Source organism: Leptosomus discolor, chromosome 20 (genome assembly GCF_034619465.1).
Source record: "Leptosomus discolor isolate bLepDis1 chromosome 20, bLepDis1.hap2, whole genome shotgun sequence".
NCBI classification, from domain to species: Eukaryota; Metazoa; Chordata; class Aves; order Leptosomiformes; family Leptosomidae; genus Leptosomus; species Leptosomus discolor.
Genome location: NC_141410.1, coordinates 2,416,400 through 2,483,477, shown reverse-complemented (window position 1 = coordinate 2,483,477; position 67,078 = coordinate 2,416,400). Strand labels below are relative to the sequence as shown.

The 67,078-nt window shown below is 58.2% G+C and overlaps 3 protein-coding genes across 6 annotated transcripts in view; all 3 read left to right on the top strand.

The window, feature by feature from the left end:
* The first annotated feature begins 10,729 nt into the window (after positions 1-10,729).
* On the top strand, positions 10,730-17,285 carry LOC147414034 (peptidyl-prolyl cis-trans isomerase H-like). Of its 2 annotated transcripts, XM_086476087.1 has the most exons (9): positions 10,730-10,795; positions 11,427-11,491; positions 11,856-11,879; positions 12,391-12,435; positions 12,878-12,920; positions 13,898-13,990; positions 15,535-15,622; positions 15,917-15,957; positions 17,210-17,285. In XM_086476087.1, exons 1-9 carry the CDS (start codon positions 10,730-10,732, stop codon positions 17,276-17,278), a joined length of 534 nt encoding a protein of 177 aa, XP_086332213.1. In that variant the 3' UTR covers positions 17,279-17,285. The 2 variants fall into 2 exon arrangements, with proteins under 2 accessions (XP_086332213.1, XP_086332214.1); XM_086476088.1 differs by lacking the exons at positions 11,856-11,879; positions 12,391-12,435.
* A 12,755-nt stretch (positions 17,286-30,040) lies between these two features.
* Positions 30,041-36,563, top strand: LOC147414033 (peptidyl-prolyl cis-trans isomerase H-like). Of its 2 annotated transcripts, XM_086476016.1 has the most exons (9): positions 30,041-30,106; positions 30,705-30,769; positions 31,134-31,157; positions 31,669-31,713; positions 32,156-32,198; positions 33,176-33,268; positions 34,813-34,900; positions 35,195-35,235; positions 36,488-36,563. In XM_086476016.1, the coding sequence occupies exons 1-9, from the start codon at positions 30,041-30,043 to the stop codon at positions 36,554-36,556; spliced, it is 534 nt and encodes a 177-aa protein (XP_086332142.1). In that variant the 3' UTR covers positions 36,557-36,563. The 2 variants fall into 2 exon arrangements, with proteins under 2 accessions (XP_086332142.1, XP_086332143.1); XM_086476017.1 differs by lacking the exons at positions 31,134-31,157; positions 31,669-31,713.
* Positions 36,564-67,042: 30,479 nt separating this feature from the next.
* The window catches only part of LOC147414032 (peptidyl-prolyl cis-trans isomerase H-like), a 6,538-nt gene continuing 6,502 nt past the window's right edge, over positions 67,043-67,078 (top strand). For both annotated transcript variants that reach the window (XM_086476082.1, XM_086476081.1), the window contains exon 1: positions 67,043-67,078. This exon is cut by the window's right edge and continues 30 nt beyond it. In XM_086476082.1, the coding sequence (XP_086332208.1) occupies positions 67,043-67,078 (36 nt within the window).

Here is a 67,078-nt window from a genome sequence, read left to right as displayed (position 1 = left end):
AGCGCGAGGTGGCAAGCGCTGATGTGCTGGAGGACAGATCCTGCAGGCGGGCTTTGGTGTGCTCTGTTGTCTCGGGGCTGTTTGAAGTCCTTGAAGCAGGCTCCGGCTGTCGGGATTTCCAGGTCTCCATTCCTGGGGCTGCACAGCTCCTGAAGTCACTCGTGCTCACTTCTGTCCAGCCCGAGGCATCTCGCCTGCTTGTACCTGCAGAATCCCAGGTGATGAAAGAAACACAAAGCACACCGTCCCTTTCCTCTGCAGCCCCGAGAACGCTTTCCAGAGGGGTCTCTCCTGTGGGAGGAGGGTTAAAGATTCCCAAGAGCGAGGAGCAAACTGGAAGCTGGTGACAGCTGTGAAATAGAGGTGACCAAAGAGAGAGGCTGGGCTGCCGGTGCTGCTCGGGAAATGTGTCCAGATGGCCCTTCCCTGGGGGGCTGCTGAGGCAGGAGCTTGGCTGCAGGCGGCTCGGGGGAGCTCTGCCTGCCAGCTGCAGTGCTGAGGTTTGCACTGCTGAGGCGGGTACCCAAATTCACTGTACTTTTTCCTGAGGGAAAGCAGCGTATTGCTGGCTCCAGGCTTGATCTGGGGAGTAAAGAGTGAATTTAGCATAGCTTAGTAGTGAGCAGCAATTAGCTAGCTAGACCCAGCACAGGATAAGGGAGCAGAAGCAGCCTTGAAATGTTTGAGACAGTAGGAAGAGCTTGGATGAGAAAGTACACGATGAAGAAGACTCTGAGCCTTCCTCCGAAAGTCCCCAAAGGACGACCACCAGATGACAGCACGCGCGCGCCAAGAGGAGGAAACGTGTTATAATACTTTCTGAGAAACAATTATAATATCCCCAGCTATTCTCGGAACTCATTGCAGACACTCATGAATATGCATGTTTTGAGGTAATACATAGAGTTGTAGAATGTGACCCGTGTGCCAGCTAGGAGGAGCGACCCCCCTTGCACCCAGCGCTGTGCTAAACAGACCTGCTTTGGAACTCTCTGCGAGTTAGAGAGTTTGCCTCCACGCTTCAGGGGCAGCAGCTCTTTCTCAGCCTGATGCATGTGTTTCTGCGATCAGCTAGTCTCGCTTCCCGCGTAGCAGGGGTCACAGAGCTTCCCCAAATGAACATCCTCGCAGGCTTCATCACCGAGATTTGAAGGTGTCTCCACAATTTCCTCCCCTAGGGTCCCTTGCATGGTGGATTCCCTATTTGCCATTGTATTTTAAGGCTTGTTTTTCTCTGGACTTCCTGAGCATCGTCCAGTTTTGATATCCTTCTGGTTTCAAGGTCACGGTCCCGATGCAGATCCCTTGCGGGACTGTATGACTGTTGGAAAGCTCTTTCCTTCGTTAGCCGACTTGGAGATCTCCTGGAACCGTAAGTGACCAAGATAGCTTGACAAGGCCTATGGCCATACCCCCCCATCGGTTCTTGCGATGGGCTGACCTTGGCCCCATTCCCCCCCTGGCCGTGGTGTAACGTGGGAAGCTGGGTCCCTGGCTTCCAGTTTTCACGCTAGGATGGGGGAATGGGCAGTCCTTTGGGGGTGATGTTGCAAGGGCTGATGCCGAGGGGATACGCCTTGGTCAGAAAGGTGGTGGAGTGATGGGTCAGCTCCCCGATACCTTCTTGGTGGTTGCCGGTGAGTGAGGTTTGTCTCCTCGTCTGAGGGAGGAGTGACGTAGGCAAGGGCAGGGCTAGGAATCTGTGACCGGCAAGCCCATTTTTCAAGTGCCCGAGGAAAGTGACTTGGTGGACAAGAAGGCTGGGTTTCCCCCGGACCTTGCCCCTGGGGAATTCAGCAGAGCTCTTGGATCTCTCTGAGCCCACGTAAGGTGAAGACGTAGGGGATGGAGGCAAAGAGGAGGTGAAATGAAAGGTGATCCTTAGAGAAGGGCTCAGGGGAAGGGAGGGCAGCTGCCCCCCAGTCTCTCCCCCTCCCTCTGGCAGAGAAGCTCCCCTGGGCAGGAAGGATGGGATGCTGAGGAAAAGGCTCATTAAAGACAAGGCTGCGAAGAGCCCTCTGGCCCGGGGCTGCAGCCTGGCTCCGAAACGGCTCCAGCAGGAGGCATTTCTTTCTGGGAGGAACTGCCCGGGCAGGTGAAAGCAAAGGAGCTCCTGGGGGCGCAGCGCAAGCGCAGGCAGAGGGAGCCGAGCCTGGGCCCTGCATCTGCAGCGTGGAGGGGCCGAGGGGCACCTCAGCCAGGTCCCAAACTGCCGTGGGCAAAGCGCAGACCCTTTGCCCTCCTCCCCGCGAGGGCTGGCACGGGGCTCGGGACCTCTGCGCGCTGCCCGCCCCCTGGGGCGGGGGGTTAGACCCGGTCCCCCACCCGGCTTCAAGCGCCAAGCGGGGCGCTTGGGCCCGTCCGCTCCCCGCCAGCGCAGCCCCCCCCCCGCCGCCGTTCTCCGGGGGCTGATGGCGATGCTTTAACTGCACTCAGGACGTGTCTGAGGAAGCTCCGCCACGTCCCCCCCCCCGGCCTCCCCGCCCCGCCCCGCCCCGCCCCGCCCCGCCGCGGGGATTAACGCTGCCGGGCTCCCGCCTGCTGACTCCCGCTTCTCTCCCGGCAGCCGGGAGCGCCGGGGCTGCACCCAGCCCTGGGAGCGGGGCCGCAGGCGGGGGCCGCCCGCGCGGCCGCTCTGCCCCGTGGCTCCAGGGCTGTGGTTGGGATTGCCCCCGGCTGGGGAAGGGGCCTTGAGGCCCCTCCGTCACTCCTAGCGAGCGTTCAGGATCTCCCCTCTTTGCTCCTCTGGATGTCCAGGTCCCCTCCTTGCTGCTGCGCCTATTCCATTTCCCTCGCCCCCTCCATCTCCCTTCTGGCGCCTGGACCCGTCATCCTTGCGCTCGGAGCCCCTCCTTTTGCCCCCCATCTTCCTTCTCCGCACGTTCTCGTCCCCTCCCTCAGTGCTCGGGTACCTCCCGCTCCCCTCCGCAGGCTTGCACGAAGCAAAGTGGAAGGGGGAAGAGCAGGAGCAAAGGGGAACGACCGGGTCCGAGTACAGATCGAGGGGAGCGCAGAAAAGTGGGCACGTGCTGGAAGGCAGCTTCTCCCAGTTTCATTTCCAAAGCTTGGAGTTTTGGACTGGGCAAGGAACTGGGGTTCAGGGGGAGATCCGGTGGCTTCACCCCCTTCCACCCCTCTTCCATTTTACGGAGTTTATCTACAAATGCCAGCCTCCGGGGGGATCTGGGGTGACGTACGCACACCCTGACGCTTGGGCGAGTTGCAAAAAAGCTGTCGAATCCTGTGGTTGAACTATATGACAGAAATCGCCAGGTCAGCCGATTTGGCGATTGCCCCAAGAGCCCAAAAGCCAAGATTTCACAAACCTCTTTCCCCGTGCAGCTGCGCCATCAGGGTGATTAGAAAAGGGAATCACTGTAGAATCTTCTGTCAGGTTAACATCCATCCCCTGTAATTCCTCCAAGCGGTCAGATGTAAAAGGAAAGAACTTCTGGTAAAGCACATGTAATTGAAATTTCAGTTTTGGAAAACTTTTGCTCTCCTAAGATAAAAGCAACAAGCAGTCAAACGACCGACCTGTTTTAACCCAGCTTTCAAATATTTCCCCGCTCTGACTACTAGGTAACAGGCATTGCACTTGGTAATCCAAACAATTCTGTACTGTCCAAATGTAGGCTGGTAGTAGAGGACTCTTCCTTGAACAATTCACAGACAGTAATGCTCTCCAAAACACGCCACTGTTAAAAACACTCCTATATTTACAAACGAGTGCTGATGCTCTGGCTCTCCTGCAGCTGGAGGCTGTGGTCTCTCCGGGCAAAGCTACGCTCAAGTACCCAATCTCAGAAGCTTGCGAGGGGGACAAGCCTGAGGATGAGTCTTGGCTTGCGGCTTCTCCTTCAGGCTTCACGTCTCGCGTGGCCTGCAGGGTGCTGAGAGAGCCTGGTGGTTCTCGTGATGGGGAGCTGAAAACAAAACAAAGTTCCTCTCCTGAGTCATCCTGCAAACTCCATCTGAGCCTCCGCCACCCGCACGGCCCCAACGCTCCTCCCAGCCTCTCTGTGAGGCAGCGCAGGGCGACAGTCGGTGCCTTTCGCTTGGACCAAGTCTGGGATACTCCTCCTCCAGCCAAGGAGCTGGCGGCCCTCATCTACCCCAGAGCCTCCTCAGACTGTCCGTCACCCTCCATGGCACCCGCAGGCCGTCACCGAGTCCACTGGGCTGGGTCTCCAGCAGGCAGGGAGCGGAGCTGCAGAGCCCCTCTGCCTTCCCTTGCCCATCTGGCGCGGATCGTGGGGATCCCGGCTACACCAGCAGAGAAACAGCTCGAGCTCCCTCCTGCCCCATAGCCTGGGACGTGAGTCACGCAGTCCTGGGCAGCAGCGGTCCTCTACGGCTCATCACCTCTTGTGTGAAGACACGCTTCCAAAAAGCCTGGGCACCAAGCTGATCTCTAAATCCCACCGTGGGCCCCGACAGAGTTTGAAAATGTCACTCCTCCGTCCCATTAGCTTCAGTCTTTAAACACAGTCTTTAGAAACGGAGTCAGCCGCCAGCACGGCATCTCCCCGGCTGAGGAGGACCCGTCTGTGCGGCAGCTCACCTCGCTCCAGTCGGTCTTGGCTGGCAGCTCCGTCTGGGTCTTGGCCAGCGACGTCTCCGTCCCCCAAATGCTGGAGCTGCTGCTGCAGCTCCTCCACCTGCTGCTCCAGGGGCTTCCTAAAAGCACGTTGGGCTGACAGTGAGACACTGACGTGGAGGCCTGCCTCCGTGAATTTAAGGCTGGCTGGGATCTAAACCCAACACCACGCTGCTCTGCACCTGCCCTGGGCAACAGCGAGGGCAGAAAGAAATCAGGACGTCCTGGCTGTCCCCACCTCCCAGTGGCACGTGAAAGGTGCGTGCTGTGTCCGGGATCCTCAATGCCAGCGGCACAAGAAAGGGCCCTGCCGGCAGCTGGAGGGTAAACCAAATCACTGGGCTGGCAGGAGGGGCCACGCACCTTCTGAGGCAGCTGAAGCCTCCAAAGCTCTTTCAAATCTGACACAGAGGGGATGGGGGGAGCTCTGCCAGGGACACTGGCAGGTCCAAAGGACACAAAGGAGGTAAAACCCGTGCTGCCCTGACTCCTTGAGCCCGCCTAGGGCCAGCCGTGGAGCTGCAGCAGGGAGCTGCAGGCTGGCCCAGCAGCATTTGCTGGCACACGCCTCCCCTCCGCACCCAGCACAGCCCTTCCCCAGCTCTGGGTACCTGTTCAGCCGCTCCTCGTGAAGTTCTTGCTGCGCACAAGCTTCATTTGCTCGGGTCCCCTTCAATTCCCCCTCCAGGAGTTTCTTCTCTGAAACATGGGCCTCTGCCAGCAGGAGTTGGTGTTCTGAATCCTTTAGCTTTTGCTGCAGCTTTGAAATCTCAGACTGAATTTGGACATGGATTAAAAACCTTCTGAATGTATAGGCCAGGATCTGATACGGATCCCTTTGATCCCTCACTGTCTGAGTCACAGGAACAAAAGGTTTCCATGCTTCTACTCAAAGCACTTCTGCACGTCTTGGTGTCAAAGCCCATGAGAAGCACCACCTCTCCAATGGCTACCAGACACTTTATCGGGAATTAGCAATAATAATCCTTTTCTGCACCTCATTTGATCCTGCACACTTCAGAACCCAACCCACTGATTAGTGCAAGAACACGGCAGAAGTGATGCCACGGAAAACACAAGCTTTTGCCATTTACCAGGTAGCAAACTGCAGCACATCTCCTCGGCAAGAAGGTGGTCTGGGCTTCCTGGCCTGCCAGCCCTACTGCCAGTATTTTCAGAGACCCCGAGTTTTAGAGACAAGAGTGGAGCCATCAGATTTGGCTTCTATTATCTTGGGTATGCTCCCACAAATAACAGACCTTTTTCCTAAAATATTTTGGGAATCTTAAGGGCGTTTAAGTAGGAAGCGGGGTAAAGCCAGTCAGTGCATACGCGTACATACAGATGTCTAAGCACGTCTCAGGGCTTGCCAAAACCTTTGCAATTCCATCAAAAGGGGGCAGTGCTCACCTCACCCCTTCTTCTACTCTGACGGCCTCGCTTCCTAAGGCATCACTCACCGCTTGTGCTTGGGCGGTCTCCTGCGCCTCTCCCAGCTGCCGACGGAGGAAAAGGTTTTCACTTCTCAGCTTGGCCAGTTCCTCCTGCAGCTCTTCTGCCTCCTCGATGGTGTCTTTCGTCTCCTGGTCTGTCTCAAGGAGTACAGCATGCTGCTCCTTTGCTTGATTCTGGACCTGAAGTAATTCTCTTTGTGTTACGTGTAAAGCCGATGTCTTTTCCGAGAGGGCTTTTCTCAGTTCTTCCACTTCTCTTTCAGCTCTGCTCAGCTGCTGAGACAAGCTCTGGTTGGTTTCTTGCACCAGAGACATGTGCTCACGCACGCTGAGCAATCGGACAATTATTTGACACACTTCCGCATCAACGATATCTGACGGCTGATGGCTTCCAGGGCTCGGGTGGGAAGGGGATGAACCCGACCCTGTCTGTTCAGAGATAAAGAGCACAGATTGGCAGAACTTAGGAAAGCAGCTCAGAAGAGGGGAGAGGGGCAGCATTTCCGAGAACCAGGACTCCCACCAGCTTGACGTCAGCTTAGAAAAGAGTTGTCAACAACTCTGCATCGGACATGACTCGAGGAAAGGTCTGATTTCACGCTGGCGTGTAGCGCCGTCCTACGAGGAGGACGGCAATTTAAAATGTTTGGGTTTACGTACCGCCCCCCCCGAGCTGTTGCTCTCCTCGACGGCTTCTTGGTCTGGTGGCGCCTTACAGAGGGCAGACTCCTTGCCCCAGCGGCCGGTGTCGGGCTCCTGCACCGGCCGCAACGGGGCGCAGTCGATGGTGGCGGCCGCAGGGTGCAGCTGGTCCCGGCCGTGCGGCCGGAGCTCATCGGCACGACGGCTCCCGGAGGGCTCGGGCACCACCCGCGCCGTCCTGCGCCGCAGGAACCGCCAGATGCTCTTCATGGCCCCGTGGGAACGGGCACTGCACGGCCTCGCCTCCCCTCTCCCCGGGCAGCAGGGGCTGGCAGGACTCGGCGGGCGCTGCCGGGGGCCGGCTGCGAGCGGCGGAGCCGAGCCCCGAGGATCGGCAGGGCACGGGCAGCTGCCTACGGGCTGAGCTCCACCGGCCAGCACCAGCTCCACCAGTGACACCAGCACCAGCACCGCCGGCACCGGCAGCACCGCTTCCACCAGCTCCACCAGCAGCAACAGCACTGGCTGCACTGGCAGCACCAGCACCGCCAGAGCCACTGGCACAGCACCAGCAGCACCAGCAGGTACGGTGTGTGCAGGGACTGTGCCAGCGCCCCAGGTCTAGTGGACCTGTGCGCTGACGTCATGAACGGCTGAGTGACATCATAAGGCTCTGGGGGCTGGGCGGGGCAGAGGGGCCCGCACGCTCAGAGCCTCTCTGCACACACACAGCCCACGGGGCCAAGGGGAAGCGACTGGTGTGCCCAGCCCCCCTGCGCATGGATTTGGGCACACGCTGCACCCCTGGGTGTGATGCTGGGTCTCCCCACGCCCCTCAACGTGCCTTTCTGTGCGCCCAAAACCCCTGGGTGTGTGGGGGTGCCCTTTGGTACACCGTAGAGCCTTCTGTCTGTCTGCCAGAGGGCTACCCCAGGCCACCAGGGTACATTTTGGGCTGCTCCGAGACCCTTGCTCGGCTTTTTGGGCTTCCCCTGCACGTCTCACTTAGCCTTTAGCTGCTCCTGCCGCCCGCGGCTGTGCTTTTCAGGGTGCCCCAGCCCCCCAGGTGTGAATTTCAGTGATCTCCACGGCAATTGCACTGCCATTCAGGACGATAAAGCCCCTAAGGACGCCTTTCTGAGCAGCCCAAGGCCCCGCGGTGTGCATTTTGGGCTCCCCCAACTCCTTGCTGTGCCTTTGGCTGCATCTCCAGGCCCCGTCGTGTGCTTTCTCCTGCACCCCGTCTCCTTTGCTGTGCCTTTCACAACTCCTCCGTGTACCTGTCAGGGCAACCCGGTCACCATGACGTGCCGTTTGGGACAGCCCGGACCGCTCGGGCTTCCTTCTGGAGCACCCACAACCCCCTGGCTGCTGCCCTGGAGCCACCTCTGCTGAAGGCTGCCGGAGGCTGCAGTTCCCTGCTGTCGCTCTTCCTTCATTTCCGCTCCGTCCCATTGGGCTTGGGGGCAGATGGCCTCGAACGGTGTTGATGCTCCTGCTGGGTCTCTGGGGGCGTTGCCGTCCCCGCGAGCAGGGAGAGGCAATGGGCACTGGTGTGTCAGAGCTACCCCCGGCAGCCCGTCTGCAGTCAAAAGGGATCTGTTCTGGGCACTGCCTTAGGGTTGGACGCCTCCTTCGAGGCCGGGCTTAAGAAGAGGCGCAAGGAAGGGCACCCTCAAGGGGCCTGGTGCTTTTCTTGCGTTCCCCGTGGGCTCGAGGGGGTGAGCGGCGAGTGCTCTGTCCGAGGCTGAAGTCTGGATTGGGGCCCCTTGTCAGAGTCTGGTGGAGACAGAGGATGGGGGTGGGCTGGGAGCGGGCACTCAGGAAACGAAAGAGGGTCCCGGGTGGAGTCACCCTGGGGCAAAGCCTTAGATGTTCCTGGTGTGCACGCAAGGGCTCTTCCCCCGCGGGAGACGCGGCGGGGAGCCAGCGGGGCCCACGGGGATGGCAGAGTGCAGAGGGAGTCCCGTCGGGGTCTGGATCACGCTGCACGTCCTCCCCGGGCACCTCCCAAGCGCCCCAGGACCCCGTACAGAAGCCTTGCCCGTCAGCAGATCAGCAGCTTCCCCTCCACTTAGGCTCCTCGGAAAACTCTACGAGAGTGGGTTCCTCCCCAATATCCAGGTGGTTAACAGAGAAGGTAATCCTTAGTCAGGGTCCCCGTCGTATCCACAGAGCACCTCAAGGCCCCTCTCCTTCCTGGGCGCACCGGGATGCTGATGTTCTCCAGCAACAAGCCCAAGGCCTTGCCTTTGGTCAAGGGCCGCACAATGACTTTCACGGTCGCCTGGGTGCATGTCAAGCCCTTCTCCCCAGAGGTGCTGTTGCAAATCTGCAGCGGTCAGAAAAACTTCTTGAAAGAGTTAAACCCCTGACAATCCCTGACTAAGATACCGAAAAACTTTACTTGCATTTCTCCTGAGTTTTTCTTCCCCTGCAAGGATGGTTTTAGCTGTTTGCTGAGCAAAGCTGATAAATAGCTGACATCTTGCCAGACCTTAAGGAGACAAAGCTCCAGACATCAAGGAGACGCCTCTAGTACAGGACTGATTGTTACAACAGGTTGCATCAGAGAAGGGGCCCAGGTTTGTGCTCAAGAAGAAGGATTCAACTAGTGGACAGGTGAGGAAGACTAGGAACGCTGGGAACTCATCACCACTCAGGGAATCTGACGGAGGGGTATGATTTCTGTGTATAGGAACCGATGTGTTTTGCTGGCCCGTTGGAGCACGGATGGAAGGAGCTATCCCCCGTGCTGCCCGGCGCCGTCATAAAGAATCCCCGCTCGATAACGCTGAGTTTTTGTTGAGTTTTCTCAGATTCATTCTCTGCACCCAGTTAGAGAAGTAGAGACGTCCTTTATTAACGCTGCGCACCGGGGACACGGGATCCTTCCCAAGGATGTCCGCCTGCAGACTGCAACCAACGAGTATTTCTATATTCAATTCATACGTATTTAGCTTATACAATGCATATTCATTCTCTTCCTCTCGATGACTGGTTCTTCTTTCCTCGCTTCTGATGCAAATTAGCGCACAGCCTCTGTCCATTGTTCCCCTTTGAGTAGGGGCTATCATTTGGGCAGGTGGCCCGTGAGTCGGAGGTCTCGACCGCTCCTCGAATTGACTGCGGATGGTCAGGGAACACGTCCTTGGCTCGCAGCTGCTTTGGTCATGATTCAAGGATTACACACAGCGGGTACCGTAATAAATCCTGTCTGGCAGACATCTTGGACTACAACAGACTGTCCTTGTTTCTAACCACGAACAGAGCATTGGTTAATGAAGACCTTCGGTCTGGGACTTTACAGGGGCGTGCTAGCAGCATTGGCAATAGAGATTGTATTTCGTATTTGATCATTTATTCCCTTTGAGACTTACTTTCCCAGCATAATCATTAGTCTCTCCTACTGCTATTCGCCAATTAGAATTCTTGCTCTTCAAGGCAAGGTGGGAAGAGCAAGGGAGTCGCTAAGCAGTAGCCCCAAATCCTCAATCTGGTGATGGCCGCAGCAGTGCCGCTCGCCAGCGCTCCCTGAAGTCTCCCGTGGGGCACTGGAGCTGGCCTGTCTACCCTCTGCGCTGCAGCAGGCCCGCACTAAGGCAGGAGGAGACGTGCTTGAAGGCCAGGCCCTGCCCCCTGCTGAAGCCCGGCCCTGCCAAGCTGCCCAGGAAAGCCCCGGGGGCAGGAGCCATCCTGGAGGCAGCAGGCTGGGGTCTCCCCCGGCGGGGCCGGCGCCAAGGGCCAGAGGGCAGCAGCCCGGCCCTGCCAAGAAGGGAGCCGAGAGCTGCCCACGAGGGACAAAGCCCAGGGGAACGCCAATCTCCTCAAGCCCTCCGCAGGCCCCTGGCACCCTCCCGGCGCCGCCCGGCCTGGCGGGTCGACTCCGGGGCGGGCCGGGGCCACAGAGCCCCGGCTGCGGGGCCGCCAGCCCCCGCCGCTGCCCGCCGGCAGGCAGGGAGGGCAGCCGAGGGAAGGCGCGTGCGCGCCCCGCCTCCCGCTGCCGCGGCCGCTGCCGGGAGAGGCGGCCGCGATGGCGGTGCTGGCGTCCAACCCCAACAACCCCGTGGTCTTCTTCGATGTCGCCATCGGCGGGCAGGTGGGCGAGGGCGCCGCCGCCCCGGCCCCGCCCCGGCCCCGGCCCCGGCCCCGGCCCCGGCCCCGGCCCCGGCCCCGGCCCCGGCCCCTGGGGCTCTCGGGAGCCGCGCGGCGGGGCCGGGGGCCGCGGGTGCAGCGGGAGGGGCCGGCGGGGGTGCGGTGCGGTGTTGCGGGGGTGCAGCGGGAGGGCGGGGGGGCTTGTTGGGGAGGGGAGGGGAGGGGAGCGGCCAGGGGTGCAGGGCGGGGTCTTTTTGTTGGTGGTGCGGGAGGGGGTTGGCCGGGGTGCGGGGGGGGCTGTTGGGTCTCGTGGGGAGTGTAGGAGCGCAAGGGTGGGGGTGCGCTGGGAGGGGGCGGTCGCAGGGTCCGTCGTGGGGCTGTGAGGGGCGCAAGTGGTTGGAGGGGCGCGTCGGGGTTCAGCGGGGGCTGTGGGGTTGCAGGGGCGCGTGGGCAGGGGCTTGGGGCAGTGCTGCGGGGGAGGGGTGTGGAGGTGCAGGGCTGCATCGGGAGGGGGCTTGCAGGGCTGGGGTTGCAGCAGGAGGCTGACTTGGCGGGAGTTGCCTGGGTGCAGCGGTGGGGAGGCCGGTGGGTGCGAGTGGGGCCCAGAAGGCTCATGTGGCCGCCGTCTTGCCCAGGAGGTCGGCCGCATGAAGATGGAGCTGTTCGCCGACGTTGTCCCCAAAACGGCGGAGAACTTCAGGTGAGGAGCGGCCGGCGTTCCTGCGGCTCAGCCTGGAGCCGGCCTGCGAAGGGTTTTCGGTGCAGGAACGTCTCTGGTGGCAGAGCGACTGCCTGCCCCCGCGAACTGCTGCACCTGCTTTGCTCCTCTCTGCGTTGCCAGAGAGATGTGACGGTGCAGCATGCTGATCCCCGGGGGAGCCCGTCTGGCTGGAAGGTGAAGGCCTCCGGTCCCTCTCTGCTCCCTCGGTGGAGCTTCCGATAGGCCCGGTGCATCTATGAAGGGGGCTGCCTTAAGGTCACGGTAGGGCTCTCCTCACCGCCCGGTTATTTTGCCACGGGCCGACGAATGTGCCTCACGCTCTGCTCTCTTTTTTGTTTTCCAGGCAGTTTTGTACGGGGGAATTCAGGTGAGTGGGTTCTAGTGGGTCTTTTTAAGTAGGCTACTGCGAGAAAGAGGGCTGGGCAAGTAGGAAGAAGGGTCACTTGGGATTTTCTCTCACTGTCCCAGTACAAAAGGAAAGAGGGAGAGAAACCTGCTGGGATGAAGTTGTGCCGGGCTCGTCGGTGGGTCGCGGAGGTGGCAGACTTTGCCATTTGGGCATGACTGTGTTCGTGCTCAGGTCGCTCTAGAACGGCCTGTCTGCAACTCGCAGCCGCCCGTGCTGCAGCTTGCCGCGGGATCCCGTCAAGGTGATGGTGTGGAGGTTGTAGGGAACGACGTCAGTTCATGTGCAGGGCCCACCGGAGGTTTCCCTGTGCCTCCGAGAGCACCAGCTGAGAGCCAGGCTGCAGCGCTTGGTTGTGTATCAAGGCAGCTGCTGAGGTACAGGGCAGCCCTTTGGGGCTCCGGATCCCTGGGAGGGTTTTGCGTGGGCTGTCCAGTGAGTCGCAGTGATGTTCCTGTTTATTTCCTTGCAGGAAAGATGGTGTCCCTGTGGGTTATAAAGGAAGCACTTTCCACAGGTAATTCCCCTGCTTTTGTTCAGGCACCTAAATAGCAGCCTGAGCCAGCTGGGGTTTTGAGACGCGCCTTCAAGGCGTTACTGGTCTGGGAGGCCTTTGTGGGTGGCAGCTAATTGTCCTTCTGTAGCTGTGGGGGATTTGGGGGCGCTGTCAGACGTGTACGCTGGGGTCACTGGGAGGGATCCCCCGTTCCTGGTGGGCCAGGTCAGAGATCATTTTCTGGCATCTGTCACCTAATCGCTGTCCCTGGTCGAAGAGCAGTGGCTCCCAAATCACCTGATAGCAACCAGTAGTTAATATTTGTGGTAGACTTGAGACTGTAGCGTTCGTAGGCCCTGATAACTTCCGTGGTGCTGCTGCGAGGCCAAACTCCTTTTTACCACGTAGTATTCTTCTTGAGGCATTTGTCTGCTGAGAACTAAGTATTCTTTTCCTTGTTTAGGGTAATAAAGGATTTCATGATCCAAGGAGGTGACTTTGTAAACGTATGTACCTCTGTATTCCTTTGGGGCTTCTCCTGCGTGGTGTAATAGGCACTGTTTCCAAGGGTGCGTGCTGATTTGGGGGATCTGTTGGCTCTCTTTTGAGGTCCCCAGTAGTCACTGGAGGTTTCCTTGTAGCTTTGCTGCCATCTCACTGCAGCAGGCTGTAATGTACTTGGAAAGGAATCGTGAGTCTTGTGTGCACATACCCTCTCCTCCCCCAAAGAGTTCCTCTCTAAAAAGCCCCGTGGCAGTACAGCTCGAGGCTTTTCAAATTGGCAAAGATTTTTTTTTTTTACCCTGTTGTCCTTCCCCGCCTTCTCCTGTCCCCCCGAACAAGAAACCCTGCGAGTTTGTCTTTGCTTTGCGGAGAGTGACCTTAAGTAGGCAACCGAGAAGCATGTGGTGCAAGAGATCGTTTCCGTGCAAACGAACTTTTTGTCAGTGAATTGTGCCAAAAGAGGACAGAGTTTGTGCCGGCAGTGGTGGTCGTGCTCTGAGTTGGGGAGAAGCAGAGTGTGTGGGGAAGGCTGGAGGACCGCGGGGTCTCTTGGCTGTCCTAGGACCCAGTAAAATGATTTCATTTCTGGAAGTGTTTCAAAACGTGAGGGGGCGTGATGAAGCTTTTTTAATCCAAACTTCCTAAAACTTGGTTGTCTGAAAGTCGCTGAGGGGAGTGACCGCACGGCGGGCGGCTCAGCCGCAGCAGACTTTAGGTGGTCGCTAATTGTGATGCTGCTGCGATGCCCCCGCGGGCTTTATTCCTTCCCCTGGAGCTGCTCAAGCATTAGGGCTTGCACCAGACATTGAACGTGTTCGCTCCTGGTGCGTATGGAGGGCAGGGGAGCATCCATTTGGGGCAGAGTTGAGCCCTGTCCTTTTGCGTGGGGCTTTTAAATTTGTGTTTTAATAAACTGAACCGTTGGGTAGCGCTGGCTCAGAACAAGCGCTGAGGCTGACGGGGCACCTCTGTCACCCAGGGAGACGGCACCGGAGTAGCCAGTATATACAGGGGTCCTTTTGCCGACGAAAACTTCAAGCTGAAACACTCTGCTCCTGGGCTGCTCTCTATGGTGAGTAGAAAACACTGCCGTTGTAAGACGGAAAAGCTTTAGGTACTTTCTCTGTGCCCTTTTCCTGGGTGTATCGGGTATTTGCCAGGCAACAGACATCTCCACCGCTGGACCCAAGGGCTGAAAGACCGGCTGTGTGAGTGCTCGTCAGAAGGCTGCTCGTGGGTTAATGCGTGGAGGAACAGCGAAGTCCCGATGATGATCCTGCAGCATCCTTTCTTTTCCCCCGTTGGAGGGCTGGGGCAGGCTTTGCTCGATGAGCTTTGAGAAGAGCTTGGTGGCTCTTGCGGTTTGTGTAGGGTGGCAAGCGGTGGGGTTTTCTTCCTCCCCGATGCTGTTACCGAGCACTGACCTCAGCAAGGGGGAGGCAAAGAGGTGGGGCGTTCCGAAGCCGTAGCAGCGTTCCCAGGGTGCCTTTGCTAACATAGGCTTCCTGTTCCACGCTGTAGGAAAAACTGCAAGCGTTGCCCCTTGCCTGGTAGGAACAGTACCCTGACTTTGGCCACAGACAGCAAGCGGAGCCGGTGCTGCAGCGTTCCTGTCCGCAGCTGCTTCTCGCCCAGCTCTTTCAGCTGCCCTGCCCTTAAAGCACTTGCTTAGAGCATTCGCCATGTGCATTAGTTACTCCTCCCGTTCCAAGCACGGCCCAGAAAGAGGTGTCACGACACAGCTAAGCGAGCAGTGTGCCGTGGCGTGGGACGAGGGATCCCGCGCTGGTCTCGGCAGCTTTGTGTGAAAGCAGCGTGGCTCCGGAGTCGCTCTGCCGGGCCAAGCCGTGGTCCCTCCCAGCTGGGTCCTTCCGCAGCTGGCTAGCGATAAGTAAAAATGCCACGGGACTGTGTCCCGTGCAGCCCTGCAGCTGCAAAACGTGCCCAGTTCACTTGCCGGCCCAGAAACGGGCTTTAGTATCTCCTGGGTGTCCAAAGAGCTTTGAAAAAACGGAATGGACTTAAGCGTGGCAGAGCCGTGTTCTTAGCAGAGCGCGCACGCTCCGGGTGCTGCGCTCAGGTGTGAATTCAATTTGCCGTCCGCATCGCGCTGTTCCGTGAGCCCTGTGCCGCTGGGATCGTTGCCTTTCTCATCCTGGTCGTCAGAACAGACACGTTTGGGTTGGTTTGTCCTGAGGAAACCTTCCAACTAGCAGAAAGCTGCTTTTTTTTTTCTGCCCTGGTTTCTATCTCTTCAGTTTTCCCCGGGACAATACTGCAGCCAGGAAGGACTCGCCACCAAAAAGTTTGGCCTTTTTTCAGGAGCGTGCCCTAGAGCCCAGATTTCAGCGCGATCTTGTGCTGAACGTGCCTGCGTAGAAGTACGGTGGGAAGTTGGTGAGAGCGGCATGACCAGACTGGGTGGCGTGCCGCGTCCCAGCCCGGGGTGCTCTCCTGCGGATGCGTATCTGCTGCCCGTGGTTTGTGTAGCCACAAGCTAAAAAGAAGCTAGGCTGGGTCTAGAGCAACAGCTTTTTCCTACGTGAGGCGCGTCTGCCTTCGGTTTTGGCAAGTCTTTGATTGTACACTGTTGGTATTTTGCCGTTCTCCCCCCAGGCAAACAGTGGTCCCAGTACCAACGGCTGTCAGTTTTTCGTTACGTGCTCCAAATGTGACTGGTTGGATGGGAAACCCGTCGTGTTCGGTGAGTACCGGCAGCGGCGGCCTGGCGTCCCGGCTGAGGGACACTGCCTGTGGCGCAGCTGCTCGAAGAAACAGCCGGGGACTGCTTGTTCTTCGCCCCTCGCTTGTGGAGCACGTTTTAAGAGGGATCGTTTCCTTTGCCCGTTTAGAGCTCGGAAGCCAGCTCTGACGTGGCCAGTAGCTTTACACTGCACCAGACTTTCCAGCGGGAACAAAAGTGCATGTACCTGTGATGGGTGGCGGGGAGCAAAGGTAAATCCGGCCGTATTGAGATGGAAGAATTTTCTCATTCTAGGTAAAATCGTCGATGGGCTGTTGGTCATGAGAAAAATGGAAGTAAGTTGAATTTGCCTATTTCTCCGCGAACGTCCCCTTGGGCAAGTGGTACAGAGGATTGACAAGGGTGGTTCTGTTCTCTGCCGCTGTCTGTTTAGAGGGTACCAGGGAACAGCAGCGTTGATAACTGGTATTACCGGTTGTCGTTGTTATAAAATGGCAGGAAAGGCCTTGAGGCAAACGCTGTCCTATAGATTGACTTTAGAAATGCTGTGCTGTCGTGGTTGCTGGTTGGTCTTTGAGCGGGGATTGTGTTCCTGTGGCTTTATTTGCGACGCTTTGCATTTGTTGGGGAAGCTGAATTGAAAAGCTGTTCCGTCAGCAACCCAGACGAGGGTGTGAAGCAGATCACTTCTGTGCCGTTGCCCGGGATTATTCCGTGGATGCTGAATGATCAGTTCTGCTGATCCGTGATCAGCGTGTTTGATAAGAAAAATGAAAGTCATCTCCTGAAGGGCTTCCAGCGTCGTGACTGGGTGTCTGAGTAGATGAGGAGATGTAACAAACAGCGGTGAGTTCGAGAGAGGCGAAACTTAACTCCCTGGCCCGCGCCTGGCTAATGTGCGCAAGGGCCTCCACCCTCGGTCTGGGAAGCGGGGCGAGCACGGAGCTGACCCCCGTCCGGTGTTGAGAAAAGGTCCCGTGCAAGGAAGGGTACGGCGCGGTGTGATGCATGTGTTGCTGACCCTCTTTGCCAGGAGCACCAATGGCAGGGTTGCGGTGTGCCTGCCTTGTGCGTCACTGCAGCGAGGGGCGAGTTGAGGGAAATAAGTAAGAGACTCAGAAAGGAGCAGCTGAGTCCAGCAGAAGGAGAGGTTCAGAATGAGGGTTGCTGTGGGACTGTCTGGTGTTTGGATTCCGCAAAGGCCGTACAAAGGCAAGTTTGCTTCGCGTGTTGCAGCTGTAATTAGTAACTTTCAAGCTTTAGGCCAGAGCAGCCTCAAGCGACGTGATGCCTGCTGTATCTCAGGAGGAGCTCTCTGGCTTTAGCTCTGTGCCTTCCCTCCCCTTGGAGGGATCGGGGTCTGGTCTGTATCCCAAACCTCTGCCCGCAGAGAGAGTGCAGCAGCTTATGGCTGGGTCCGTTGCCCAAATGCGTGATGGTGCTTCTGTGTGACTCGGAGCTGTGTCTGGATTTCCCGGTTCCTGATGCTGTAGGCATCTCTCTCTCAGCCGGTCTTGGAGTACCTGTCACTCGCGGGATTTGCCGAGCTTTTATGAGGTTTAACGCTATACGTTTGTCTGTCCTCAGAATGTGCCGACGGGTCCAAACAACAAACCCAAGCTGCCGGTTGTGATCTCCCAGTGTGGGGAAATGTAGAGCAGTGAAACAGAAATGGGGTAAGTGTGTCTTCGCAGGCCGCCAGTGCAATCAGCCTCTGGGCTGCTCTGCTCCTTTCCTTTTCTCTTGACTTAGTTTCGCAGTCCTTTGAGTCTGTAGAGAGCTGACTCAGCTCAGTGAAGCGCCAGCAAATCCCCACCGTTTTTGGCCTTCCATTCGATGATTTCCAGAGAGGTCTGGAATTGCCCACGAAGACACTTTGTCCCCGCTTCCATAACAGAGTCTTTCAGATCTGTGGCACTCCAGACTCTGGGGAGCTCCTCCTGCTTGATGAAGTGACAACAGGGGATGTAATTGTTCTTTCGTTTCCCTGGTACTTCTGGTGGCGTCGATAGGCTTTTGAAGAGAGGGACGACCTTGTTCCCAGGCTTTCTTGCAGATGGGCAGACCCGTGCTGATGGGTGGGGTCCCCTATAGGGCTGTCCTCAGGCCCAGGCTTGTTCATCATTTCTGCTTGGAGCACATGATCTCTGGCCAAGATCCAGCTTGAGACCGGCAGCTTTTCCCTTCTAGGGACGAGGCCGGTGCCACCTCGCTGACTTCCCAGCCAGGTTTTAGGAACTGCCTTTTTGCAGCCTGCTGCCTCTCAGCTGCCTGGAGACAAGGAGGGCATCTGCCTTGCCCAGCTTCAGCCAGCTGAGTCAGTTACTTGTCCAGACCCTTTAAAATCAGCCGGGAGAAAGAGGCGCTGGTGGGTTTGGGTTCGGAGGCGGGTGCAGAGGCCCGGCATGGAGACCCAGGAGGACGCCCGCGTTCTCTGGCTCAGGGTGAGCTGATGCGTGCAGCAAGTAGCGCTCCCGTGAAAACCGCTGAGGCGGCACCCAGTGTCACTGCACGGTCTTGCTGTTGTAGGATGAGTCGGGAATGGCCGTCCAGCGTTTCGGACCTGTTTCTTCTGCGTTTCAGCGTTCCTTTGCCGGTGCTTAGGCCTGTGCTGGCTCCATGCCGTTCCATCTCCAGCCGGTTCCCCCACTGCCCCAGTCCTCTCTGCAGGCCAGATCCGCGCTCTTGACGTTCTCCTGAAATTACTTCATCATTGGCATCTTACCTTTTTTGGGTTTTCTCTCATTTTGAAATGTAAATAAAGAATTTTGTTAAATATGCGTGCAGAGCGCATCAGTTGACGTGCTCGGGAAGAGATTCTTCTTCAGGTGAGGAGGACTGCAGAGTCTTCAGCAACGTGTGTTGTCCCTAGCTGGTTCAGCAGGGAGCTTCTACTGGGCGTGGTGGTGCGGGGCCCTGCTGCTGGGCGATTGCGAAATGGGCAAGAAGGGGTGAAGGGAGCATGGCAGAGCACGGCAGTGCCGTGCTACAGCAGCTCCTTTACTGGGCAGGTAAGTCGGGCTGCCTGGCAGAGAGGTTCTTGGCGTCTTGGGAACAGCCAGAGCCTTTCTACACGCAGCCTTGCTGAAGCAGAAGGAATTGGCGCGGCGCAGGCTCCATCCCCGTGAGTTTGCTGGGCTCTGGGGCGAGTCGTGTTGTAAACAAGCGTTTGTAAAACCTCCCCTGGCGCGTGGCGGCACGAGGCCGTCGGGCTGTCGTGTGGCACGGGCGTTAGAGGAATTTACCTGGGTGCGACGTGGGTGTTAGGGCAGGGCTTTGGGCTGGGAAGCCAAGAATGCTTATGCTCTAGGAGCAGAAATTGGGCCTCCTTATCCTGCACGGTTACCGAGGGCGCAGCTGAGGCTGCCGGTCGGTGGAAAAACTGACTTTCTCCTTCCAGAATTGGGTTGCAAGGTGACCTACCTGCTGGGGGACACGCAAGCGCCCCTCGGGGGGGCTGGGCTACGGCGTGAGTTTCCTCATCCGGCAGATGAAAACGTAAGGGAGCTGGGACAAAGCCTGTTCTGTCACCTGCAGGCGCTTCATACCGCCCGGGGACATCCCGCCGCTCCTCGGGCAGCAGGAGTGTGTTGTGTGGGGCTGTCTTGGGGAGGTGCGGGCCGCGCCCTTTGCTTGGGCGTTACCCAGCGCGAGGTGGCAAGCGCTGATGTGCTGGAGGACAGATCCTGCAGGCGGGCTTTGGTGTGCTCTGTTGTCTCGGGGCTGTTTGAAGTCCTTGAAGCAGGCTCCGGCTGTCGGGATTTCCAGGTCTCCATTCCTGGGGCTGCACAGCTCCTGAAGTCACTCGTGCTCACTTCTGTCCAGCCCGAGGCATCTCGCCTGCTTGTACCTGCAGAATCCCAGGTGATGAAACACAAAGCACACCGTCCCTTTCCTCTGCAGCCCCGAGAACGCTTTCCAGAGGGGTCTCTCCTGTGGGAGGAGGGTTAAAGATTCCCAAGAGCGAGGAGCAAACTGGAAGCTGGTGACAGCTGTGAAATAGAGGTGACCAAAAAGAGAGAGGCTGGGCTGCCGGTGCTGCTCGGGAAATGTGTCCAGATGGCCCTTCCCTGGGGGGCTGCTGAGGCAGGAGCTTGGCTGCAGGCGGCTCGGGGGAGCTCTGCCTGCCAGCTGCAGTGCTGAGGTTTGCACTGCTGAGGCGGGTACCCAAATTCACTGTACTTTTTCCTGAGGGAAAGCAGCGTATTGCTGGCTCCAGGCTTGATCTGGGGAGTAAAGAGTGAATTTAGCATAGCTTAGTAGTGAGCAGCAATTAGCTAGCTAGACCCAGCACAGGATAAGGGAGCAGAAGCAGCCTTGAAATGTTTGAGACAGTAGGAAGAGCTTGGATGAGAAAGTACACGATGAAGAAGACTCTGAGCCTTCCTCCGAAAGTCCCCAAAGGACGACCACCAGATGACAGCACGCGCGCGCCAAGAGGAGGAAACGTGTTATAATACTTTCTGAGAAACAATTATAATATCCCCAGCTATTCTCGGAACTCATTGCAGACACTCATGAATATGCATGTTTTGAGGTAATACATAGAGTTGTAGAATGTGACCCGTGTGCCAGCTAGGAGGAGCGACCCCCCTTGCACCCAGCGCCGTGCTAAACAGACCTGCTTTGGAACTCTCTGCGAGTTAGAGAGTTTGCCTCCACGCTTCAGGGGCAGCAGCTCTTTCTCAGCCTGATGCATGTGTTTCTGTCACTGCGATCAGCTAGTCTCGCTTCCCGCGTAGCAGGGGTCACAGAGCTTCCCCAAATGAACATCCTCGCAGGCTTCATCACCGAGATTTGAAGGTGTCTCCACAATTTCCTCCCCTAGGGTCCCTTGCATGGTGGATTCCCTATTTGCCATTGTATTTTAAGGCTTGTTTTTCTCTGGACTTCCTGAGCATCGTCCAGTTTTGATATCCTTCTGGTTTCAAGGTCACGGTCCCAATGCAGATCCCTTGTGGGACTGTATGACTGTTGGAAAGCTCTTTCCTTCGTTAGCCGACTTGGAGATCTCCTGGAACCGTAAGTGACCAAGATAGCTTGACAAGGCCTATGGCCATACCCCCCCATCGGTTCTTGCGATGGGCTGACCTTGGCCCCAGTCCCCCCCTGGCCGTGGTGTAACGTGGGAAGCTGGGTCCCTGGCTTCCAGTTTTCACGCTAGGATGGGGGAATGGGCAGTCCTTTGGGGGTGATGTTGCAAGGGCTGATGCCGAGGGGATACGCCTTGGTCGGAAAGGTGGTGGAGTGATGGGTCAGCTCCCAGATACCTTCTTGGTGGTTGCCGGTGAGTGAGGTTTGTCTCCTCTTCTGAGGGAGGAGTGACGTAGGCAAGGGCAGGGCTAGGAATCTGTGACCGGCAAGCCCATTTTTCAAGTGCCCGAGGAAAGTGACTTGGTGGACAAGAAGGCTGGGTTTCCCCCGGACCTTGCCCCTGGGGAATTCAGCAGAGCTCTTGGATCTCTCTGAGCCCACGTAAGGTGAAGACGTAGGGGATGGAGGCAAAGAGGAGGTGAAATGAAAGGTGATCCTTAGAGAAGGGCTCCGTCCAGATGGAAGAGCCCGGCAGTGGGGCTTTCCCGACGGTCTGGGTGGGGAGAAGGGCTCAGGGGAAGGGAGGGCAGCTGCCCCCCAGTCTCTCCCCCTCCCTCTGGCAGAGAAGCTCCCCTGGGCAGGAAGGATGGGATGCTGAGGAAAAGGCTCATTAAAGACAAGGCTGCGAAGAGCCCTCTGGCCCGGGGCTGCAGCCTGGCTCCGAAACGGCTCCAGCAGGAGGCATTTCTTTCTGGGAGGAACTGCCCGGGCAGGTGAAAGCAAAGGAGCTCCTGGGGGCGCAGCGCAAGCGCAGGCAGAGGGAGCCGAGCCTGGGCCCTGCATCTGCAGCGTGGAGGGGCCGAGGGGCACCTCAGCCAGGTCCCAAACTGCCGTGGGCAAAGCGCAGACCCTTTGCCCTCCTCCCCGCGAGGGCTGGCACGGGGCTCGGGACCTCTGCGCGCTGCCCGCCCCCTGGGGCGGGGGGTTAGACCCGGTCCCCCACCCGGCTTCAAGCGCCAAGCGGGGCGCTTGGGCCCGTCCGCTCCCCGCCAGCGCAGCCCCCCCCCCGCCGCCGTTCTCCGGGGGCTGATGGCGATGCTTTAACTGCACTCAGGACGTGTCTGAGGCAGCTCCGCCACGTCCCCCCCCCCGGCCTCCCCGCCCCGCCCCGCCGCGGGGATTAACGCTGCCGGGCTCCCGCCTGCTGACTCCCGCTTCTCTCCCGGCAGCCGGGAGCGCCGGGGCTGCACCCAGCCCTGGGAGCGGGGCCGCAGGCGGGGGCCGCCCGCGCGGCCGCTCTGCCCCGTGGCTCCAGGGCTGTGGTTGGGATTGCCCCCGGCTGGGGAAGGGGCCTTGAGGCCCCTCCGTCACTCTTAGCGAGCGTTCAGGATCTCCCCTCTTTGCTCCTCTGGATGTCCAGGTCCCCTCCTTGCTGCTGCGCCTATTCCATTTCCCTCGCCCCCTCCATCTCCCTTCTGGCCCCTGGACCCGTCATCCTTGCGCTCGGAGCCCCTCCTTTTGCCCCCCATCTTCCTTCTCCGCACGTTCTCGTCCCCTCCCTCAGTGCTCGGGTACCTCCCGCTCCCCTCCGCAGGCTTGCACGAAGCAAAGTGGAAGGGGGAAGAGCAGGAGCAAAGAGGAACGACCGGGTCCGAGTACAGATCGAGGGGAGCGCAGAAAAGTGGGCACGTGCTGGAAGGCAACTTCTCCCAGTTTCATTTCCAAAGCTTGGAGTTTTGGACTGGGCAAGGAACTGGGGTTCAGGGGGAGATCCGGTGGCTTCACCCCCTTCCACCCCTCTTCCATTTTACGGAGTTTATCTACAAATGCCAGCCTCCGGGGGGATCTGGGGTGACGTACGCACACCCTGACGCTTGGGCGAGTTGCAAAAAAGCTGTCGAATCCTGTGGTTGAACTATATGACAGAAATCGCCAGGTCAGCCGATTTGGCGATTGCCCCAAGAGCCCAAAAGCCAAGATTTCACAAACCTCTTTCCCCGTGCAGCTGCGCCATCAGGGTGATTAGAAAAGGGAATCACTGTAGAATCTTCTGTCAGGTTAACATCCATCCCCTGTAATTCCTCCAAGCGGTCAGATGTAAAAGGAAAGAACTTCTGATAAAGCACATGTAATTGAAATTTCAGTTTTGGAAAACTTGTGCTCTCCTAAGATAAAAGCAACAAGCAGTCAAACGACCGACCTGTTTTAACCCAGCTTTCAAATATTTCCCCGCTCTGACTACTAGGTAACAGGCATTGCACTTGGTAATCCAAACAATTCTGTACTGTCCAAATGTAGGCTGGTAGTAGAGGACTCTTCCTTGAACAATTCACAGACAGTAATGCTCTCCAAAACACGCCACTGTTAAAAACACTCCTATATTTACAAACGAGTGCTGATGCTCTGGCTCTCCTGCAGCTGGAGCCTGTGGTCTCTCCGGGCAAAGCTACGTTCAAGTACACAATCTCAGAAGCTTGCGAGGGGGACAAGCCTGAGGATGAGTCTTGGCTTGCGGCTTCTCCTTCAGGCTTCACGTCTCGCGTGGCCTGCAGGGTGCTGAGAGAGCCTGGTGGTTCTCGTGATGGGGAGCTGAAAACAAAACAAAGTTCCTCTCCTGAGTCATCCTGCAAACTCCATCTGAGCCTCCGCCACCCGCACGGCCCCAACGCTCCTCCCAGCCTCTCTGTGAGGCAGCGCAGGGCGACAGTCGGTGCCTTTCGCTTGGACCAAGTCTGGGATACTCCTCCTCCAGCCAAGGAGCTGGCGGCCCTCATCTACCCCAGAGCCTCCTCAGACTGTCCGTCACCCTCCATGGCACCCGCAGGCCGTCACCGAGTCCACTGGGCTGGGTCTCCAGCAGGCAGGGAGCGGAGCTGCAGAGCCCCTCTGCCTTCCCTTGCCCATCTGGCGCGGATCGTGGGGATCCCGGCTACACCAGCAGAGAAACAGCTCGAGCTCCCTCCTGCCCCATAGCCTGGGACGTGAGTCACGCAGTCCTGGGCAGCAGCGGTCCTCTACGGCTCATCACCTCTTGTGTGAAGACACGCTTCCAAAAAGCCTGGGCACCAAGCTGATCTCTAAATCCCACCGTGGGCCCCGACAGAGTTTGAAAATGTCACTCCTCCGTCCCATTAGCTTCAGTCTTTAAACACAGTCTTTAGAAACGGAGTCAGCCGCCAGCACGGCATCTCCCCGGCTGAGGAGGACCCGTCTGTGCGGCAGCTCACCTCGCTCCAGTCGGTCTTGGCTGGCAGCTCCGTCTGGGTCTTGGCCAGCGACGTCTCCGTCCCCCAAATGCTGGAGCTGCTGCTGCAGCTCCTCCACCTGCTGCTCCAGGGGCTTCCTAAAAGCACGTTGGGCTGACAGTGAGACACTGACGTGGAGGCCTGCCTCCGTGAATTTAAGGCTGGCTGGGATCTAAACCCAACACCACGCTGCTCTGCACCTGCCCTGGGCAACAGCGAGGGCAGAAAGAAATCCTGGCTGTCCCCACCTCCCAGTGGCACGTGAAAGGTGCGTGCTGTGTCTGGGATCCTCAATGCCAGCGGCACAAGAAAGGGCCCTGCCGGCATCTGGAGGGTAAACCAAATCACTGGGCTGGCAGGAGGGGCCATGCACCTTCTGAGGCAGCTGAAGCCTCCAAAGCTCTTTCAAATCTGACACAGAGGGGATGGGGGGAGCTCTGCCAGGGACACTGGCAGGTCCAAAGGACACAAAGGAGGTAAAACCCGTGCTGCCCTGACTCCTTGAGCCCGCCTAGGGCCAGCCGTGGAGCTGCAGCAGGGAGCTGCAGGCTGGCCCAGCAGCATTTGCTGGCACACGCCTCCCCTCCGCACCCAGCACAGCCCTTCCCCAGCTCTGGGTACCTGTTCAGCCGCTCCTCGTGAAGTTCTTGCTGCGCACAAGCTTCATTTGCTCGGGTCCCCTTCAATTCCCCCTCCAGGAGTTTCTTCTCTGAAACATGGGCCTCTGCCAGCAGGAGTTGGTGTTCTGAATCCTTTAGCTTTTGCTGCAGCTTTGAAATCTCAGACTGAATTTGGACATGGATTAAAAACCTTCTGAATGTATAGGCCAGGATCTGATACGGATCCCTTTGATCCCTCACTGTCTGAGTCACAGGAACAAAAGGTTTCCATGCTTCTACTCAAAGCACTTCTGCACGTCTTGGTGTCAAAGCCCATGAGAAGCACCACCTCTCCAATGGCTACCAGACACTTTATCGGGAATTAGCAATAATAATCCTTTTCTGCACCTCATTTGATCCTGCACACTTCAGAACCCAACCCACTGATTAGTGCAAGAACACGGCAGAAGTGATGCCACGGAAAACACAAGCTTTTGCCATTTACCAGGTAGCAAACTGCAGCACATCTCCTCGGCAAGAAGGTGGTCTGGGCTTCCTGCGCCCGCCAGCCCTACTGCCAGTATTTTCAGAGACCCCGAGTTTTAGAGACAAGAGTGGAGCCATCAGATTTGGCTTCTATTATCTTGGGTATGCTCCCACAAATAACAGACCTTTTTCCTAAAATATTTTGGGAATCTTAAGGGCGTTTAAGTAGGAAGCGGGGTAAAGCCAGTCAGTGCATACGCGTACATACAGATGTCTAAGCGCGTCTCAGGGCTTGCCAAAACCTTTGCAATTCCATCAAAAGGGGGCAGTGCTCACCTCACCCCTTCTTCTACTCTGACGGCCTCGCTTCCTAAGGCATCACTCACCGCTTGTGCTTGGGCGGTCTCCTGCGCCTCTCCCAGCTGCCGACGGAGGAAAAGGTTTTCACTTCTCAGCTTGGCCAGTTCCTCCTGCAGCTCTTCTGCCTCCTCGATGGTGTCTTTCGTCTCCTGGTCTGTCTCAAGGAGTACAGCATGCTGCTCCTTTGCTTGATTCTGGACCTGAAGTAATTCTCTTTGTGTTACGTGTAAAGCCGATGTCTTTTCCGAGAGGGCTTTTCTCAGTTCTTCCACTTCCCTTTCAGCTCTGCTCAGCTGCTGAGACAAGCTCTGGTTGGTTTCTTGCACCAGAGACATGTGCTCACGCACGCTGAGCAATCGGACAATTATTTGAAGCACTTCGGCATCAACGATATCTGACGGCTGATGGCTTCCAGGGCTCGGGTGGGAAGGGGATGAACACGACCCTGTCTGTTCAGAGATAAAGAGCACAGATTGGCAGAACTTAGGAAAGCAGCTCAGAAGAGGGGAGAGGGGCAGCATTTCCGAGAACCAGGACTCCCACCAGCTTGACGTCAGCTTAGAAAAGAGTTGTCAACAACTCTGCATCGGACATGACTCGAGGAAAGGTCTGATTTCACGCTGGCGTGTAGCGCCGTCCTACGAGGAGGACGGCAAATTAAAATGTTTGGGTTTACGTACCGCCCCCCCAGAGCTGTTGCTCTCCTCGACGGCTTCTTGGTCTGGTGGCGCCTTACGGAGGGCAGACTCCTTGCCCCAGCGGCCGGTGTCGGGCTCCTGCACCGGCCGCAATGGGGCGCAGTCGATGGTGGCGGCCGCAGGGTGCAGCTGGTCCCGGCCGTGCGGCCGGAGCTCATCGGCACGACGGCTCCCGGAGGGCTCGGGCACCACCCGCGCCGTCCTGCGCCGCAGGAACCGCCAGATGCTCTTCATGGCCCCGTGGGAACGGGCACTGCACGGCCTCGCCTCCCCTCTCCCCGGGCAGCAGGGGCCGGCAGGACTCGGCGGGCGCTGCCGGGGGCCGGCTGCGAGCGGCGGAGCCGAGCCCCGAGGATCGGCAGGGCACGGGCAGCTGCCTACGGGCTGAGATCCACCGCCAGCACCAGCTCCACCAGTGACACCAGCACCAGCACCGCCGGCACCGGCAGCACCGCTTCCACCAGCTCCACCAGCAGCAACAGCACTGGCTGCACTGGCAGCACCAGCACCGCCAGAGCCACTGGCACAGCACCAGCAGCACCAGCAGGTACGGTGTGTGCAGGGACTGTGCCAGCGCCCCAGGTCTAGTGGACCTGTGCGCTGACGTCATGAACGGCTGAGTGACATCATAAGGCTCTGGGGGCTGGGCGGGGCAGAGGGGCCCGCACGCTCAGAGCCTCTCTGCACACACACAGCCCACGGGGCCAAGGGGAAGCGACTGGTGTGCCCAGCCCCCCTGCGCATGGATTTGGGCACACGCTGCACCCCTGGGTGTGATGCTGGGTCTCCCCGCGCCCCTCAACGTGCCTTTCAGTGCGCCCAAAACCCCTGGGTGTGTGGGTGTGCCCTTTGGTACACCGTAGAGCCTTCTGTCTGTCTGCCAGAGGGCTACCCCAGGCCACCAGGGTACATTTTGGGCTGCTCCGAGACCCTTGCTCGGCTTTTTGGGCTTCCCCTGCACGTCTCACTTAGCCTTTAGCTGCTCCTGCCGCCCGCGGCTGTGCTTTTCAGGGTGCCCCAGCCCCCCAGGTGTGAATTTCAGTGATCTCCACGGCAATTGCACTGCCATTCAGGACAATAAAGCCCCTAAGGACGCCTTTCTGAGCAGACCAAGGCCCTGCGGTGTGCATTTTGGGCTCCCCCAACTCCTTGCTGTGCCTTTGGCTGCATCTCCAGGCCCCGCCGTGTGCTTTCTCCTGCACCCCGTCTCCTTTGCTGTGCCTTTCACAACTCCTCCATGTACCTGTCGGGGCAACCCGGTCACCATGACGTGCCGTTTGGGACAGCCCGGACCGCTCGGGCTTCCTTCTGGAGCACCCACAACCCCCTGGCTGCTGCCCTGGAGCCACCTCTGCTGAAGGCTGCCGGAGGCTGCAGTTCCCTGCTGTCGCTCTTCCTTCGTTTCCGCTCCGTCCCGTTGGGCTTGGGGGCAGATGGCCTCGAACGGTGTTGATGCTCCTGCTGGGTCTCTGGGGGCGTTGCCGTCCCCGCGAGCAGGGAGAGGCAATGGGCACTGGTGTGTCAGAGCTACCCCCGGCAGCCCGTCTGCAGTCAAAAGGGATCTGTTCTGGGCACTGCCTTAGGGTTGGACGCCTCCTTCGAGGCCGGGCTTAAGAAGAGGCGCAAGGAAGGGCACCCTCAAGGGGCCTGGTGCTTTTCTTGCGTTCCCCGTGGGCTCGAGGGGGTGAGCGGCGAGTGCTCTGTCCGAGGCTGAAGTCTGGATTGGGGCCCCTTGTCAGAGTCTGGTGGAGACAGAGGATGGGGGTGGGCTGGGAGCGGGCACTCAGGAAACGAAAGAGGGTCCCGGGTGGAGTCACCCTGGGGCAAAGCCTTAGATGTTCCTGGTGTGCACGCAAGGGCTCTTCCCCCGCGGGAGACGCGGCGGGGAGCCAGCGGGGCCCACGGGGACGGCAGAGTGCAGAGGGAGTCCCGTCGGGGTCTGGATCACGCTGCACGTCCTCCCCGGGCACCTCCCAAGCGCCCCAGGACCCCGTACAGAAGCCTTGCCCGTCAGCAGATCAGCAGCTCCCCCTCCACTTAGGCTCCTCGGAAAACTCTCCAAGCGTGGGTTCCTCCCCAATATCCAGGTGGTTAACAGAGAAGGTAATCCTTAGTCAGGGTCCCCGTCGTATCCACAGAGCACCTCAAGGCCCCTCTCCTTCCTGGGCGCGCCGGGATGCTGATGTTCTCCAGCAACAAGCCCAAGGCCTTGCCTTTGGTCAAGGGCCGCATAATGACTTTCACGGTCGCCTGGGTGCATGTCAAGCCCTTCTCCCCAGAGGTGCTGTTGCAAACCTGCAGCGGTCAGAAAAACTTCTTGAAAGAGTTAAACCCCTGACAATCCCTGACTAAGATACCGAAAAACTTTACTTGCATTTCTCCTGAGTTTTTCTTCCCCTGCAAGGATGGTTTTAGCTGTTTGCTGAGCAAAGCTGATAAATAGCTGACATCTTGCCAGACCTTAAGGAGACAAAGCTCCAGGCATCAAGGAGACGCCTCTAGTACAGGACTGATTGTTACAACAGGTTGCATCAGAGAAGGGGCCCAGGTTTGTGCTCAAGAAGAAGGATTCAACTAGTGGACAGGTGAGGAAGACTAGGAACGCTGGGAACTCATCACCACTCAGGGAATCTGACGGAGGGGTATGATTTCTGTGTATAGGAACCGATGTGTTTTGCTGGCCCGTTGGAGCACGGATGGAAGGAGCTATCCCCCGTGCTGCCCGGCGCCGTCATAAAGAATCCCCGCTCGATAACGCTGAGTTGTTGTTGAGTATTCTCAGATTCATTCTCTGCACCCAGTTAGAGAAGTAGAGACGTCCTTTATTAACGCTGCGCACCGGGGACACGGGATCCTTCCCAAGGATGTCCGCCTGCACACTGCAACCAACGAGTATTTCTATATTCAATTCATACGTATTTAGCTTATACAATGCATATTCATTCTCTTCCTCTCGATGACTGGTTCTTCTTTCCTCGCTTCTGATGCAAATTAGCGCACAGCCTCTGTCCATTGTTCCCCTTTGAGTAGGGGCTATCATTTGGGCAGGTGGCCCGTGAGTCGGAGGTCTCGACCGCTCCTCGAATTGACTGCGGATGGTCAGGGAACACGTCCTTGGCTCGCAGCTGCTTTGGTCATGATTCAAGGATTACACACAGCGGGTACCGTAATAAATCCTGTCTGGCAGACATCTTGGACTACAACAGACTGTCCTTGTTTCTAACCACGAACAGAGCATTGGTTAATGAAGACCTTCGGTCTGGGATTTTACAGGGGCGTGCTAGCAGCATTGGCAATAGAGATTGTATTTCGTATTTGATCATTTATTCCCTTTGAGACTTACTTTCCCAGCATAATCATTCGTCTCTCCTACTGCTATTCGCCAATTAGAATTCTTGCTCTTCAAGGCAAGGTGGGAAGAGCAAGGGGGTCGCTAAGCAGTAGCCCCAAATCCTCAATCTGGTGATGGCCGCAGCAGTGCCGCTCGCCAGCGCTCCCTGAAGTCTCCCGTGGGGCACTGGAGCTGGCCTGTCTACCCTCTGCGCTGCAGCAGGCCCGCACTAAGGCAGGAGGAGACGTGCTTGAAGGCCAGGCCCTGCCCCCTGCTGAAGCCCGGCCCTGCCAAGCTGCCCAGGAAAGCCCCGGGGGCAGGAGCCATCCTGGAGGCAGCAGGCTGGGGTCTCCCCCGGCGGGGCCGGCGCCAAGGGCCAGAGGGCAGCAGCCCGGCCCTGCCAAGAAGGGAGCCGAGAGCTGCCCACGAGGGACAAAGCCCAGGGGAACGCCAATCTCCTCAAGCCCTCCGCAGGCCCCTGGCACCCTCCCGGCGCCGCCCGGCCTGGCGGGTCGACTCCGGGGCGGGCCGGGGCCACAGAGCCCCGGCTGCGGGGCCGCCAGCCCCCGCCGCTGCCCGCCGGCAGGCAGGGAGGGCAGCCGAGGGAAGGCGCGTGCGCGCCCCGCCTCCCGCTGCCGCGGCCGCTGCCGGGAGAGGCGGCCGCGATGGCGGTGCTGGCGTCCAACCCCAACAACCCCGTGGTCTTCTTCGATGTCGCCATCGGCGGGCAGGTGGGCGAGGGCGCCGCCGCCCCGGCCCCGGCCCCGGCCCCGGCCCCGGCCCCGGCCCCTGGGGCTCTCGGGAGCCGCGCGGCGGGGCCGGGGGCCGCGGGTGCAGCGGGAGGGGCCGGCGGGGGTGCGGTGGGGTGTTGCGGGGGTGCAGCGGGAGGGCGGGGGGGGCTTGTTGGGGAGGGGAGGGGAGCGGCCAGGGGTGCAGGGCGGGGTCTTTTTGTTGGTGGTGCGGGAGGGGGTTGGCCGGGGTGCGGGGGGGGCTGTTGGGTCTCGTGGGGAGTGTAGGAGCGCAAGGGTGGGGGTGCGCTGGGAGGGGGCGGTCGCAGGGTCCGTCGTGGGGCTGTGAGGGGCGCAAGTGGTTGGAGGGGCGCGTCGGGGTTCAGCGGGGGCTGTGGGGTTGCAGGGGCGCGTGGGCAGGGGCTTGGGGCAGTGCTGCGGGGGAGGGGTGTGGAGGTGCAGGGCTGCATCGGGAGGGGGCTTGCAGGGCTGGGGTTGCAGCAGGAGGCTGACTTGGCGGGAGTTGCCTGGGTGCAGCGGTGGGGAGGCCGGTGGGTGCGAGTGGGGCCCAGAAGGCTCATGTGGCCGCCGTCTTGCCCAGGAGGTCGGCCGCATGAAGATGGAGCTGTTCGCCGACGTTGTCCCCAAAACGGCGGAGAACTTCAGGTGAGGAGCGGCCGGCGTTCCTACGGCTCAGCCTGGAGCCGGCCTGCGAAGGGTTTTCGGTGCAGGAACGTCTCTGGTGGCAGAGCGACTGCCTGCCCCCGCGAACTGCTGCACCTGCTTTGCTCCTCTCTGCGTTGCCAGAGAGATGTGACGGTGCAGCATGCTGATCCCCGGGGGAGCCCGTCTGGCTGGAAGGTGAAGGCCTCCGGTCCCTCTCTGCTCCCTCGGTGGAGCTTCCGATAGGCCCGGTGCATCTATGAAGGGGGCTGCCTTAAGGTCACGGTAGGGCTCTCCTCGCCGCCCGGTTATTTTGCCACGGGCCGACGGATGTGCCTCACGCTCTGCTCTCTTTTTTGTTTTCCAGGCAGTTTTGTACGGGGGAATTCAGGTGAGTGGGTTCTAGTGGGTCTTTTTAAGTAGGCTACTGCGAGAAAGAGGGCTGGGCAAGTAGGAAGAAGGGTCACTTGGGATTTTCTCTCACTGTCCCAGTACAAAAGGAAAGAGGGAGAGAAACCTGCTGGGATGAAGTTGTGCCGGGCTCGTCGGTGAGTCGCGGAGGTGGCAGACTTTGCCATTTGGGCATGACTGTGTTCGTGCTCAGGTCGCTCTAGAACGGCCTGTCTGCAACTCGCAGCCGCCCGTGCTGCAGCTTGCCGCGGGATCCCGTCAAGGTGATGGTGTGGAGGTTGTAGGGAACGACGTCAGTTCATGTGCAGGGCCCACCGGAGGTTTCCCTGTGCCTCCGAGAGCACCAGCTGAGAGCCAGGCTGCAGCGCTTGGTTGTGTATCAAGGCAGCTGCTGAGGTACAGGGCAGCCCTTTGGGGCTCCGGATCCCTGGGAGGGTTTTGCGTGGGCTGTCCAGTGAGTCGCAGTGATGTTCCTGTTTATTTCCTTGCAGGAAAGATGGTGTCCCTGTGGGTTATAAAGGAAGCACTTTCCACAGGTAATTCCCCTGCTTTTGTTCAGGCACCTAAATAGCAGCCTGAGCCAGCTGGGGTTTTGAGACGCGCCTTCAAGGCGTTACTGGTCTGGGAGGCCTTTGTGGGTGGCAGCTAATTGTCCTTCTGTAGCTGTGGGGGATTTGGGGGCGCTGTCAGACGTGTACGCTGGGGTCACTGGGAGGGATCCCCCGTTCCTGGTGGGCCAGGTCAGAGATCATTTTCTGGCATCTGTCACCTAATCGCTGTCCCTGGTCGAAGAGCAGTGGCTCCCAAATCACCTGATAGCAACCAGTAGTTAATATTTGTGGTAGACTTGAGACTGTAGCGTTCGTAGGCCCTGATAACTTCCGTGGTGCTGCTGCGAGGCCAAACTCCTTTTTACCACGTAGTATTCTTCTTGAGGCATTTGTCTGCTGAGAACTAAGTATTCTTTTCCTTGTTTAGGGTAATAAAGGATTTCATGATCCAAGGAGGTGACTTTGTAAACGTATGTACCTCTGTATTCCTTTGGGGCTTCTCCTGCGTGGTGTAATAGGCACTGTTTCCAAGGGTGCGTGCTGATTTGGGGGATCTGTTGGCTCTCTTTTGAGGTCCCCAGTAGTCACTGGAGGTTTCCTTGTAGCTTTGCTGCCATCTCACTGCAGCAGGCTGTAATGTACTTGGAAAGGAATCGTGAGTCTTGTGTGCACATACCCTCTCCTCCCCCAAAGAGTTCCTCTCTAAAAAGCCCCGTGGCAGTACAGCTCGAGGCTTTTCAAATTGGCAAAGATTTTTTTTTTTTACCCTGTTGTCCTTCCCCGCCTTCTCCTGTCCCCCCGAACAAGAAACCCTGCGAGTTTGTCTTTGCTTTGCGGAGAGTGACCTTAAGTAGGCAACCGAGAAGCATGTGGTGCAAGAGATCGTTTCCGTGCAAACGAACTTTTTGTCAGTGAATTGTGCCAAAAGAGGACAGAGTTTGTGCCGGCAGTGGTGGTCGTGCTCTGAGTTGGGGAGAAGCAGAGTGTGTGGGGAAGGCTGGAGGACCGCGGGGTCTCTTGGCTGTCCTAGGACCCAGTAAAATGATTTCATTTCTGGAAGTGTTTCAAAACGTGAGGGGGCGTGATGAAGCTTTTTTAATCCAAACTTCCTAAAACTTGGTTGTCTGAAAGTCGCTGAGGGGAGTGACCGCACGGCGGGCGGCTCAGCCGCAGCAGACTTTAGGTGGTCGCTAATTGTGATGCTGCTGCGATGCCCCCGCGGGCTTTATTCCTTCCCCTGGAGCTGCTCAAGCATTAGGGCTTGCACCAGACATTGAACGTGTTCGCTCCTGGTGCGTATGGAGGGCAGGGGAGCATCCATTTGGGGCAGAGTTGAGCCCTGTCCTTTTGCGTGGGGCTTTTAAATTTGTGTTTTAATAAACTGAACCGTTGGGTAGCGCTGGCTCAGAACAAGCGCTGAGGCTGACGGGGCACCTCTGTCACCCAGGGAGACGGCACCGGAGTAGCCAGTATATACAGGGGTCCTTTTGCCGACGAAAACTTCAAGCTGAAACACTCTGCTCCTGGGCTGCTCTCTATGGTGAGTAGAAAACACTGCCGTTGTAAGACGGAAAAGCTTTAGGTACTTTCTCTGTGCCCTTTTCCTGGGTGTATCGGGTATTTGCCAGGCAACAGACATCTCCACCGCTGGACCCAAGGGCTGAAAGACCGGCTGTGTGAGTGCTCGTCAGAAGGCTGCTCGTGGGTTAATGCGTGGAGGAACAGCGAAGTCCCGATGATGATCCTGCAGCATCCTTTCTTTTCCCCCGTTGGAGGGCTGGGGCAGGCTTTGCTCGATGAGCTTTGAGAAGAGCTTGGTGGCTCTTGCGGTTTGTGTAGGGTGGCAAGCGGTGGGGTTTTCTTCCTCCCCGATGCTGTTACCGAGCACTGACCTCAGCAAGGGGGAGGCAAAGAGGTGGGGCGTTCCGAAGCCGTAGCAGCGTTCCCAGGGTGCCTTTGCTAACATAGGCTTCCTGTTCCACGCTGTAGGAAAAACTGCAAGCGTTGCCCCTTGCCTGGTAGGAACAGTACCCTGACTTTGGCCACAGACAGCAAGCGGAGCCGGTGCTGCAGCGTTCCTGTCCGCAGCTGCTTCTCGCCCAGCTCTTTCAGCTGCCCTGCCCTTAAAGCACTTGCTTAGAGCATTCGCCATGTGCATTAGTTACTCCTCCCGTTCCAAGCACGGCCCAGAAAGAGGTGTCACGACACAGCTAAGCGAGCAGTGTGCCGTGGCGTGGGACGAGGGATCCCGCGCTGGTCTCGGCAGCTTTGTGTGAAAGCAGCGTGGCTCCGGAGTCGCTCTGCCGGGCCAAGCCGTGGTCCCTCCCAGCTGGGTCCTTCCGCAGCTGGCTAGCGATAAGTAAAAATGCCACGGGACTGTGTCCCGTGCAGCCCTGCAGCTGCAAAACGTGCCCAGTTCACTTGCCGGCCCAGAAACGGGCTTTAGTATCTCCTGGGTGTCCAAAGAGCTTTGAAAAAACGGAATGGACTTAAGCGTGGCAGAGCCGTGTTCTTAGCAGAGCGCGCACGCTCCGGGTGCTGCGCTCAGGTGTGAATTCAATTTGCCGTCCGCATCGCGCTGTTCCGTGAGCCCTGTGCCGCTGGGATCGTTGCCTTTCTCATCCTGGTCGTCAGAACAGACACGTTTGGGTTGGTTTGTCCTGAGGAAACCTTCCAACTAGCAGAAAGCTGCTTTTTTTTTTCTGCCCTGGTTTCTATCTCTTCAGTTTTCCCCGGGACAATACTGCAGCCAGGAAGGACTCGCCACCAAAAAGTTTGGCCTTTTTTCAGGAGCGTGCCCTAGAGCCCAGATTTCAGCGCGATCTTGTGCTGAACGTGCCTGCGTAGAAGTACGGTGGGAAGTTGGTGAGAGCGGCATGACCAGACTGGGTGGCGTGCCGCGTCCCAGCCCGGGGTGCTCTCCTGCGGATGCGTATCTGCTGCCCGTGGTTTGTGTAGCCACAAGCTAAAAAGAAGCTAGGCTGGGTCTAGAGCAACAGCTTTTTCCTACGTGAGGCGCGTCTGCCTTCGGTTTTGGCAAGTCTTTGATTGTACACTGTTGGTATTTTGCCGTTCTCCCCCCAGGCAAACAGTGGTCCCAGTACCAACGGCTGTCAGTTTTTCGTTACGTGCTCCAAATGTGACTGGTTGGATGGGAAACCCGTCGTGTTCGGTGAGTACCGGCAGCGGCGGCCTGGCGTCCCGGCTGAGGGACACTGCCTGTGGCGCAGCTGCTCGAAGAAACAGCCGGGGACTGCTTGTTCTTCGCCCCTCGCTTGTGGAGCACGTTTTAAGAGGGATCGTTTCCTTTGCCCGTTTAGAGCTCGGAAGCCAGCTCTGACGTGGCCAGTAGCTTTACACTGCACCAGACTTTCCAGCGGGAACAAAAGTGCATGTACCTGTGATGGGTGGCGGGGAGCAAAGGTAAATCCGGCCGTATTGAGATGGAAGAATTTTCTCATTCTAGGTAAAATCGTCGATGGGCTGTTGGTCATGAGAAAAATGGAAGTAAGTTGAATTTGCCTATTTCTCCGCGAACGTCCCCTTGGGCAAGTGGTACAGAGGATTGACAAGGGTGGTTCTGTTCTCTGCCGCTGTCTGTTTAGAGGGTACCAGGGAACAGCAGCGTTGATAACTGGTATTACCGGTTGTCGTTGTTATAAAATGGCAGGAAAGGCCTTGAGGCAAACGCTGTCCTATAGATTGACTTTAGAAATGCTGTGCTGTCGTGGTTGCTGGTTGGTCTTTGAGCGGGGATTGTGTTCCTGTGGCTTTATTTGCGACGCTTTGCATTTGTTGGGGAAGCTGAATTGAAAAGCTGTTCCGTCAGCAACCCAGACGAGGGTGTGAAGCAGATCACTTCTGTGCCGTTGCCCGGGATTATTCCGTGGATGCTGAATGATCAGTTCTGCTGATCCGTGATCAGCGTGTTTGATAAGAAAAATGAAAGTCATCTCCTGAAGGGCTTCCAGCGTCGTGACTGGGTGTCTGAGTAGATGAGGAGATGTAACAAACAGCGGTGAGTTCGAGAGAGGCGAAACTTAACTCCCTGGCCCGCGCCTGGCTAATGTGCGCAAGGGCCTCCACCCTCGGTCTGGGAAGCGGGGCGAGCACGGAGCTGACCCCCGTCCGGTGTTGAGAAAAGGTCCCGTGCAAGGAAGGGTACGGCGCGGTGTGATGCATGTGTTGCTGACCCTCTTTGCCAGGAGCACCAATGGCAGGGTTGCGGTGTGCCTGCCTTGTGCGTCACTGCAGCGAGGGGCGAGTTGAGGGAAATAAGTAAGAGACTCAGAAAGGAGCAGCTGAGTCCAGCAGAAGGAGAGGTTCAGAATGAGGGTTGCTGTGGGACTGTCTGGTGTTTGGATTCCGCAAAGGCCGTACAAAGGCAAGTTTGCTTCGCGTGTTGCAGCTGTAATTAGTAACTTTCAAGCTTTAGGCCAGAGCAGCCTCAAGCGACGTGATGCCTGCTGTATCTCAGGAGGAGCTCTCTGGCTTTAGCTCTGTGCCTTCCCTCCCCTTGGAGGGATCGGGGTCTGGTCTGTATCCCAAACCTCTGCCCGCAGAGAGAGTGCAGCAGCTTATGGCTGGGTCCGTTGCCCAAATGCGTGATGGTGCTTCTGTGTGACTCGGAGCTGTGTCTGGATTTCCCGGTTCCTGATGCTGTAGGCATCTCTCTCTCAGCCGGTCTTGGAGTACCTGTCACTCGCGGGATTTGCCGAGCTTTTATGAGGTTTAACGCTATACGTTTGTCTGTCCTCAGAATGTGCCGACGGGTCCAAACAACAAACCCAAGCTGCCGGTTGTGATCTCCCAGTGTGGGGAAATGTAGAGCAGTGAAACAGAAATGGGGTAAGTGTGTCTTCGCAGGCCGCCAGTGCAATCAGCCTCTGGGCTGCTCTGCTCCTTTCCTTTTCTCTTGACTTAGTTTCGCAGTCCTTTGAGTCTGTAGAGAGCTGACTCAGCTCAGTGAAGCGCCAGCAAATCCCCACCGTTTTTGGCCTTCCATTCGATGATTTCCAGAGAGGTCTGGAATTGCCCACGAAGACACTTTGTCCCCGCTTCCATAACAGAGTCTTTCAGATCTGTGGCACTCCAGACTCTGGGGAGCTCCTCCTGCTTGATGAAGTGACAACAGGGGATGTAATTGTTCTTTCGTTTCCCTGGTACTTCTGGTGGCGTCGATAGGCTTTTGAAGAGAGGGACGACCTTGTTCCCAGGCTTTCTTGCAGATGGGCAGACCCGTGCTGATGGGTGGGGTCCCCTATAGGGCTGTCCTCAGGCCCAGGCTTGTTCATCATTTCTGCTTGGAGCACATGATCTCTGGCCAAGATCCAGCTTGAGACCGGCAGCTTTTCCCTTCTAGGGACGAGGCCGGTGCCACCTCGCTGACTTCCCAGCCAGGTTTTAGGAACTGCCTTTTTGCAGCCTGCTGCCTCTCAGCTGCCTGGAGACAAGGAGGGCATCTGCCTTGCCCAGCTTCAGCCAGCTGAGTCAGTTACTTGTCCAGACCCTTTAAAATCAGCCGGGAGAAAGAGGCGCTGGTGGGTTTGGGTTCGGAGGCGGGTGCAGAGGCCCGGCATGGAGACCCAGGAGGACGCCCGCGTTCTCTGGCTCAGGGTGAGCTGATGCGTGCAGCAAGTAGCGCTCCCGTGAAAACCGCTGAGGCGGCACCCAGTGTCACTGCACGGTCTTGCTGTTGTAGGATGAGTCGGGAATGGCCGTCCAGCGTTTCGGACCTGTTTCTTCTGCGTTTCAGCGTTCCTTTGCCGGTGCTTAGGCCTGTGCTGGCTCCATGCCGTTCCATCTCCAGCCGGTTCCCCCACTGCCCCAGTCCTCTCTGCAGGCCAGATCCGCGCTCTTGACGTTCTCCTGAAATTACTTCATCATTGGCATCTTACCTTTTTTGGGTTTTCTCTCATTTTGAAATGTAAATAAAGAATTTTGTTAAATATGCGTGCAGAGCGCATCAGTTGACGTGCTCGGGAAGAGATTCTTCTTCAGGTGAGGAGGACTGCAGAGTCTTCAGCAACGTGTGTTGTCCCTAGCTGGTTCAGCAGGGAGCTTCTACTGGGCGTGGTGGTGCGGGGCCCTGCTGCTGGGCGATTGCGAAATGGGCAAGAAGGGGTGAAGGGAGCATGGCAGAGCACGGCAGTGCCGTGCTACAGCAGCTCCTTTACTGGGCAGGTAAGTCGGGCTGCCTGGCAGAGAGGTTCTTGGCGTCTTGGGAACAGCCAGAGCCTTTCTACACGCAGCCTTGCTGAAGCAGAAGGAATTGGCGCGGCGCAGGCTCCATCCCCGTGAGTTTGCTGGGCTCTGGGGCGAGTCGTGTTGTAAACAAGCGTTTGTAAAACCTCCCCTGGCGCGTGGCGGCACGAGGCCGTCGGGCTGTCGTGTGGCACGGGCGTTAGAGGAATTTACCTGGGTGCGACGTGGGTGTTAGGGCAGGGCTTTGGGCTGGGAAGCCAAGAATGCTTATGCTCTAGGAGCAGAAATTGGGCCTCCTTATCCTGCACGGTTACCGAGGGCGCAGCTGAGGCTGCCGGTCGGTGGAAAAACTGACTTTCTCCTTCCAGAATTGGGTTGCAAGGTGACCTACCTGCTGGGGGACACGCAAGCGCCCCTCGGGGGGGCTGGGCTACGGCGTGAGTTTCCTCATCCGGCAGATGAAAACGTAAGGGAGCTGGGACAAAGCCTGTTCTGTCACCTGCAGGCGCTTCATACCGCCCGGGGACATCCCGCCGCTCCTCGGGCAGCAGGAGTGTGTTGTGTGGGGCTGTCTTGGGGAGGTGCGGGCCGCGCCCTTTGCTTGGGCGTTACCCAGCGCGAGGTGGCAAGCGCTGATGTGCTGGAGGACAGATCCTGCAGGCGGGCTTTGGTGTGCTCTGTTGTCTCGGGGCTGTTTGAAGTCCTTGAAGCAGGCTCCGGCTGTCGGGATTTCCAGGTCTCCATTCCTGGGGCTGCACAGCTCCTGAAGTCACTCGTGCTCACTTCTGTCCAGCCCGAGGCATCTCGCCTGCTTGTACCTGCAGAATCCCAGGTGATGAAACACAAAGCACACCGTCCCTTTCCTCTGCAGCCCCGAGAACGCTTTCCAGAGGGGTCTCTCCTGTGGGAGGAGGGTTAAAGATTCCCAAGAGCGAGGAGCAAACTGGAAGCTGGTGACAGCTGTGAAATAGAGGTGACCAAAAAGAGAGAGGCTGGGCTGCCGGTGCTGCTCGGGAAATGTGTCCAGATGGCCCTTCCCTGGGGGGCTGCTGAGGCAGGAGCTTGGCTGCAGGCGGCTCGGGGGAGCTCTGCCTGCCAGCTGCAGTGCTGAGGTTTGCACTGCTGAGGCGGGTACCCAAATTCACTGTACTTTTTCCTGAGGGAAAGCAGCGTATTGCTGGCTCCAGGCTTGATCTGGGGAGTAAAGAGTGAATTTAGCATAGCTTAGTAGTGAGCAGCAATTAGCTAGCTAGACCCAGCACAGGATAAGGGAGCAGAAGCAGCCTTGAAATGTTTGAGACAGTAGGAAGAGCTTGGATGAGAAAGTACACGATGAAGAAGACTCTGAGCCTTCCTCCGAAAGTCCCCAAAGGACGACCACCAGATGACAGCACGCGCGCGCCAAGAGGAGGAAACGTGTTATAATACTTTCTGAGAAACAATTATAATATCCCCAGCTATTCTCGGAACTCATTGCAGACACTCATGAATATGCATGTTTTGAGGTAATACATAGAGTTGTAGAATGTGACCCGTGTGCCAGCTAGGAGGAGCGACCCCCCTTGCACCCAGCGCCGTGCTAAACAGACCTGCTTTGGAACTCTCTGCGAGTTAGAGAGTTTGCCTCCACGCTTCAGGGGCAGCAGCTCTTTCTCAGCCTGATGCATGTGTTTCTGTCACTGCGATCAGCTAGTCTCGCTTCCCGCGTAGCAGGGGTCACAGAGCTTCCCCAAATGAACATCCTCGCAGGCTTCATCACCGAGATTTGAAGGTGTCTCCACAATTTCCTCCCCTAGGGTCCCTTGCATGGTGGATTCCCTATTTGCCATTGTATTTTAAGGCTTGTTTTTCTCTGGACTTCCTGAGCATCGTCCAGTTTTGATATCCTTCTGGTTTCAAGGTCACGGTCCCAATGCAGATCCCTTGTGGGACTGTATGACTGTTGGAAAGCTCTTTCCTTCGTTAGCCGACTTGGAGATCTCCTGGAACCGTAAGTGACCAAGATAGCTTGACAAGGCCTATGGCCATACCCCCCCATCGGTTCTTGCGATGGGCTGACCTTGGCCCCAGTCCCCCCCTGGCCGTGGTGTAACGTGGGAAGCTGGGTCCCTGGCTTCCAGTTTTCACGCTAGGATGGGGGAATGGGCAGTCCTTTGGGGGTGATGTTGCAAGGGCTGATGCCGAGGGGATACGCCTTGGTCGGAAAGGTGGTGGAGTGATGGGTCAGCTCCCAGATACCTTCTTGGTGGTTGCCGGTGAGTGAGGTTTGTCTCCTCTTCTGAGGGAGGAGTGACGTAGGCAAGGGCAGGGCTAGGAATCTGTGACCGGCAAGCCCATTTTTCAAGTGCCCGAGGAAAGTGACTTGGTGGACAAGAAGGCTGGGTTTCCCCCGGACCTTGCCCCTGGGGAATTCAGCAGAGCTCTTGGATCTCTCTGAGCCCACGTAAGGTGAAGACGTAGGGGATGGAGGCAAAGAGGAGGTGAAATGAAAGGTGATCCTTAGAGAAGGGCTCCGTCCAGATGGAAGAGCCCGGCAGTGGGGCTTTCCCGACGGTCTGGGTGGGGAGAAGGGCTCAGGGGAAGGGAGGGCAGCTGCCCCCCAGTCTCTCCCCCTCCCTCTGGCAGAGAAGCTCCCCTGGGCAGGAAGGATGGGATGCTGAGGAAAAGGCTCATTAAAGACAAGGCTGCGAAGAGCCCTCTGGCCCGGGGCTGCAGCCTGGCTCCGAAACGGCTCCAGCAGGAGGCATTTCTTTCTGGGAGGAACTGCCCGGGCAGGTGAAAGCAAAGGAGCTCCTGGGGGCGCAGCGCAAGCGCAGGCAGAGGGAGCCGAGCCTGGGCCCTGCATCTGCAGCGTGGAGGGGCCGAGGGGCACCTCAGCCAGGTCCCAAACTGCCGTGGGCAAAGCGCAGACCCTTTGCCCTCCTCCCCGCGAGGGCTGGCACGGGGCTCGGGACCTCTGCGCGCTGCCCGCCCCCTGGGGCGGGGGGTTAGACCCGGTCCCCCACCCGGCTTCAAGCGCCAAGCGGGGCGCTTGGGCCCGTCCGCTCCCCGCCAGCGCAGCCCCCCCCCCGCCGCCGTTCTCCGGGGGCTGATGGCGATGCTTTAACTGCACTCAGGACGTGTCTGAGGCAGCTCCGCCACGTCCCCCCCCCCGGCCTCCCCGCCCCGCCCCGCCGCGGGGATTAACGCTGCCGGGCTCCCGCCTGCTGACTCCCGCTTCTCTCCCGGCAGCCGGGAGCGCCGGGGCTGCACCCAGCCCTGGGAGCGGGGCCGCAGGCGGGGGCCGCCCGCGCGGCCGCTCTGCCCCGTGGCTCCAGGGCTGTGGTTGGGATTGCCCCCGGCTGGGGAAGGGGCCTTGAGGCCCCTCCGTCACTCTTAGCGAGCGTTCAGGATCTCCCCTCTTTGCTCCTCTGGATGTCCAGGTCCCCTCCTTGCTGCTGCGCCTATTCCATTTCCCTCGCCCCCTCCATCTCCCTTCTGGCCCCTGGACCCGTCATCCTTGCGCTCGGAGCCCCTCCTTTTGCCCCCCATCTTCCTTCTCCGCACGTTCTCGTCCCCTCCCTCAGTGCTCGGGTACCTCCCGCTCCCCTCCGCAGGCTTGCACGAAGCAAAGTGGAAGGGGGAAGAGCAGGAGCAAAGAGGAACGACCGGGTCCGAGTACAGATCGAGGGGAGCGCAGAAAAGTGGGCACGTGCTGGAAGGCAACTTCTCCCAGTTTCATTTCCAAAGCTTGGAGTTTTGGACTGGGCAAGGAACTGGGGTTCAGGGGGAGATCCGGTGGCTTCACCCCCTTCCACCCCTCTTCCATTTTACGGAGTTTATCTACAAATGCCAGCCTCCGGGGGGATCTGGGGTGACGTACGCACACCCTGACGCTTGGGCGAGTTGCAAAAAAGCTGTCGAATCCTGTGGTTGAACTATATGACAGAAATCGCCAGGTCAGCCGATTTGGCGATTGCCCCAAGAGCCCAAAAGCCAAGATTTCACAAACCTCTTTCCCCGTGCAGCTGCGCCATCAGGGTGATTAGAAAAGGGAATCACTGTAGAATCTTCTGTCAGGTTAACATCCATCCCCTGTAATTCCTCCAAGCGGTCAGATGTAAAAGGAAAGAACTTCTGATAAAGCACATGTAATTGAAATTTCAGTTTTGGAAAACTTGTGCTCTCCTAAGATAAAAGCAACAAGCAGTCAAACGACCGACCTGTTTTAACCCAGCTTTCAAATATTTCCCCGCTCTGACTACTAGGTAACAGGCATTGCACTTGGTAATCCAAACAATTCTGTACTGTCCAAATGTAGGCTGGTAGTAGAGGACTCTTCCTTGAACAATTCACAGACAGTAATGCTCTCCAAAACACGCCACTGTTAAAAACACTCCTATATTTACAAACGAGTGCTGATGCTCTGGCTCTCCTGCAGCTGGAGCCTGTGGTCTCTCCGGGCAAAGCTACGTTCAAGTACACAATCTCAGAAGCTTGCGAGGGGGACAAGCCTGAGGATGAGTCTTGGCTTGCGGCTTCTCCTTCAGGCTTCACGTCTCGCGTGGCCTGCAGGGTGCTGAGAGAGCCTGGTGGTTCTCGTGATGGGGAGCTGAAAACAAAACAAAGTTCCTCTCCTGAGTCATCCTGCAAACTCCATCTGAGCCTCCGCCACCCGCACGGCCCCAACGCTCCTCCCAGCCTCTCTGTGAGGCAGCGCAGGGCGACAGTCGGTGCCTTTCGCTTGGACCAAGTCTGGGATACTCCTCCTCCAGCCAAGGAGCTGGCGGCCCTCATCTACCCCAGAGCCTCCTCAGACTGTCCGTCACCCTCCATGGCACCCGCAGGCCGTCACCGAGTCCACTGGGCTGGGTCTCCAGCAGGCAGGGAGCGGAGCTGCAGAGCCCCTCTGCCTTCCCTTGCCCATCTGGCGCGGATCGTGGGGATCCCGGCTACACCAGCAGAGAAACAGCTCGAGCTCCCTCCTGCCCCATAGCCTGGGACGTGAGTCACGCAGTCCTGGGCAGCAGCGGTCCTCTACGGCTCATCACCTCTTGTGTGAAGACACGCTTCCAAAAAGCCTGGGCACCAAGCTGATCTCTAAATCCCACCGTGGGCCCCGACAGAGTTTGAAAATGTCACTCCTCCGTCCCATTAGCTTCAGTCTTTAAACACAGTCTTTAGAAACGGAGTCAGCCGCCAGCACGGCATCTCCCCGGCTGAGGAGGACCCGTCTGTGCGGCAGCTCACCTCGCTCCAGTCGGTCTTGGCTGGCAGCTCCGTCTGGGTCTTGGCCAGCGACGTCTCCGTCCCCCAAATGCTGGAGCTGCTGCTGCAGCTCCTCCACCTGCTGCTCCAGGGGCTTCCTAAAAGCACGTTGGGCTGACAGTGAGACACTGACGTGGAGGCCTGCCTCCGTGAATTTAAGGCTGGCTGGGATCTAAACCCAACACCACGCTGCTCTGCACCTGCCCTGGGCAACAGCGAGGGCAGAAAGAAATCCTGGCTGTCCCCACCTCCCAGTGGCACGTGAAAGGTGCGTGCTGTGTCTGGGATCCTCAATGCCAGCGGCACAAGAAAGGGCCCTGCCGGCATCTGGAGGGTAAACCAAATCACTGGGCTGGCAGGAGGGGCCATGCACCTTCTGAGGCAGCTGAAGCCTCCAAAGCTCTTTCAAATCTGACACAGAGGGGATGGGGGGAGCTCTGCCAGGGACACTGGCAGGTCCAAAGGACACAAAGGAGGTAAAACCCGTGCTGCCCTGACTCCTTGAGCCCGCCTAGGGCCAGCCGTGGAGCTGCAGCAGGGAGCTGCAGGCTGGCCCAGCAGCATTTGCTGGCACACGCCTCCCCTCCGCACCCAGCACAGCCCTTCCCCAGCTCTGGGTACCTGTTCAGCCGCTCCTCGTGAAGTTCTTGCTGCGCACAAGCTTCATTTGCTCGGGTCCCCTTCAATTCCCCCTCCAGGAGTTTCTTCTCTGAAACATGGGCCTCTGCCAGCAGGAGTTGGTGTTCTGAATCCTTTAGCTTTTGCTGCAGCTTTGAAATCTCAGACTGAATTTGGACATGGATTAAAAACCTTCTGAATGTATAGGCCAGGATCTGATACGGATCCCTTTGATCCCTCACTGTCTGAGTCACAGGAACAAAAGGTTTCCATGCTTCTACTCAAAGCACTTCTGCACGTCTTGGTGTCAAAGCCCATGAGAAGCACCACCTCTCCAATGGCTACCAGACACTTTATCGGGAATTAGCAATAATAATCCTTTTCTGCACCTCATTTGATCCTGCACACTTCAGAACCCAACCCACTGATTAGTGCAAGAACACGGCAGAAGTGATGCCACGGAAAACACAAGCTTTTGCCATTTACCAGGTAGCAAACTGCAGCACATCTCCTCGGCAAGAAGGTGGTCTGGGCTTCCTGCGCCCGCCAGCCCTACTGCCAGTATTTTCAGAGACCCCGAGTTTTAGAGACAAGAGTGGAGCCATCAGATTTGGCTTCTATTATCTTGGGTATGCTCCCACAAATAACAGACCTTTTTCCTAAAATATTTTGGGAATCTTAAGGGCGTTTAAGTAGGAAGCGGGGTAAAGCCAGTCAGTGCATACGCGTACATACAGATGTCTAAGCGCGTCTCAGGGCTTGCCAAAACCTTTGCAATTCCATCAAAAGGGGGCAGTGCTCACCTCACCCCTTCTTCTACTCTGACGGCCTCGCTTCCTAAGGCATCACTCACCGCTTGTGCTTGGGCGGTCTCCTGCGCCTCTCCCAGCTGCCGACGGAGGAAAAGGTTTTCACTTCTCAGCTTGGCCAGTTCCTCCTGCAGCTCTTCTGCCTCCTCGATGGTGTCTTTCGTCTCCTGGTCTGTCTCAAGGAGTACAGCATGCTGCTCCTTTGCTTGATTCTGGACCTGAAGTAATTCTCTTTGTGTTACGTGTAAAGCCGATGTCTTTTCCGAGAGGGCTTTTCTCAGTTCTTCCACTTCCCTTTCAGCTCTGCTCAGCTGCTGAGACAAGCTCTGGTTGGTTTCTTGCACCAGAGACATGTGCTCACGCACGCTGAGCAATCGGACAATTATTTGAAGCACTTCGGCATCAACGATATCTGACGGCTGATGGCTTCCAGGGCTCGGGTGGGAAGGGGATGAACACGACCCTGTCTGTTCAGAGATAAAGAGCACAGATTGGCAGAACTTAGGAAAGCAGCTCAGAAGAGGGGAGAGGGGCAGCATTTCCGAGAACCAGGACTCCCACCAGCTTGACGTCAGCTTAGAAAAGAGTTGTCAACAACTCTGCATCGGACATGACTCGAGGAAAGGTCTGATTTCACGCTGGCGTGTAGCGCCGTCCTACGAGGAGGACGGCAAATTAAAATGTTTGGGTTTACGTACCGCCCCCCCAGAGCTGTTGCTCTCCTCGACGGCTTCTTGGTCTGGTGGCGCCTTACGGAGGGCAGACTCCTTGCCCCAGCGGCCGGTGTCGGGCTCCTGCACCGGCCGCAATGGGGCGCAGTCGATGGTGGCGGCCGCAGGGTGCAGCTGGTCCCGGCCGTGCGGCCGGAGCTCATCGGCACGACGGCTCCCGGAGGGCTCGGGCACCACCCGCGCCGTCCTGCGCCGCAGGAACCGCCAGATGCTCTTCATGGCCCCGTGGGAACGGGCACTGCACGGCCTCGCCTCCCCTCTCCCCGGGCAGCAGGGGCCGGCAGGACTCGGCGGGCGCTGCCGGGGGCCGGCTGCGAGCGGCGGAGCCGAGCCCCGAGGATCGGCAGGGCACGGGCAGCTGCCTACGGGCTGAGATCCACCGCCAGCACCAGCTCCACCAGTGACACCAGCACCAGCACCGCCGGCACCGGCAGCACCGCTTCCACCAGCTCCACCAGCAGCAACAGCACTGGCTGCACTGGCAGCACCAGCACCGCCAGAGCCACTGGCACAGCACCAGCAGCACCAGCAGGTACGGTGTGTGCAGGGACTGTGCCAGCGCCCCAGGTCTAGTGGACCTGTGCGCTGACGTCATGAACGGCTGAGTGACATCATAAGGCTCTGGGGGCTGGGCGGGGCAGAGGGGCCCGCACGCTCAGAGCCTCTCTGCACACACACAGCCCACGGGGCCAAGGGGAAGCGACTGGTGTGCCCAGCCCCCCTGCGCATGGATTTGGGCACACGCTGCACCCCTGGGTGTGATGCTGGGTCTCCCCGCGCCCCTCAACGTGCCTTTCAGTGCGCCCAAAACCCCTGGGTGTGTGGGTGTGCCCTTTGGTACACCGTAGAGCCTTCTGTCTGTCTGCCAGAGGGCTACCCCAGGCCACCAGGGTACATTTTGGGCTGCTCCGAGACCCTTGCTCGGCTTTTTGGGCTTCCCCTGCACGTCTCACTTAGCCTTTAGCTGCTCCTGCCGCCCGCGGCTGTGCTTTTCAGGGTGCCCCAGCCCCCCAGGTGTGAATTTCAGTGATCTCCACGGCAATTGCACTGCCATTCAGGACAATAAAGCCCCTAAGGACGCCTTTCTGAGCAGACCAAGGCCCTGCGGTGTGCATTTTGGGCTCCCCCAACTCCTTGCTGTGCCTTTGGCTGCATCTCCAGGCCCCGCCGTGTGCTTTCTCCTGCACCCCGTCTCCTTTGCTGTGCCTTTCACAACTCCTCCATGTACCTGTCGGGGCAACCCGGTCACCATGACGTGCCGTTTGGGACAGCCCGGACCGCTCGGGCTTCCTTCTGGAGCACCCACAACCCCCTGGCTGCTGCCCATGAGCCACCTCTGCTGAAGGCTGCCGGAGGCTGCAGTTCCCTGCTGTCGCTCTTCCTTCGTTTCCGCTCCGTCCCGTTGGGCTTGGGGGCAGATGGCCTCGAACGGTGTTGATGCTCCTGCTGGGTCTCTGGGGGCGTTGCCGTCCCCGCGAGCAGGGAGAGGCAATGGGCACTGGTGTGTCAGAGCTACCCCCGGCAGCCCGTCTGCAGTCAAAAGGGATCTGTTCTGGGCACTGCCTTAGGGTTGGACGCCTCCTTCGAGGCCGGGCTTAAGAAGAGGCGCAAGGAAGGGCACCCTCAAGGGGCCTGGTGCTTTTCTTGCGTTCCCCGTGGGCTCGAGGGGGTGAGCGGCGAGTGCTCTGTCCGAGGCTGAAGTCTGGATTGGGGCCCCTTGTCAGAGTCTGGTGGAGACAGAGGATGGGGGTGGGCTGGGAGCGGGCACTCAGGAAACGAAAGAGGGTCCCGGGTGGAGTCACCCTGGGGCAAAGCCTTAGATGTTCCTGGTGTGCACGCAAGGGCTCTTCCCCCGCGGGAGACGCGGCGGGGAGCCAGCGGGGCCCACGGGGACGGCAGAGTGCAGAGGGAGTCCCGTCGGGGTCTGGATCACGCTGCACGTCCTCCCCGGGCACCTCCCAAGCGCCCCAGGACCCCGTACAGAAGCCTTGCCCGTCAGCAGATCAGCAGCTCCCCCTCCACTTAGGCTCCTCGGAAAACTCTCCAAGCGTGGGTTCCTCCCCAATATCCAGGTGGTTAACAGAGAAGGTAATCCTTAGTCAGGGTCCCCGTCGTATCCACAGAGCACCTCAAGGCCCCTCTCCTTCCTGGGCGCGCCGGGATGCTGATGTTCTCCAGCAACAAGCCCAAGGCCTTGCCTTTGGTCAAGGGCCGCATAATGACTTTCACGGTCGCCTGGGTGCATGTCAAGCCCTTCTCCCCAGAGGTGCTGTTGCAAACCTGCAGCGGTCAGAAAAACTTCTTGAAAGAGTTAAACCCCTGACAATCCCTGACTAAGATACCGAAAAACTTTACTTGCATTTCTCCTGAGTTTTTCTTCCCCTGCAAGGATGGTTTTAGCTGTTTGCTGAGCAAAGCTGATAAATAGCTGACATCTTGCCAGACCTTAAGGAGACAAAGCTCCAGGCATCAAGGAGACGCCTCTAGTACAGGACTGATTGTTACAACAGGTTGCATCAGAGAAGGGGCCCAGGTTTGTGCTCAAGAAGAAGGATTCAACTAGTGGACAGGTGAGGAAGACTAGGAACGCTGGGAACTCATCACCACTCAGGGAATCTGACGGAGGGGTATGATTTCTGTGTATAGGAACCGATGTGTTTTGCTGGCCCGTTGGAGCACGGATGGAAGGAGCTATCCCCCGTGCTGCCCGGCGCCGTCATAAAGAATCCCCGCTCGATAACGCTGAGTTGTTGTTGAGTATTCTCAGATTCATTCTCTGCACCCAGTTAGAGAAGTAGAGACGTCCTTTATTAACGCTGCGCACCGGGGACACGGGATCCTTCCCAAGGATGTCCGCCTGCACACTGCAACCAACGAGTATTTCTATATTCAATTCATACGTATTTAGCTTATACAATGCATATTCATTCTCTTCCTCTCGATGACTGGTTCTTCTTTCCTCGCTTCTGATGCAAATTAGCGCACAGCCTCTGTCCATTGTTCCCCTTTGAGTAGGGGCTATCATTTGGGCAGGTGGCCCGTGAGTCGGAGGTCTCGACCGCTCCTCGAATTGACTGCGGATGGTCAGGGAACACGTCCTTGGCTCGCAGCTGCTTTGGTCATGATTCAAGGATTACACACAGCGGGTACCGTAATAAATCCTGTCTGGCAGACATCTTGGACTACAACAGACTGTCCTTGTTTCTAACCACGAACAGAGCATTGGTTAATGAAGACCTTCGGTCTGGGATTTTACAGGGGCGTGCTAGCAGCATTGGCAATAGAGATTGTATTTCGTATTTGATCATTTATTCCCTTTGAGACTTACTTTCCCAGCATAATCATTCGTCTCTCCTACTGCTATTCGCCAATTAGAATTCTTGCTCTTCAAGGCAAGGTGGGAAGAGCAAGGGGGTCGCTAAGCAGTAGCCCCAAATCCTCAATCTGGTGATGGCCGCAGCAGTGCCGCTCGCCAGCGCTCCCTGAAGTCTCCCGTGGGGCACTGGAGCTGGCCTGTCTACCCTCTGCGCTGCAGCAGGCCCGCACTAAGGCAGGAGGAGACGTGCTTGAAGGCCAGGCCCTGCCCCCTGCTGAAGCCCGGCCCTGCCAAGCTGCCCAGGAAAGCCCCGGGGGCAGGAGCCATCCTGGAGGCAGCAGGCTGGGGTCTCCCCCGGCGGGGCCGGCGCCAAGGGCCAGAGGGCAGCAGCCCGGCCCTGCCAAGAAGGGAGCCGAGAGCTGCCCACGAGGGACAAAGCCCAGGGGAACGCCAATCTCCTCAAGCCCTCCGCAGGCCCCTGGCACCCTCCCGGCGCCGCCCGGCCTGGCGGGTCGACTCCGGGGCGGGCCGGGGCCACAGAGCCCCGGCTGCGGGGCCGCCAGCCCCCGCCGCTGCCCGCCGGCAGGCAGGGAGGGCAGCCGAGGGAAGGCGCGTGCGCGCCCCGCCTCCCGCTGCCGCGGCCGCTGCCGGGAGAGGCGGCCGCGATGGCGGTGCTGGCGTCCAACCCCAACAACCCCGTGGTCTTCTTCGATGTCGCCATCGGCGGGCAGGTGGGCGAGGGCGCCGCCGCCCCGGCCCCGGCCCCGGCCCCGGCCCCGGCCCCGGCCCCTGGGGCTCTCGGGAGCCGCGCGGCGGGGCCGGGGGCCGCGGGTGCAGCGGGAGGGGCCGGCGGGGGTGCGGTGGGGTGTTGCGGGGGTGCAGCGGGAGGGCGGGGGGGGCTTGTTGGGGAGGGGAGGGGAGGGGAGCGGCCAGGGGTGCAGGGCGGGGTCTTTTTGTTGGTGGTGCGGGAGGGGGTTGGCCGGGGTGCGGGGGGGGCTGTTGGGTCTCGTGGGGAGTGTAGGAGCGCAAGGGTGGGGGTGCGCTGGGAGGGGGCGGTCGCAGGGTCCGTCGTGGGGCTGTGAGGGGCGCAAGTGGTTGGAGGGGCGCGTCGGGGTTCAGCGGGGGCTGTGGGGTTGCAGGGGCGCGTGGGCAGGGGCTTGGGGCAGTGCTGCGGGGGAGGGGTGTGGAGGTGCAGGGCTGCATCGGGAGGGGGCTTGCAGGGCTGGGGTTGCAGCAGGAGGCTGACTTGGCGGGAGTTGCCTGGGTGCAGCGGTGGGGAGGCCGGTGGGTGCGAGTGGGGCCCAGAAGGCTCATGTGGCCGCCGTCTTGCCCAGGAGGTCGGCCGCATGAAGATGGAGCTGTTCGCCGACGTTGTCCCCAAAACGGCGGAGAACTTCAGGTGAGGAGCGGCCGGCGTTCCTACGGCTCAGCCTGGAGCCGGCCTGCGAAGGGTTTTCGGTGCAGGAACGTCTCTGGTGGCAGAGCGACTGCCTGCCCCCGCGAACTGCTGCACCTGCTTTGCTCCTCTCTGCGTTGCCAGAGAGATGTGACGGTGCAGCATGCTGATCCCCGGGGGAGCCCGTCTGGCTGGAAGGTGAAGGCCTCCGGTCCCTCTCTGCTCCCTCGGTGGAGCTTCCGATAGGCCCGGTGCATCTATGAAGGGGGCTGCCTTAAGGTCACGGTAGGGCTCTCCTCGCCGCCCGGTTATTTTGCCACGGGCCGACGGATGTGCCTCACGCTCTGCTCTCTTTTTTGTTTTCCAGGCAGTTTTGTACGGGGGAATTCAGGTGAGTGGGTTCTAGTGGGTCTTTTTAAGTAGGCTACTGCGAGAAAGAGGGCTGGGCAAGTAGGAAGAAGGGTCACTTGGGATTTTCTCTCACTGTCCCAGTACAAAAGGAAAGAGGGAGAGAAACCTGCTGGGATGAAGTTGTGCCGGGCTCGTCGGTGAGTCGCGGAGGTGGCAGACTTTGCCATTTGGGCATGACTGTGTTCGTGCTCAGGTCGCTCTAGAACGGCCTGTCTGCAACTCGCAGCCGCCCGTGCTGCAGCTTGCCGCGGGATCCCGTCAAGGTGATGGTGTGGAGGTTGTAGGGAACGACGTCAGTTCATGTGCAGGGCCCACCGGAGGTTTCCCTGTGCCTCCGAGAGCACCAGCTGAGAGCCAGGCTGCAGCGCTTGGTTGTGTATCAAGGCAGCTGCTGAGGTACAGGGCAGCCCTTTGGGGCTCCGGATCCCTGGGAGGGTTTTGCGTGGGCTGTCCAGTGAGTCGCAGTGATGTTCCTGTTTATTTCCTTGCAGGAAAGATGGTGTCCCTGTGGGTTATAAAGGAAGCACTTTCCACAGGTAATTCCCCTGCTTTTGTTCAGGCACCTAAATAGCAGCCTGAGCCAGCTGGGGTTTTGAGACGCGCCTTCAAGGCGTTACTGGTCTGGGAGGCCTTTGTGGGTGGCAGCTAATTGTCCTTCTGTAGCTGTGGGGGATTTGGGGGCGCTGTCAGACGTGTACGCTGGGGTCACTGGGAGGGATCCCCCGTTCCTGGTGGGCCAGGTCAGAGATCATTTTCTGGCATCTGTCACCTAATCGCTGTCCCTGGTCGAAGAGCAGTGGCTCCCAAATCACCTGATAGCAACCAGTAGTTAATATTTGTGGTAGACTTGAGACTGTAGCGTTCGTAGGCCCTGATAACTTCCGTGGTGCTGCTGCGAGGCCAAACTCCTTTTTACCACGTAGTATTCTTCTTGAGGCATTTGTCTGCTGAGAACTAAGTATTCTTTTCCTTGTTTAGGGTAATAAAGGATTTCATGATCCAAGGAGGTGACTTTGTAAACGTATGTACCTCTGTATTCCTTTGGGGCTTCTCCTGCGTGGTGTAATAGGCACTGTTTCCAAGGGTGCGTGCTGATTTGGGGGATCTGTTGGCTCTCTTTTGAGGTCCCCAGTAGTCACTGGAGGTTTCCTTGTAGCTTTGCTGCCATCTCACTGCAGCAGGCTGTAATGTACTTGGAAAGGAATCGTGAGTCTTGTGTGCACATACCCTCTCCTCCCCCAAAGAGTTCCTCTCTAAAAAGCCCCGTGGCAGTACAGCTCGAGGCTTTTCAAATTGGCAAAGATTTTTTTTTTTTACCCTGTTGTCCTTCCCCGCCTTCTCCTGTCCCCCCGAACAAGAAACCCTGCGAGTTTGTCTTTGCTTTGCGGAGAGTGACCTTAAGTAGGCAACCGAGAAGCATGTGGTGCAAGAGATCGTTTCCGTGCAAACGAACTTTTTGTCAGTGAATTGTGCCAAAAGAGGACAGAGTTTGTGCCGGCAGTGGTGGTCGTGCTCTGAGTTGGGGAGAAGCAGAGTGTGTGGGGAAGGCTGGAGGACCGCGGGGTCTCTTGGCTGTCCTAGGACCCAGTAAAATGATTTCATTTCTGGAAGTGTTTCAAAACGTGAGGGGGCGTGATGAAGCTTTTTTAATCCAAACTTCCTAAAACTTGGTTGTCTGAAAGTCGCTGAGGGGAGTGACCGCACGGCGGGCGGCTCAGCCGCAGCAGACTTTAGGTGGTCGCTAATTGCGATGCTGCTGCGATGCCCCCGCGGGCTTTATTCCTTCCCCTGGAGCTGCTCAAGCATTAGGGCTTGCACCAGACATTGAATGTGTTGGCTCCTGGTGCGTATCGAGGGCAGGGGAGCATCCATTTGGGGCAGAGTTGAGCCCTGTCCTTTTGCGTGGGGCTTTTAAATTTGTGTTTTAATAAACTGAACCGTTGGGTAGCGCTGGCTCAGAACAAGCGCTGAGGCTGACGGGGCACCTCTGTCACCCAGGGAGACGGCACCGGAGTAGCCAGTATATACAGGGGTCCTTTTGCCGACGAAAACTTCAAGCTGAAACACTCTGCTCCTGGGCTGCTCTCTATGGTGAGTAGAAAACACTGCCGTTGTAAGACGGAAAAGCTTTAGGTACTTTCTCTGTGCCCTTTTCCTGGGTGTATCAGGTCTTTGCCAGGCAACAGACATCTCCACCGCTGGACCCAAGGGCTGAAAGACCGGCTGTGTAAGTGCTCGTCAGAAGGCTGCTCGTGGGTTAATGCGTGGAGGAACAGCGAAGTCCCGATGATGATCCTGCAGCATCCTTTCTTTTCCCCCGTTGGAGGGCTGGGGCAGGCTTTGCTCGATGAGCTTTGAGAAGAGCTTGGTGGCTCTTGCGGTTTGTGTAGGGTGGCAAGCGGTGGGGTTTTCTTCCTCCCCGATGCTGTTACCGAGCACTGACCTCAGCAAGGGGGAGGCAAAGAGGTGGGGCGTTCCGAAGCCGTAGCAGCGTTCCCAGGGTGCCTTTGCTAACATAGGCTTCCTGTTCCACGCTGTAGGAAAAACTGCAAGCGTTGCCCGTTGCCTAGTAGGAACAGTACCCTGACTTTGGCCACAGACAGCAAGGGGAGCTGGTGCTGCAGCGTTCCTGTCCGCAGCTGCTTATCGCCCAGCTCTTTCAGCTGCCCTGCCCTTAAAGCACTTGCTTAGAGCATTCGCCATGTGCATTAGTTACTCCTCCCGTTCCAAGCACGACCCAGAAAGAGGTGTCACGACACAGCTAAGCGAGCAGTGTGCCGTGGCGTGGGACGAGGGATCCCGCGCTGGTCTCGGCAGCTTTGTGTGAAAGCGGCGTGGCTCCGGAGTCGCTCTGCCGGGCCAAGCCGTGGTCCCTCCCAGCTGGGTCCTTCCGCAGCTGGCTAGCGATAAGTAAAAATGCTGTCAGTTTTTCGTTACGTGCTCCAAATGTGACTGGTTGGATTGGAAACCCGTCGTGTTCGGTGAGTACCAGCAGCGGCGGCCTGGCGTCCCGGCTGAGGGACACTGCCTGTGGCGCAGCTGCTCGAAGAAACAGCCGGGGACTGCTTGTTCTTCGCCCCTCGCCTGTGGAGCACGTTTTAAGAGGGATCGTTTCCTTTGCCCGTTTAGAGCTCGGAAGCCAGCCCTGACGTGGCCAGTAGCTTTACACTGCACCAGACTTTCCAGCGGGAACAAAAGTGCATGTACCTGTGATGAGTGGCGGGGAGCAAAGGTAAATCCGGCCGTATTGAGATGGAAGAATTTTCTCATTCTAGGTAAAATCGTCGATGGGCTGTTGGTCATGAGAAAAATGGAAGTAAGTTGAATTTGCCTATTTCTCCGCGAACGTCCCCTTGGGCAAGTGGTACAGAGGATTGACAAGGGTGGTTCTGTTCTCTGCCGCTGTCTGTTTACAGGGTACCAGGGAACAGCAGCGTTGATAACTGGTGTTACCGGTTGTCGTTGTTATAAAATGGCAGGAAAGGCGTTGAGGCAGATGCTGTCCTATAGATTGACTTTAGAAATGCTGTGCTGTCGTGGTTGCTGGTTGGTCTTTGAGCGGGGATTGTGTTCCTGTGGCTTTATTTGTGACGCTTTGCATTTGTTGGGGAAGCTGAATTGAAAAGCTGTTCCGTCAGCAACCCAGACGAGGCTGTGAAGCAGATCACTTCTGTGCCGTTGCCCGGGATTATTCCGTGGATGCTGAATGATCAGTTCTGCTGATCCGTGATCAGCGTGTTTGATAAGAAAAATGAAAGTCATCTCCTGAAGGGCTTCCAGCGTCGTGACTGGGTGTCTGAGGAGATGAGGAGATGTAACAAACAGCGGTGAGTTCGAGACGGGCGAAACTGAACTCCCTGGCCCGCGCCTGGCTAATGTGCGCAAGGGCCTCCACCCTCGGTCTGGGAAGCGGGGCGAGCACAGAGCTGACCCCCGTCCGGTGTTGAGAAAAGGTCCCGTGCAAGGAAGGGTACGGCGCGGTGTGATGCACGTGTTGCTGACCCTCTTTGCCAGGAGCACCAATGGCAGGGTTGCGGTGTGCCTGCCTTGTGCGTCACTGCAGCGAGGGGCGAGTTGAGGGAAATAAGTAAGAGACTCAGAAAGGAGCAGCTGAGTCCAGCAGAAGGAGAGGTTCAGAATGAGGGTTGCTGTGGGACTGTCTGGTGTTTGGATTCCGCAAAGGCCGTACAAAGGCAAGTTTGCTTCGCGTGTTGCAGCTGTAATTAGTAACTTTCAAGCTTTAGGCCAGAGCAGCCTCAAGCGACGTGATGCCTGCTGTATCTCAGGAGGAGCTCTCTGGCTTTAGCTCTGTGCCTTCCCTCCCCTTGGAGGGATCGGGGTCTGGTCTGTATCCCAAACCTCTGCCCGCAGAGAGAGTGCAGCAGCTTATGGCTGGGTCCGTTGCCCAAATGCGTGATGGTGCTTCTGTGCGACTCGGAGCTGTGTCTGGATTTCCCGGTTCCTGATGCTGTAGGCATCTCTCTCTCAGCCGGTCTTGGAGTACCTGTCACTCGCGGGATTTGCCGAGCTTTTATGAGGTTTAACGCTATACGTTTGTCTGTCCTCAGAATGTGCCGACGGGTCCAAACAACAAACCCAAGCTGCCGGTTGTGATCTCCCAGTGTGGGGAAATGTAGAGCAGTGAAACAGAAATGGGGTAAGTGTGTCTTCGCAGGCCGCCAGTGCAATCAGCCTCTGGGCTGCTCTGCTCCTTTCCTTTTCTCTTGACTTAGTTTCGCAGTCCTTTGAGTCTGTAGAGAGCTGACTCAGCTCAGTGAAGCGCCAGCAAATCCCCACCGTTTTTGGCCTTCCATTCGATGATTTCCAGAGAGGTCTGGAATTGCCCACGAAGACACTTTGTCCCCGCTTCCATAACAGAGTCTTTCAGATCTGTGGCACTCCAGACTCTGGGGAGCTCCTCCTGCTTGATGAAGTGACAACAGGGGATGTAATTGTTCTTTCGTTTCCCTGGTACTTCTGGTGGCGTCGATAGGCTTTTGAAGAGAGGGACGACCTTGTTCCCAGGCTTTCTTGCAGATGGGCAGACCCGTGCTGATGGGTGGGGTCCCCTATAGGGCTGTCCTCAGGCCCAGGCTTGTTCATCATTTCTGCTTGGAGCACATGATCTCTGGCCAAGATCCAGCTTGAGACCGGCAGCTTTTCCCTTCTAGGGACGAGGCCGGCGCCACCTCGCTGACTTCCCAGCCAGGTTTTAGGAACTGCCTTTCTGCAGCCTGCTGCCTCTCAGCTGCCTGGAGACAAGGAGGGCATCTGCCTTGCCCAGCTTCAGCCAGCTGAGTCAGTTACTTGTCCAGACCCTTTAAAATCAGCCGGGAGAAAGAGGCGCTGGTGGGTTTGGGTTCGGAGGCGGGTGCAGAGGCCCGGCATGGAGACCCAGGAGGACGCCCGCGTTCTCTGGCTCAGGGTGAGCTGATGCGTGCAGCAAGTAGCGCTCCCGTGAAAACCGCTGAGGCGGCACCCAGTGTCACTGCACGGTCTTGCTGTTGTAGGATGAGTCGGGAATGGCCGTCCAGCGTTTCGGACCTGTTTCTTCTGCGTTTCAGCGTTCCTTTGCCGGTGCTTAGGCCTGTGCTGGCTCCATGCCGTTCCATCTCCAGCCGGTTCCCCCACTGCCCCAGTCCTCTCTGCAGGCCAGATCCGCGCTCTTGACGTTCTCCTGAAATTACTTCATCATTGGCATCTTACCTTTTTTGGGTTTTCTCTCATTTTGAAATGTAAATAAAGAATTTTGTTAAATATGCGTGCAGAGCGCATCAGTTGACGTGCTCGGGAAGAGATTCTTCTTCAGGTGAGGAGGACTGCAGAGTCTTCAGCAACGTGTGTTGTCCCTAGCTGGTTCAGCAGGGAGCTTCTACTGGGCGTGGTGGTGCGGGGCCCTGCTGCTGGGCGATTGCGAAATGGGCAAGAAGGGGTGAAGGGAGCATGGCAGAGCACGGCAGTGCCGTGCTACAGCAGCTCCTTTACTGGGCAGGTAAGTCGGGCTGCCTGGCAGAGAGGTTCTTGGCGTCTTGGGAACAGCCAGAGCCTTTCTACACGCAGCCTTGCTGAAGCACAAGGAATTGGCGCGGCGCAGGCTCCATCCCCGTGAGTTTGCTGGGCTCTGGGGCGAGTCGTGTTGTAAACAAGCGTTTGTAAAACCTCCCCTGGCGCGTGGCGGCACCAGGCCGTCGGGCTGTCGTGTGGCACGGGCGTTAGAGGAATTTACCTGGGTGCGACGTGGGTGTTAGGGCAGGGCTTTGGGCTGGGAAGCCAAGAATGCTTATGCTCTAGGAGCAGAAATTGGGCCTCCTTATCCTGCACGGTTACCGAGGGCGCAGCTGAGGCTGCCGGTCGGTGGAAAAACTGACTTTCTCCTTCCAGAATTGGGTTGCAAGCTGACTGTCACGGTTTGAGGCTGGGCCGGCCACTAACGAATGACAGACGCTCTCTACTAACCCCTCTCCCCTCCCAAAAGGGAAAAGGAGAGAGAACAAGGGAGAGAGAGACTTTACGGTTTGGAAAAGAAAACTAAAACAGCTTTAATGGAACAATAACAATAAAAGAAAAGATAAGAATAAGAATAAGGAAAAAAATGAAATCTATACAGTATGTACAAATATAGACAAAACCAATAGCGAACCCAACTCCCCCCCCCCCCCCCCGATGACCATACGTCATCACTACACCGCAGGGCTGGCACTGGGGCAGTCCCAGGCTGGACTCGGCAGCAGACAGGGACGGGATGCAGGAGCTGGACTCAGGCACTGGATTCAGGGATGCACGGATCAGTCCTCCTCAGATGTCGGCCATCGAAGAAGAGCGAAGGGGAGCGAAGGGAGCGAAGGGGCGAGACCCTCGTGATCTCTTAGCTTTATACTGAATATGACGTCTATGGGATGGAATACTCTGTTGGTCAGGTTTGGGTCACCTGTCCAGTTCGCTCCTCCCTGTAGGTGCGACCCTTTTCACTCCTGGCACCCCAACACGCAGTACAAGATTTAGCAGTGACCTTGGTCGCCATAAGAACAAGTATAAGCAAGGGCCTCTCTGCATCCCATCCCTTCGTACGAACTATAAACATCAGGCCTTATCACTGCTGGGAGCAGTCACTGTCTGGAAAAACAGGCTGCTGTTTCAGAAAGTGCTGGTAGTTAGAGGGGACTTAACTGAAAAGTTAAAGCACTAAACCAGAATTAGTTCTGATTTAGCCCAAACCAGGACACTGACCTACCTGCTGGGGGACACGCAAGCGCCCCTCGGGGGGGCTGGGCTACGGCGTGAGTTTCCTCATCCGGCAGATGAAAACGTAAGGGAGCTGGGACAAAGCCTGTTCTGTCACCTGCAGGCGCTTCATACCGCCCGGGGACGTCCCGCCGCTCCTCGGGCAGCAGGAGTGTGTTGTGTGGGGCTGTCTTGGGGAGGTGCGGGCCGCGCCCTTTGCTTGGGCGTTACCCAGCGCGAGGTGGCAAGCGCTGATGTGCTGGAGGACAGATCCTGCAGGCGGGCTTTGGTGTGCTCTGTTGTCTCGGGGCTGTTTGAAGTCCTTGAAGCAGGCTCCGGCTGTCGGGATTTCCAGGTCTCCATTCCTGGGGCTGCACAGCTCCTGAAGTCACTCGTGCTCACTTCTGTCCAGCCCGAGGCATCTCGCCTGCTTGTACCTGCAGAATCCCAGGTGATGAAAGAAACACAAAGCACACCGCCCCTTTCCTCTGCAGCCCCGAGAACGCTTTCCAGAGGGGTCTCTCCTGTGGGAGGAGGGTTAAAGATTCCCAAGAGCGAGGAGCAAACTGGAAGCTGGTGACAGCTGTGAAATAGAGGTGACCAAAAAGAGAGAGGCTGGGCTGGCTGCCGGTGCTGCTCGGGAAATGTGTCCAGATGGCCCTTCCCTGGGGGGCTGCTGAGGCAGGAGCTTGGCTGCAGACGGCTCGGGGGAGCTCTGCCTGCCAGCTGCAGTGCTGAGGTTTGCACTGCTGAGGCGGGTACCCAAATTCACTGTACTTTTTCCTGAGGGAAAGCAGCGTATTGCTGGGTCCAGGCTTGATCTGGGGAGTAAAGAGTGAATTTAGCATAGCTTAGTAGTGAGCAGCAATTAGCTAGCTAGACCCAGCACAGGATAAGGGAGCAGAAGCAGCCTTGAAATGTTTGAGACAGTAGGAAGAGCTTGGATGAGAAAGTACACGATGAAGAAGACTCTGAGCCTTCCTCCGAAAGTCCCCAAAGGACGACCACCAGATGGCAGCGCGCGCGCGCCAAGAGGAGGAAACGTGTTATAATACTTTCTGAGAAACAATTATAATATCCCCAGCTATTCTCGGAACTAATTGCAGACGCTCATGAATATGCATGTTTTGAGGTAATACATAGAGTTGTAGAATGTGACCCGTGTGCCAGCTAGGAGGAGCGACCCCCCTTGCACCCAGCGCCGTGCTAAACAGACCTGCTTTGGAACTCTCTGCGAGTTAGAGAGTTTGCCTCCACGCTTCAGGGGCAGCAGCTCTTTCTCAGCCTGATGCATGTGTTTCTGTCACTGCGATCAGCTAGTCTCGCTTCCCGCGTAGCAGGGGTCACAGAGCTTCCCCAAATGAACATCCTCGCAGGCTTCATCACCGAGATTTGAAGGTGTCTCCACAATTTCCTCCCCTAGGGTCCCTTGCATGGTGGATTCCCTATTTGCCATTGTATTTTAAGGCTTGTTTTTCTCTGGACTTCCTGAGCATCGTCCAGTTTTGATATCCTTCTGGTTTCAAGGTCACGGTCCCAATGCAGATCCCTTGCGGGACTGTATGACTGTTGGAAAGCTCTTTCCTTCGTTAGCCGACTTGGAGATCTCCTGGAACCGTAAGTGACCAAGATAGCTTGACAAGGCCTATGGCCATACCCCCCCATCGGTTCTTGCGATGGGCTGACCTTGGCCCCATTCCCCCCCTGGCCGTGGTGTAACGTGGGAAGCTGGGTCCCTGGCTTCCAGTTTTCACGCTAGGATGGGGGAATGGGCAGTCCTTTGGGGGTGATGTTGCAAGGGCTGATGCCGAGGGGATACGCCTTGGTCGGAAAGGTGGTGGAGTGATGGGTCAGCTCCCCGATACCTTCTTGGTGGTTGCCGGTGAGTGAGGTTTGTCTCCTCTTCTGAGGGAGGAGTGACGTAGGCAAGGGCAGGGCTAGGAATCTGTGACCGGCAAGCCCATTTTTCAAGTGCCCGAGGAAAGTGACTTGGTGGACAAGAAGGCTGGGTTTCCCCCGGACCTTGCGCCTGGGGAATTCAGCAGAGCTCTTGGATCTCTCTGAGCCCACGTAAGGTGAAGACGTAGGGGATGGAGGCAAAGAGGAGGTGAAATGAAAGGTGATCCTTAGAGAAGGGCTCAGGGGAAGGGAGGGCAGCTGCCCCCCAGTCTCTCCCCCTCCCTCTGGCAGAGAAGCTCCCCTGGGCAGGAAGGATGGGATGCTGAGGAAAAGGCTCATTAAAGACAAGGCTGCGAAGAGCCCTCTGGCCCGGGGCTGCAGCCTGGCTCCGAAACGGCTCCAGCAGGAGGCATTTCTTTCTGGGAGGAACTGCCCGGGCAGGTGAAAGCAAAGGAGCTCCTGGGGGCGCAGCGCAAGCGCAGGCAGAGGGAGCCGAGCCTGGGCCCTGCATCTGCAGCGTGGAGGGGCCGAGGGGCACCTCAGCCAGGTCCCAAACTGCCGTGGGCAAAGCGCAGACCCTTTGCCCTCCTCCCCGCGAGGGCTGGCACGGGGCTCGGGACCTCTGCGCGCTGCCCGCCCCCTGGGGCGGGGGGTTAGACCCGGTCCCCCACCCGGCTTCAAGCGCCAAGCGGGGCGCTTGGGCCCGTCCGCTCCCCGCCAGCGCAGCCCCCCCCCCGCCGCCGTTCTCCGGGGGCTGATGGCGATGCTTTAACTGCACTCAGGACGTGTCTGAGGCAGCTCCGCCACGTCCCCCCCCACCGGCCTCCCCGCCCCGCCCCGCCCCGCCCCGCCGCGGGGATTAACGCTGCCGGGCTCCCGCCTGCTGACTCCCGCTTCTCTCCCGGCAGCCGGGAGCGCCGGGGCTGCACCCAGCCCTGGGAGCGGGGCCGCAGGCGGGGGCCGCCCGCGCGGCCGCTCTGCCCCGTGGCTCCAGGGCTGTGGTTGGGATTGCCCCCGGCTGGGGAAGGGGCCTTGAGGCCCCTCCGTCACTCTTAGCGAGCGTTCAGGATCTCCCCTCTTTGCTCCTCTGGATGTCCAGGTCCCCTCCTTGCTGCTGCGCCTATTCCATTTCCCTCGCCCCCTCCATCTCCCTTCTGGCCCCTGGACCCGTCATCCTTGCGCTCGGAGCCCCTCCTTTTGCCCCCCATCTTCCTTCTCCGCACGTTCTCGTCCCCTCCCTCAGTGCTCGGGTACCTCCCGCTCCCCTCCGCAGGCTTGCACGAAGCAAAGTGGAAGGGGGAAGAGCAGGAGCAAAGGGGAACGACCGGGTCCGAGTACAGATCGAGGGGAGCGCAGAAAAGTGGGCACGTGCTGGAAGGCAACTTCTCCCAGTTTCGTTTCCAAAGCTTGTAATTTTGGACTGGGCAAGGAACTGGGGTTCAGGGGGAGATCCGGTGGCTTCACCCCCTTCCACCCCTCTTCCATTTTACGGAGTTTATCTACAAATGCCAGCCTCCGGGGGGATCTGGGGTGACGCACGCACACCCTGACGCTTGGGCGAGTTGCAAAAAAGCTGTCGAATCCTGTGGTTGAACTATATGACAGAAATCGCCAGGTCAGCCGATTTGGCGATTGCCCCAAGAGCCCAAAAGCCAAGATTTCACAAACCTCTTTCCCCGTGCAGCTGCGCCATCAGGGTGATTAGAAAAGGGAATCACTGTAGAATCTTCTGTCAGGTTAACATCCATCCCCTGTAATTCCTCCAAGCGGTCAGATGTAAAAGGAAAGAACTTCTGGTAAAGCACATGTAATTGAAATTTCAGTTTTGGAAAACTTTTGCTCTCCTAAGATAAAAGCAACAAGCAGTCAAACGACCGACCTGTTTTAACCCAGCTTTCAAATATTTCCCCGCTCTGACTACTAGGTAACAGGCATTGCACTTGGTAATCCAAACAATTCTGTACTGTCCAAATGTAGGCTGGTAGTAGAGGACTCTTCCTTGAACAATTCACAGACAGTAATGCTCTCCAAAACACGCCACTGTTAAAAACACTCCTATATTTACAAACGAGTGCTGATGCTCTGGCTCTCCTGCAGCTGGAGGCTGTGGTCTCTCCGGGCAAAGCTACGTTCGAGTACCCAATCTCAGAAGCTTGCGAGGGGGACAAGCCTGAGGATGAGTCTTGGCTTGCGGCTTCTCCTTCAGGCTTCACGTCTCGCGTGGCCTGCAGGGTGCTGAGAGAGCCTGGTGGTTCTCGTGATGGGGAGCTGAAAACAAAACAAAGTTCCTCTCCTGAGTCATCCTGCAAACTCCATCTGAGCCTCCGCCACCCGCACGGCCCCAACGCTCCTCCCAGCCTCTCTGTGAGGCAGCGCAGGGCGACAGTCGGTGCCTTTCGCTTGGACCAAGTCTGGGATACTCCTCCTCCTCCAGCCAAGGAGCTGGCGGCCCTCATCTACCCCAGAGCCTCCTCAGACTGTCCGTCACCCTCCATGGCACCCGCAGGCCGTCACCGAGTCCACTGGGCTGGGTCTCCAGCAGGCAGGGAGCAGAGCTGCAGAGCCCCTCTGCCTTCCCTTGCCCATCTGGCACGGATCGTGGGGATCCCGGCTACACCAGCAGAGAAACAGCTCGAGCTCCCTCCTGCCCCATAGCCTGGGACGTGAGTCACGCAGTCCTGGGCAGCAGCGGTCCTCTACGGCTCATCACCTCTTGTGTGAAGACACGCTTCCAAAAAGCCTGGGCACCAAGCTGATCTCTAAATCCCACCGTGGGCCCCGACAGAGTTTGAAAATGTCACTCCTCCGTCCCATTAGCTTCAGTCTTTAAACACAGTCTTTAGAAACGGAGTCAGCCACCAGCACGGCATCTCCCCGGCTGAGGAGGACCCGTCTGTGCGGCAGCTCACCTCGCTCCAGTCGGTCTTGGCTGGCAGCTCCGTCTGGGTCTTGGCCAGCGACGTCTCCGTCCCCCAAATGCTGGAGCTGCTGCTGCAGGTCCTCCACCTGCTGCTCCAGGGGCTTCCTAAAAGCACGTTGGGCTGACAGTGAGACACTGACGTGGAGGCCTGCCTCCGTGAATTTAAGGCTGGCTGGGATCTAAACCCAACACCACGCTGCTCTGCACCTGCCCTGGGCAACAGCGAGGGCAGAAAGAAATCAGGACGTCCTGGCTGTCCCCACCTCCCAGTGGCACGTGAAAGGTGCGTGCTGTGTCCGGGATCCTCAATGCCAGCGGCACAAGAAAGGGCCCTGCCGGCAGCTGGAGGGTAAACCAAATCACTGGGCTGGCAGGAGGGGCCACGCACCTTCTGAGGCAGCTGAAGCCTCCAAAGATCTTTCAGATCTGACACAGAGGGGATGTGGGGAGCTCTGCCAGGGACACTGGCAGGTCCAAAGGACACAAAGGAGGTAAAACCCGTGCTGCCCTGACTCCTTGAGCCCGCCTAGGGCCAGCCGTGGAGCTGCAGCAGGGAGCTGCAGGCTGGCCCAGCAGCATTTGCTGGCACACGCCTCCCCTCCGCACCCAGCACAGCCCTTCCCCAGCTCTGGGTACCTGTTCAGCCGCTCCTCGTGAAGTTCTTGCTGCGCACAAGCTTCATTTGCTTGGGTCCCCTTCAATTCCCCCTCCAGGAGTTTCTTCTCTGAAACATGGGCCTCTGCCAGCAGGAGTTGGTGTTCTGAATCCTTTAGCTTTTGCTGCAGCTTTGAAATCTCGGACTGAATTTGGACATGGATTAAAAACCTTCTGAATGTATAGGCCAGGATCTGATACGGATCCCTTTGATCCCTCACTGTCTGAGTCACAGGAACAAAAGGTTTCCATGCTTCTACTCAAAGCACTTCTGCACGTCTTGATGTCAAAGCCCATGAGAAGCACCACCTCTCCAATGGCTACCAGACACTTTATCGCGAATTAGCAATAATAATCCTTTTCTGCACCTCATTTGATCCTGCACACTTCAGAACCCAACCCACTGATTAGTGCAAGAACACGGCAGAAGTGATGCCACGGAAAACACAAGCTTTTGCCATTTACCAGGTAGCAAACTGCAGCACATCTCCTCGGCAAGAAGGTGGTCTGGGCTTCCTGGCCTGCCAGCCCTACTGCCAGTATTTTCAGAGACCCCGAGTTTTAGAGACAAGAGTGGAGCCATCAGATTTGGCTTCTATTATCTTGGGTATGCTCCCACAAATAACAGACCTTTTTCCTAAAATATTTTGGGAATCTTAAGGGCGTTTAAGTAGGAAGCGGGGTAAAGCCAGTCAGTGCATACGCGTACATACAGATGTCTAAGCGCGTCTCAGGGCTTGCCAAAACCTTTGCAATTCCATCAAAAGGGGGCAGTGCTCACCTCACCCCTTCTTCTACTCTGACGGCCTCGCTTCCTAAGGCATCACTCACCGCTTGTGCTTGGGCGGTCTCCTGCGCCTCTCCCAGCTGCCGACGGAGGAAAAGGTTTTCACTTCTCAGCTTGGCCAGTTCCTCCTGCAGCTCTTCTGCCTCCTCGATGGTGTCTTTCGTCTCCTGGTCTGTCTCAAGGAGTACAGCATGCTGCTCCTTTGCTTGATTCTGGACCTGAAGTAATTCTCTTTGTGTTACGTGTAAAGCCGATGTCTTTTCCGAGAGGGCTTTTCTCAGTTCTTCCACTTCTCTTTCAGCTCTGCTCAGCTGCTGAGACAAGCTCTGGTTGGTTTCTTGCACCAGAGACATGTGCTCACGCACGCTGAGCAATCGGACAATTATTTGACACACTTCGGCATCAACGATATCTGACGGCTGATGGCTTCCAGGGCTCGGGTGGGAAGGGGATGAACCCGACCCTGTCTGTTCAGAGATAAAGAGCACAGATTGGCAGAACTTAGGAAAGCAGCTCAGAAGAGGGGAGAGGGGCAGCATTTCCGAGAACCAGGACTCCCACCAGCTTGACGTCAGCTTAGAAAAGAGTTGTCAACAACTCTGCATCAGACATGACTCGAGGAAAGGTCTGATTTCACGCTGGCGTGTAGCGCCGTCCTACAAGGAGGACGGCAATTTAAAATGTTTGGGTTTACGTACCGCCCCCCCAGAGCTGTTGCTCTCCTCGACGGCTTCTTGGTCTGGTGGCGCCTTACGGAGGGCAGACTCCTTGCCCCAGCGGCCGGTGTCGGGCTCCTGCACCGGCCGCAACGGGGCGCAGTCGATGGTGGCGGCCGCAGGGTGCAGCTGGTCCCGGCCGTGCGGCCGGAGCTCATCGGCACGACGGCTCCCGGAGGGCTCGGGCACCACCTGCGCCGTCCTGCGCCGCAGGAACCGCCAGATGCTCTTCATGGCCCGGTGGGAACGGGCACTGCACGGCCTCGCCTCCCCTCTCCCCGGGCAGCAGGGGCCGGCAGGACTCGGCGGGCGCTGCCGGGGGCCGGCTGCGAGCGGCGGAGCCGAGCCCCGAGGATCGGCAGGGCACGGGCAGCTGCCTACGGGCTGAGCTCCACCGCCAGCACCAGCTCCACCAGTGACACCAGCACCAGCACCGCCGGCACCGGCAGCACCGCTTCCACCAGCTCCACCAGCAGCAACAGCACTGGCTGCACTGGCAGCACCAGCACCGCCAGAGCCACTGGCACAGCACCAGCAGCACCAGCAGGTACGGTGTGTGCAGGGACTGTGCCAGCGCCCCAGGTCTAGTGGACCTGTGCGCTGACGTCATGAACGGCTGAGTGACATCATAAGGCTCTGGGGGCTGGGCGGGGCAGAGGGGCCCGCACGCTCAGAGCCTCTCTGCACACACACAGCCCACGGGGCCAAGGGGAAGCGACTGGTGTGCCCAGCCCCCCTGCGCATGGATTTGGGCACACGCTGCACCCCTGGGTGTGATGCTGGGTCTCCCCGCGCCCCTCAACGTGCCTTTCAGTGCGCCCAAAACCCCTGGGTGTGTGGGTGTGCCCTTTGGTACACCATAGAGCCTTCTGTCTGTCTGCCAGAGGGCTACCCCAGGCCCCCAGGGTATATTTTGGGCTGCTCCGAGACCCTTGCTCGGCTTTTTGGGCTTCCCCTGCACGTCTCACTTAGCCTTTAGCTGCTCCTGCCGCCCGCGGCTGTGCTTTTCAGGGTGCCCCAGCCCCCCAGGTGTGAATTTCAGTGATCTCCACGGCAATTGCACTGCCATTCAGGACGATAAAGCCCCTAAGGACGCCTTTCTGAGCAGCCCAAGGCCCCGCGGTGTGCCTTTCGGGCTCCCACAACTCCTTGCTGTGCCTTTGGCTGCATCTCCAGGCCCCGCCGTGTGCTTTCTCCTGCACCCCATCTCCCTTGCTGCACTTTCTCCTGCACCCCGTCTCCTTTGCTGTGCCTTTCACGACTCCTCCGTGTACCTGTCGGGGCAACCCGGTCACCATGACGTGCCGTTTGGGACAGCCCGGACCGCTCGGGCTTCCTTCTGGAGCACCCACAACCCCCTGGCTGCTGCCCATGAGCCACCTCTGCTGAAGGCTGCCGGAGGCTGCAGTTCCCTGCTGTCGCTCTTCCTTCGTTTCCGCTGCGTCCCGTTGGGCTTGGGGGCAGACGGCCTCGAACGGTGTCGATGCTCCTGCTGGGTCTCCGGGGGCTCGCAGCTGCTTTGGTCATGATTCAAGGATTACACACAGCGGGTACCGTAATAAATCCTGTCTGGCAGACATCTTGGACTACAACAGACTGTCCTTGTTTCTAACCACGAACAGAGCATTGGTTAATGAAGACCTTCGGTCTGGGACTTTACAGGGGCGTGCTAGCAGCATTGGCAATAGAGATTGTATTTCGTATTTGATCATTTATTCCCTTTGAGACTTACTTTCCCAGCATAATCATTCGTCTCTCCTACTGCTATTCGCCAATTAGAATTCTTGCTCTTCAAGGCAAGGTGGGAAGAGCAAGGGGGTCGCTAAGCAGTAGCCCCAAATCCTCAATCTGGTGATGGCCGCAGCAGTGCCGCTCGCCAGCGCTCCCTGAAGTCTCCCGTGGGGCACTGGAGCTGGCCTGTCTACCCTCTGCGCTGCAGCAGGCCCGCACTAAGGCAGGAGGAGACGTGCTTGAAGGCCAGGCCCTGCCCCCTGCTGAAGCCCGGCCCTGCCAAGCTGCCCAGGAAAGCCCCGGGGGCAGGAGCCATCCTGGAGGCAGCAGGCTGGGGTCTCCCCCGGCGGGGCCGGCGCCAAGGGCCAGAGGGCAGCAGCCCGGCCCTGCCAAGAAGGGAGCCGAGAGCTGCCCACGAGGGACAAAGCCCAGGGGAACGCCAATCTCCTCAAGCCCTCCGCAGGCCCCTGGCACCCTCCCGGCGCCGCCCGGCCTGGCGGGTCGACTCCGGGGCGGGCCGGGGCCACAGAGCCCCGGCTGCGGGGCCGCCAGCCCCCGCCGCTGCCCGCCGGCAGGCAGGGAGGGCAGCCGAGGGAAGGCGCGTGCGCGCCCCGCCTCCCGCTGCCGCGGCCGCTGCCGGGAGAGGCGGCCGCGATGGCGGTGCTGGCGTCCAACCCCAACAACCCCGTG

Coding starts and splice junctions, on each gene's coding strand:
- LOC147414033 (XM_086476016.1), top strand. CDS start 30,041: ATGGCGGTGCTGGCGTCCAACCCCAACAACCCCGTGGTCTTCTTCGAT. Junction 30,107..30,704: donor ATGTCGCCATCGGCGGGCAG/GTGGGCGAGGGC, acceptor CGTCTTGCCCAG/GAGGTCGGCCGCATGAAGAT. Junction 33,269..34,812: donor CTCCTGGGCTGCTCTCTATG/GTGAGTAGAAAA, acceptor TTCTCCCCCCAG/GCAAACAGTGGTCCCAGTAC.
- LOC147414034 (XM_086476087.1), top strand. CDS start 10,730: ATGGCGGTGCTGGCGTCCAACCCCAACAACCCCGTGGTCTTCTTCGAT. Junction 12,921..13,897: donor AAGGAGGTGACTTTGTAAAC/GTATGTACCTCT, acceptor TCTGTCACCCAG/GGAGACGGCACCGGAGTAGC. Junction 15,623..15,916: donor TGGGAAACCCGTCGTGTTCG/GTGAGTACCGGC, acceptor TTCTCATTCTAG/GTAAAATCGTCGATGGGCTG.